The 72,089-nt window shown below is 38.3% G+C and overlaps 2 protein-coding genes across 3 annotated transcripts in view; both read right to left on the reverse strand.

The window, feature by feature from the left end:
* Positions 1 to 6,844: 6,844 nt before the first annotated feature.
* Positions 6,845 to 59,339, reverse strand: LOC780339 (RAS and EF-hand domain containing). Its single transcript, NM_001079409.1, is given in 17 exon segments — positions 6,845 to 7,385; positions 9,187 to 9,263; positions 10,618 to 10,737; positions 12,278 to 12,392; positions 14,058 to 14,139; positions 16,167 to 16,314; positions 17,101 to 17,247; positions 18,596 to 18,830; positions 22,456 to 22,535; positions 24,950 to 25,034; positions 26,815 to 26,883; positions 26,979 to 27,094; positions 29,365 to 29,442; positions 31,597 to 31,692; positions 43,815 to 43,905; positions 46,901 to 47,047; positions 58,487 to 59,339. Coding segments are annotated over 17 exon segments (2,169 nt in total). The 5' UTR covers positions 58,861 to 59,339; the 3' UTR covers positions 6,845 to 7,276.
* Positions 59,340 to 65,552: 6,213 nt separating this feature from the next.
* The window catches only part of LOC100492437, a 146,279-nt gene continuing 139,742 nt past the window's right edge, over positions 65,553 to 72,089 (reverse strand). The window contains exons 11-15 of one of the 2 annotated variants that reach the window (XM_002934976.5): positions 71,585 to 71,712; positions 70,619 to 70,735; positions 67,456 to 67,566; positions 66,501 to 66,619; positions 65,553 to 66,093 (exon numbers count right to left, since the gene is read on the reverse strand). In XM_002934976.5, the coding sequence (XP_002935022.3) occupies positions 66,089 to 66,093; positions 66,501 to 66,619; positions 67,456 to 67,566; positions 70,619 to 70,735; positions 71,585 to 71,712 (480 nt within the window). In that variant the 3' untranslated portion in view covers positions 65,553 to 66,088. Of the gene's footprint in view, positions 66,094 to 66,474; positions 66,620 to 67,455; positions 67,567 to 70,618; positions 70,736 to 71,584; positions 71,713 to 72,089 lie in introns of those variants that run through there. The other variant, XM_031890921.1, reaches the window with a different exon arrangement.

Consider the following 72,089-nt stretch of genomic DNA (forward strand, 5'->3'; position numbering starts at 1 on the left):
TCATCATCATCATCATTTATTTATATAATGCCAGCAAATTACTTAGTGCTTTACATAGATTTATAACAAACATGTGTCTTACCATACTTTAACAAACAAGGGTTTACAGGGTAAGAATAGGAAAGGAGGGCCCTGCTCGCAAGAGCTTACAATCTAAAAGACATTATAATACATTAGTTTCGATGAGTTATGTGACATAAGTGACATCACTAATTTGGGATATATGTGTAACTAGAAGGGATATATTTGACTGTAATTCATTCATAGTATATTTATATATTGAATATATATATATATACATATATACTGTATGTATATGAAATGAACATACACGTTTTCTTAATACATAATGAGGAAAACTCTAAAGCTGGTTTAATAGAGTTACCATTTAAAATGCATTACCCTTACAGTTGAGTGTCCTTAGCTGCCAAACTGTGTGTTTGATTATTTCTGGTTCTGCTGAGTTATTAATGACTGTGGATATACTCATAAATAACAATCTGAAGCCACCTGTGCTGTGCAGTTCTCATCAGCCACAGTAAATGTGCAAACACAATCTTGTTATAACTCAGATGGGAAAGTAAGGCACAGCACTGAAAGCAAATAGCCCTTAACCGACCATGATAAAGTGATGTTATCAGAGTATGCAATTTAAAAAATAACATGAAAAATGAGGGCCAATTCAAACTTGCTTGTTAAAGACTCCATATTCTCATTGCAGCCTGAATAAAATATTTATTCTTCGGTAGAAAAAAAAAGCAGCAGCTGATCAATATTTTTAGAGGTTACTGGTTAACTGCAAGAGTGCCAGATGTGTGTGTTGGTATTTACATTGAAATGGCATATTTATTATTATTAACATTTATTTATAAAGTGCCAACATATTCCGCAGCGCTGTACAATAAGTGGGTTTTATACATTGGACATACAGAGTAACATATAAAGCAATCAATAACCGATACAAGAGGTGAAGAGGGCCCTGCCCAAAAGAGCTTACAATCTACAAGGAGAAAGGATTGAGACACAAGGTGTGGGAATGGGCATGACCAGAGTTGTGAGAGGTGTGGCACAGGGTATTGCTAAACTAGATTAGGGTAAGCTTCTCTAAATAAATGTGTTTTTAGAGATCTCTTGAAGGCAGAGAGATTGGGAGAAAGTCGGACAGTTTGTGGGAGCGAATTCCAGAGAAGGGGGGCAGCCCTTGCAAAGTCTTGAATGCGAGCGTGTGAGGAGGGAATGAGAGAGGAGTTGAGGAGCAAGTCAATAGAGGAGCGTAACAAGCGGGTTGGATGGTACCTAGAGATGAGTTCAGAGATGTATGGTGGGGCAGAGTTATGGACTGCTTTGTATGTGAGAGTCATTAGTTTGAATTTTATCCTGGATGGTAGGGGAAGCCAGTGCAGGGATTGGCAGAGTGGCATGGCAGAGGAGGAGCGGTTGGAGAGGTGTATGAGCCTGGCAGCAGTATTCATTATGGACTGGAGAGGGGACAGTCTTTGGAGGGGAAGGCCAATTAACAGGGAGTTACAGTAGTCCAGGCGAGATATTATAAGAGAGTAAATAAGAATTTTGGCAACAAAATAAATGATCGTATTTTGGAAATATTTCTTAGGTGAAAGTGACATGATTTGATAAGTGACTGGATATGAGGAGTGAAGGACAGGGCAGAATCAAGGATAACCCCAAGGCACCGGGCCTGGGAAGATGGGATGATGGCATACATTCAAGAGTCATTGGAAACACGGGGGACTGTTAGGTTTGGGGTCCAAAGGTCCACTTATTATGCCCCATGGTGGTTGATAGCACAGGTATAGGATCCGCTATTCAGAAACTCAACATCCAGAAAGTTTAGAATTATGGGAAGGTCATCTCCAATATACTCCATTTTAATCTAATAATTCACATTTTTAAAAATTATTTACTTTTTCTCTGTAATAATAAAACAGCACCTTGTACTTGATCCCAAACCAAGATAATTTATCTTTACTGCAGGCAAAACAATCCTGTTGGGTTTAAATGATTTTTTAGTAGACTAGAAACACACAGGTTTTGAGCATTCTGGTCCCATACGTCTATTTGCCTTGAATTGTGTAGAGCAGTGATCCCCAACCAGTGGCTCGCAACCAACATGTTGCTCCCCAACCCCTTTGGATGTTGCTCTCAGTGCCCCCAAAGCAGGTAGTTATTTTTGAATTCCAGACTTGGTGGAAAGTTTAGGTTGAATAAAAATAAGATTTACTACCAAATAAAGCCCCCTGTAAGCTGATAGTGTGCATAGAGACTGCCTGATAGCCAATGTTAGCCCTAATTTGGCTCCTCCATGAACTTTTATGATGCTTGTGTTGCTCTCCCTGTCTTTTTACATTTGACTGTGGCTCACGAGTAAGAAAGGTTGGGGACCCCTGGTAGAGTAATAGCAAAGCGCAGGGGCATAACTACAGAGGAATCAGCCCCTGCTATTTCAATATATATGAGTAAAACTGATCAACCTCTGGACTGTTTGGGAGCTTTAAATTAATATTCTGTGGGGCCCAGTAACATCTAGTTATGCCCCTGGCACTGTTTCCAGCTATAAGACTCTACCCCAGATCTCTTGATAACCTACTGTAGCAACACCACTTTTGCATACATTGCTAATTGGTCAAGTGAGGTATTGGTCCAAATGGCTTATCTCCAGGTGATTATTGAAATGTTAAGGTGGCCATACATGGGCCCGTAAAATCTGCTGATTCAGTCCCTCCAGACTGAGTCAACAGCTTATTGGCCCTTGTATGTGGCTTGCCGATGGGCCTGGCCTACCAATATCTGGCTGAAAATCCCATTAGATGAGGACTTCATTATTGGTTTAATGGTCTGTCAGCAGTGGCGTAAAGCATGGGGGCAGACAGGGGGGTGTGGACCACAGGGTCTGCACCCTGTATTATAGCATAAAAATTCCATGCTACCTGCTGGCTCTCAGGCTCTAGAATAGTAGAGCAGGCAGAGAATGGGGATTTATATGCAAGTAGCCGGGGGACACGTGCAGGTGGGGGGAAGGGCATGGTAGGGTTCGGTACTCTGTGCCCCTGTGAAAGATTTTTTCACAGGGGGGCTCAGTACAGAGTAGTTACACCACTTTCTGTCAGGCCTTAGTACCTCCCAATGCATGTGCTTTGGCCCTGCATGTGGGTGGCCAAATTGGCCACCTTTAGTCACTATTGCACTGCAGCTTTTTTATGGTACCCTTGCATCCTGGTAGTAGAATTCCCTTGCAGAAGCATGAGAAGGAATTACAAAGCATCATTACCATAAACAAGTAAAACAGTAATAAAATCACCTGTTTTATTAAATGGGAAGCTCGTCAAGAAACAAACTTTTAGTATGCTGCAGACATTGATGTTTTAAGACAATACACAGCTGCCTCTCCATACTTGTCTCTGCGTTCTCCCTTTTTTAACATCATTTTTAAAATTCTCTCAGGTTGAAGGCACCAGCAATGACCAGCAAAAGAATATAGATTCATTCTTAAGAGAGATTATGATAGCCCTTTGCTCTTTTCATCCAGTCTTTTATTCCAAGTGTCAGACTGCAGAACCTGGGGAGCACCAGAACATGTGACCCCTACGGCCCACCACCCTGTCTGCTGCCCCCTACACCCCCACCACCGGCAGCAACCACCCAGATGCTGTAAACCACCAGCTGCTGTTGCAAACCTGTGCTGGTCTGGCAGTTTAACTTACCGTAGGGGGTTTATTTTCATGTAATAGGGACGTCTTAAAATATATTTATATATATTTCAAAGGTGTGGGCAGTCATATTTGTCCATCTCTCTTCCAGCCAAATGGTTCCATGATTGCCAAGCAGACGCAGAGCTCCTGTGCAGAGGGGGGCCTGGTGGTTAAAATATTATAGGGAAAAAGTTGCCCTTTAAAAGGGAACATCAACTTAAAAATGTATTTGTACAACCTTTTGATTGTACAACCTCAATTCAAAAGAAAAATGGGCTGATCCTCAGTTTTACAGGAGCCTTATTAAGGGATCTCTTGAGCGAAGGTCATTTTTATCCTGTATGTAAATTAGCAATAAAGGGAGTCACTTTGCCGGCAGAAGATACATCACACAAATGTCTTTGCGCAATGTAAAAAAGATGCAAAACCTGGAAGCAGAGGCTCTACAAAGGAACAATTTATACATATTTAGATGGGAGGAGGGAGTCTGCTGACAGAGATACTATATGAGTATAATTAATGCCCACAGCTTTCCTGCATAACAAATTAGCAATGAACATGAAAGCACAAGCTTACAGTCAGACATTAACCCTTTCCTTACATTCATCCCTGCCTTTAACATGCCAGATTCTGTTGTGTATTATTTTAGTTACTGCATCTGAGCAGCTGCTGTTGCCATGGGTCATTTGACACTCCCTCCTGGCAATGGGAAGCAATGCTAAAATATAAAGAATTTCTGCAGCTTAAAAAAAATCAATAAATCCAGACCTACCAAGATATGGTCCTCCAGATTCATGGGTGTACTGACCACTAATGTCATTATAAATTTGCTAAGGGGTACTGATTCCCACACCTTGTGTCTCAACCCTTTCTCCTAATAGATTGTAAGCTCTTTTGGGAAGGACCCTCTTAACCTCTTGTATCTGTTATCGGTTGCTTTATATGTTACTCTGTATGTCCAATGTATGAAACCCACTTATTGTACAGCGCTGCGGAAAATGTTGGCGCTTTATAAATAAATGTTGATAATAATAATTTAATAATAACTGTTTGGAATTTCAACATGCTAAGCCTCTCTACCATCACCCAGATGTAGCAACTTGTCTAACGCATATAGTTCTCCGGTGATGTCAACATTTGCCTTTGTTTCATTGCACATCTCCTGATGTTCATACACAAAGCTGATATTCCTTACTTGGTAATCATTAGGCAAACTACTATGAGATGCACATTGCACTAGATAGCTACTGTAACAGTGAGGAAATTAATTTCTTGATAAGTTTGGTAAATGCCCAATTTTTCACCGTTTCTAGAAGAAAAAGGCACTTGCCCCAATGCAGAGAAATGCCTCAATAGCCAATACAATGCAACAATTGCGCTTACAGTTAGTTTTGATGAAATTTAGTTATAATAAACAAACTTGTATGTAAAAATATATAGGAAATTTAGCAGAGGAGAATTATTGCTTGGGCAGTGGTTCCATTATAAATGTTCAGCATGATTTGTCTTTTGTTTACTTTCCATCAAACCATAGTTAACGAGGATGAAAACTTAAAAATAAATACTTTGCCTAGTAAAAGTAAATGTAGTTCTAAGCATCTTTCCAAAATACACAAATTGCTGGCCTGTTTTGGTCTGGAATATGACCTGTGATACATTCTTCTTCTTAGAGAAATGCAAAGTTGCTTAAAATCACACAGGCTCATTTATGTCCAGTGCAGTTGCAGTCCCACAATTTCTTTGCATTAAAATACACTCTTTGCTCCTCACCATAGTTGTGCTCAGCGCTGTTCAGCCCTTTCTGCCTTCCGCTGCAAATCAGGCGCTGCTGCACCTATTGACACGGGGGAACCCTGGAGATACAGATATGGGATCCCTATCTGGAAACCCGATATCCGGAAGGCTCTGAATTACGGAAAGCCTGTCTCCCATAGACTCCATTTTAATGAAATAATTCAGATTTTTAAAATTGATTTCCTTTTTCTCTGTAAAAATAAAACAGTGCTTTGTATTTGATCACGACTAAGATATAATTAATCCTTACTGGATGCAAAATAATCCAATTGGGTTTAATTAATGTTTTATTGATCTTTTAGTAGACTTAAGGTATGAAGATCGAAATTACGTAAAGGCCCCTTATCTGGAATATCCTTGGTCCCGAGCATTTTGGATAATGGGTCCTATACCTGTACCACCACATCTGATCAGGCAGTAGCTCCAGTGTTCCCTCAGCACCTTGTGTCATTTGCCGTAGTTGAGTTGTGCCAAATGAATAGGTTGCACACATCACTCACATGTCAGACACAGGAAATGCTTTGTAACAAAGCACATGAGCAGTTGAGTCCATCTTGTTGAATCAGATGCAACAGACAAAGCACAATTGCATCAAGAGATTATACCCTTTGCGATTGCAATGCCACTGGAATTATAGTCTTTTTTTTTCCTATGTGGGAAAAAATGAGCCCTGTGATTTTTTTTTATGTAAAATTTTCTTTTTTGGCTTTATATCCCATTTGACTGTAATTATATAGAAGGTCTTTATTACAGGGCTTTTTCCTGTTTTAGAAGGATAATGCTCCCATGTACAAAATGAAGGTCCATACACAATTGGTTTGCAGAGATGGGAATGGAAAAAAACTGCACAGATTCCTGACCTCAACCCAACTGAACATCTGTGTCATAATTAGGAATGCCAACTGCAAGCCAGGCCTGATACCCAACATCAGTGCCCAACCTTACCAATGCTCTTGTGGTTTCATAGAAGCACTTCCCACCAACAATGTTTTGAGCATCTAGCAAAGACGCTGTAGGAGGATCAGCTTCATATAATAACCCTGGCTTAGGAAAGTGATGTTGCAGAGGCAAATATCCACATACCTTTGGCTATGTAATGTATCGTGGACTTTGTAGGAAGTGGAATTTTATATGATTCAACTAAAATTTAGATTTAATGACCCATTATAGGCTATTGGATACTACAATGACCCAATAATGACCCAATATAGGCTATACTACATATACTTGACTAAATGCTTATTGTATTAAAGTCCTTTTTTACATACATGTGTGTGTGTATGTTCAACAGTTTAGTAAAAATTTAAAAAACTGTTTTAGTTAAAAATGAAAACAAAGCAAACTTCAACAAAAAAAATTACTTTAATAAATTATGCGTAAGAGCAATCTGGTAATTTCAGAAAAATTGAAAGACTCACATAGTACTTGGGAACCCAAATAGTCATTTGCACAAAACCAAGAAGCTTATAAAGTGGTATATATAAATAAATGTAAAAAAAAAAAGGAAGTGATCACAAGCACTTTGAACATGAAACTGGCAAATGATAAATACTCTGCATATTTATTGTATATAGTTGTATATTGCATTGTCTGTGTGTCCAGAAGCTGTACTGTATGCAGAAAACACTATGCACGGGCCCAAGGGTAGTGTACGCAGCTGGAGGAAGATAAGGGAAAGCGGCAGAAATGGCAGGTATTGCTTATGTACAATCTAAATGCTGTCGTAGGTGAAAGTGTATGGCACTAGAAAGCTAATTTGTTGGAAACAGGAAAGTCTAGACATTACAGCAGTTCTTCATTTGGGCTGGCTTTTTGCTAATCGCGGCAGAGAGATTGGTTACGGAACCCCTGTCATCTTCATTGTCACAGCGCTTCCTCACCTCTCTAGAGAAAGCAATAAAAAGAGATAAGTGAGTTTGCAGTAATATACCACCTAAGCCAGGGATAAGCAACCTGCCGCTCTCTGGCAACTGCTGAATTACAACTCTGCTTTATCATCAAGGACCCGGTGGCTGGCTGAGAATGACAGGAGCTGTTGTTCGACAATTGCCACAAGTTACCTACTGCTGAACTACAAATCTCTGAGTCCCTAACACTTGCACTGAGAAGCCTTCCTCTAATCCTTACTGCAGCTGTTAAAGGAGTTGTCAACGCAAATTTTCATTTTGTGTGTAATGCAAAGGGCACCTTACCCCCACCTGAACCGCATAAGTTCCGCTCCCCCACTCTCTTTCTACAGCCTGCACCGCCGCATTTTTTTTTTCTTCGTTTGGTGTTTCACTGGGCGGCCATTTTGCCGTCGGTGAAACAAGCTTTATTAAAATAACAAAATAGACACATGTGCGCTTGCTCATTAAAAACATATTTGAACTGCACATGTGCACCACGCCAGGCAGACAGGCAGAATTCTGAGGGAGGGGGGAGAGGGAGTTACAGAGCTGTGCAGAGGGAGACACATCAAGGGATCGCTGCAGCTTCACTGTTGGCTTTTGAGGGACCGGAAGAATGCTGTGAGGCTTTTCAATGATAAAATTTTTGGCTGGGGGGGTTGACATGTCCTGTAATAGTAGCTAAAAAACAGATATGTTGCCCGCAATAGAATTCTGCTACTGCGGGCAACTAAACACGCCTTTCCACCGGCAACAACAGGAGCCACCAGTGTAAAGGCCTACATATCGCTTCAGCTTTCCAAAGTCGCGCAAAGTTTCCTCCTGAAGGCATGTTCCTGTGAATCTACCAAATCTAAACAAAAATTTAAAATGGCATATATCTATGCAATTTTCCTTTGTGAACTGCAACTCCATGTGGACTATTAAATCTGGGGTTTGCTCCTGTTTTATTTTGCCTAATGTCTGGTAAAGTTAGTGATAGACTTTACATAACATAAATAACTAATGTTTAATGTTGTGTATCCAGCAGAATATTTTTCTCTATATACAGTATTTGTATTCTGTTGTTTAAGGCCAATAGTACACAAGCTGAATTCAAGGCACTTTGTTGTCCAAGCAATTAGCAGCTCAACAGGCAAATGGAATTGCTCATAATTCTTTTTAATGCAAAGGCCTGGACCCATAAGTATAATTGTATGTCAGGGGATTGTCCCTTAGAAATGCCAGTGATCCAAAGCCCAAATAGTGATCTGGAAATAGGCTGGGTGACATTATTCCCTGATTCTTATTCAGTGATTTTGTTCTATACCCACATCCACTAGTTACAATCATTCATACAAAGTTTATTTAATTTTTTTTTAAGACTCCAGAATTTAAAGGGGAACTTTAGAGTTTTACAGTGACAAGGCATCTAAACATTAACACTGTACCAGCAACACATAATTTGCTCTGCATAGATTTACATGGTTTCTAAAGATGATTTAATTTTTAACCTGGTATGGATTCACGGCAAATTCTTTGTTTTCGTAAGTGGTAATTATGTTTGCGCTAGAATTTTGTTGTGTGAGTTTTGCTGGAGAAAATTTGTGTTTTTTCCGTAATGGTAAAAAACTCCTATTAACTAATGTAGATGGGCAGTTTCACTCATTACAAATGGTTTCTAATTAATTTTGTAAGCGTATAAAGTTGTGAGTGCAAAGTATTCTTCAACTATTTATTCTTCCATGTAGCTCATTGCAGGACAACTGTCAATTTTTTTAAATTGTTCCTTCTGAACCTACATCCAGGGCACTTACCGAGCAAGATGAAGAACTGCCTCAACAATGTTTGATCCTTCTTTGGCACTGGTTTCACAGAACAAAGCACCGTATGTCTAAAGAGAAAAATAAATGCTGCAGTTCAATAAAAAACTGATATATGCCTGCATGAGCGCAATTTTCACAAAGAAAATGTTATACATATATCTTATAAATTGCTTCAGTTTGTCCGATAAGCTTCCAACTGTGCCTAGGCTGGACTGGAGAGTTATTCACAGTTATACAATGTATGTGATAATAATGGCATTTTTATAAATTACAGCAGTTTATTGTATTCTTGAATAAGCAGAATAAGCTGATCAAGATTAAATTGGCTGGCTAAGAATGCTGGGAGTTATTGGTCAAGGTCTTTAAAAATAAAAATGTGCATGTAATTAAGGGGCATATTTATTATGCTATGTAAAAAACAGCAAGAAAATTTGCCACACATCGCCAGGCTTTGCTGTGTAAAAACGGCGTAAAACGGCGTAATTTTTTACGTGTTTTTTCTTCCACCAGAACTTATGGAAAATAACGGTGTAATATCCGGCGTTCAGATGGCGACCTTTTTTATTTATTTTACACAGCTTTTTACTCCGTTTTTTCGGCGAATTAGTTTTACACAGCATAATAAATACGCCCCTTAGCAAAAGAAGATCTTTAAACTGGCAACAGACAGGCCCGGATTTGTGGCGAGGCCACAAAGGCCCGGGCCTAGGGCAGCACAAATTTAGGGGCAGCATGCCGCCCCGCCGCAACGAAATCTCAACATTTTGTCCAGATTTGAAACAGAACAGCTGTCCATTGATTTACCGGGGGGGGGGAGAGAGATGTTGGTTTCCGCATGCGCGTGGGGGGCAGGGAGAGATGTTGATTCGCGCATGCGCGCAGGGGAAGGGGGCAGAGAGAGATGTTGGTTCGCGCATGCGCGCAGGGGGGGAGGGGCAGAGAGAGATGTTGGTTCGTGCATGCGCGCAGGGGGGAGGGGTAGAGAGATATGTTGGTTCGCGCATGCGCAGGGGAGCGCGAATGGGGGGCAGCCTATGGGCGCCCAGATTTGCCAACAGAACAGCTGTCCATTGATTTCTACATGACCTTGACAGCATTTAGATGATGAAGTTTTGTATTAATGTGAATAGTTTTGTTGAGAATGGATCACAGCTTCCATACAACATATAAAATATAAAAATATGTGAGTTTGTTTTATTTTAATAACAATCCTGTGTAGGCTACTCCAAACTCTTCAAGAGAGCCTCAACTCCTCTATACAGCTGCAGCCTTTATAGGAATGGATCCACCGGGGGACTGTTTCTCTAATGAGATCTTTGTTGTCTGTGGGAACAGTTCTCGACTAGGAGACTAGGAGACAGTTGCAGTGATGTTGAATTGCAACTTAACACACGTGAGCAGCCTTTCTAGATGAACACTTACCCTGGATAGCTTTTCTCCATAATTTGTTGACACACATATATGACCTTGTTCTGCCATTAGCTGTCTGAGATCTGCTTTATTTCCAACCATCATGATGGGAATGGCTTCACTAGTAGCATCCTGTTAAATAAAATCTTCAGGTTACTTAATAATGCAATCACAGAGGAGCTCTGTTTTTTAATGTCAGGGAACTTTCCTGTGGCTGAAGAAACTGTCACAGTAGGTCAGACCATGTAACATGCCAATAATGTGGTAAATGTGGCATTCCTAACTCTATGCTCAGAAAGCTCCATCTCTGTATATTTGCCCTAATGTTCATTCACATTTTTTATGTGCACTTGAGGGCTTATCTGCAAAGATAGGTGCTAAATTGCACATGGCAACCAATCAACAATGTTTTGATTAGTCTACTACCCACTGGGTAGATTAGTCTACTACCCCAGCCATTGGATGCTTCCAATGGCTTCAAAGCAGGTTCTTATAGCATTAAGTCAAGCTTTAGTTGCATAAAAACTATGTGAACTGCCAAACAGTGTCTCCTGTAGGCTACCAGTAAACATAGAGGCTTCTGAATAGCCAATCATAGCCCTTATTTGGCACCCGCAGAAACATTTTAGATGCTTTTTTTTACATTAGAATGTGGCTCATTGGTGAAAAAGTTTGGCTCTGAAGTTAAAGCTCTGATCTCTTGCTATGAGCCACCACAGCTGTACCTGCACAATTTAGCCCCTTTGATACCATATTTTTTGCTGCACAGATTGGGAACAGTGCCTATACAAACTTATGTTGCTTTTCTTCAGATGTATTTCACATGGATGATTTGTTCCTAATCCATGTAATAAACCATGCATAATACTCCTGTGCAATAATATTCAGGATATTCTAAAGTATACAGTATAAGGAAATTCCAGTGGGAAATTCTGGGATATACATGCTGTAGTGGCAGACCGCCCAGTAACCACCTTCATACATCTACTCAAGTTCACTATGGTAAACAAGGACACATCATTCATCATGTTTTTCGCCACCTTAGACCTTTCTTGGGTCATCAATAACGGGAGTCACCAAATAGGGTGTGGATTAAGTTCTAATACTAAAACAAATAGTGGACTAGCATTAAGCATCACAGTGCCAGTGCATACACAACAATGTGTAATTGTTGATTACAGTCTAGAGGGCTCATTAACAACCACAAGTGCAGTGGGCAACTTGCAAATTTCCCCCACAGTGAGTTGAACATAAAACCCCTATCATTAAAGGTACTTGTGTCAAAATGCACTCTTTACAGTTCTGTATGGGCACTCCCTCCCCCCGCCTTAGGAATGTGCAATCTGAGCCAGAAGGGCTAGAGCTATACAGCCGAAAGCTATGAAGACCAAGCTAAAATGGCAGCTGCAATCTTAAGCAAACAGAGAAAGCTTCTAGGGCTTTTTACTCAGGTATGGTAATTCTTTCTGCAAAATAAATATAGTGTTCTAGGTGGCACGAATGTGGTGAATTTATTGGCAGTAATATTCCAAAATAACTTTCTGTCTCCTTAAAAAATCTCTGTAGAAAATAATATAATAACTGGGACCAATCCTACCCAGCATTCAGAACACAAAATGTAATTTCTTTCTGATGACACATTAAGCAAAGAAAGTATTAAATGCATAGTAACCTCAATCATGTCGATCCATTCCCTCACATTCAGGAAGCTCTTCTCACAGGTTACATCATACAGAAGCAGAACACCATCAGCTCTTCTAAAATAGGATTTTGCGATGCTCCGAAATCTAAAATCAAAATGAAATAATGGATGAGTGAAAAAATTGTATGGATGTAAAAATTTATAAATATTTAAGAAATTAACCTTGGCACCAAAAATGAACCTGAACATAAATGAAGGATCATTTGTGGAATAAATTATCTTGTTATATCAAACTGCCTGGTAATTGTATGCATTGTGTATTGACAACCATGAAGCAGTGGAACTGTGAATCAGGGGCATGCTCCTTTCCCCCTTTTCCAGGTCAACAGGCACATATACCTTAATGCAGTGATCCCCAACCAGTGGCTCAGGGGCAACATGTTGCTCCCCAACCCCTTGGATGTTGCTCTCAGTGCCCCCAAACCAGGGAGTTATTTTTGAATTCCTGACTTGGGGGCAAGTTTTGGTTGAATAAAAACAAGATTTACTACCAAATAAAGCCCCTGTAAGCTGATAGTGTGCATAGAGGCTGCCTAATAGCCAATTACAGCCCTTATTTGGCTCCTCCATGAACTTTAATGGTGCTTGTGTTGCTCCCCAAGTCTTTTTACATTTGATTTGATTGTGGCTCACGAGTAAGAAAGGTTGGGGACCCCTGCCTTAATGTGTAAACTTAGTGGCACAACTCTCCATAAATACCTTGCTAGCTGCAATCCCAAAACTGCCCATTTAGTTGGAGGTATATGACAATATTTCTCTCACCAGCACTAACATACAATTACTACACCCTCCTAGAGTGGAAACAAATTGTGCTTTTCCCTCTCTAGGAGTATCCAGCAGCTCCTTACAGCTATGTTCTGGCTAGTGTGCCCTTACACTACCACAGCACTAGGAATGTTTTCTTCTGTAGGAAGAGTGTCTTTATTTGGCTAGATCTATTTATTTTAGGAGCAAATACAAGACACCACTGACACATAAAACCCCTTTCTTTTCATTACCAAGCAAATATATATAGTAAAATACTAGGGTATGTCTTAAAGACATCAATAAACACATTAGGGAGCTGTCTAAATCTATTTTTTTTTTTTTTTGAAACCATAACATTCCAAAACAGAAGTACTGAACTTTGGCATGGGGCACCACACACAATACACTATCATTTCTGCTATTAGTACAAATAAAAGCTAAACTAAAGAAGCAAAATAAACAGATAAAGATGTACACACTTTTTCATGTAATTGCCCCAAATCTAACTTACTAGAGGATTTGTTAATAGTGTGGAAGTTTCTGTACAACAGAAAAAGGCCTGTATTTAATCACCTGAGTTTGGTCCCTTTTTAAAACCTTGTCAATCCTTGACAAGTGGCACAACTGCATATAGTATATAAAGCTTCCCTACATGCAACAGTACTTCATTAGGAAACCACTAATCACAGCATGCAAAATCAATAAACCAAAGGCTTAAAATATAATGTACTGTTGCCCTGCACTGTTAAAACTGATCTTTTTGCGTCAAAAACACTATACTATTGTGTATATAAACAAGTTGCTGTGTAGCAACAGAGGCAACAGAAATAGGGCTAAATTGCACAGGGTAAATAACAGATAACAGATAAACTCTGTAAAACACCATTATATTCTACAGAGCAACGGTACATAATATTTTAATTACTCTAAAACACAATTTTTTTTTGTGTTGTTTAGTTTTTTAGTGTTGCTAAGTAAGAATAATATAAGTAAAACACAATACCTTTCTTGACCTGCTGTGTCCCAAAGTTGCAAGATTGTTGGCTCTCCATCAACAACCAATGTCTTCATTTGAAAATCAACGCCTTTTAAAAAACATATATATTTGTTAACACGTTTCTAGTAAACCTGTTTCAGAGAGTACTTAATGTTTATGATGTACGACAGTGATCCCCAACCAGTGGCTTGGGGGCAACATGTTGCTCACCGATCCCCTGGATGTTGCTCCCAGTGCCCCCAAACCAGGTAGTTATTTTTGGATTCCTGACTTGGTGTCAAGTTTTGGTTGAATAAAAACAAGATTTACTACAAATAAAGCCCCCTGTAAGCTGATAGTGTGCATAGAGGCTGCCTAATAGCCAATCCCTTATTTGGCACCTCTGTGAACTTTTATGGTGCTTGTGTTGCTCTCCAAGTCTTTTTACATTTGACTGTGGCTCGCGAGTAAGAAAGGTTGGGGATCCCTGATGTACGAGGTAGTGTAATGTTAGCAATTGGTTTGAAAAGATAAGGGACACAACTAAAACTTGGTGCCTGTACTGTCTGGTTAGTTCTTAACACATTTAATATGTTTGCAGAGATATTTCTCTAAAGCAAAGTTTTTTAGATTTTTGAAAAAAAAAATTGTGAGGGGGCAGAGACAACAAATTAATAGGGAAAATAGTTTATTTTAGACGTGACATGTTGAGAAATTAAATTATTATACCTGATGGATTTTCTGTAAGGCAATGTCAGAGTAACATCTGTTTTACAAAATATGAGGAATTAAATAAATCGTTTAACAAAAAGACAGTGACACAGAGATTCTGGAATGATAATTAAATAACTGATATGGCCTTTGTGGTAGAAAAGAGGAACATAATATGCCTTAGGCATCCAAAAGGTAAACTTTCATATAGATCTGATCTCAGTGGATGCCAAAACAGGCCAAAGAATGCACATTATAAATAACTGGAAAACTTGTACAACCTTTTGTACATTTATATTGTTATAACATTAACATTTATATGAACATATTTGCATATTTTGATTAAACTTTACCAATGGGAATAACAATGTAATTACAATCTCTAATTCCCTAGTGCACAACAGGAAGTAATTAGGGAAAGTTAATAGAAATTTACCCTGTGTATCGTTTCCACTAAACATCTAGTAAAGTATGAGAAACTCATGTGCTCTTATTGCCAAAGAATAGGAGATGCTTAGCTATATCAGTTCTGTAAACCCTATTCATCAAGCTGGACAGGCTCACTTAGACTAAAGTTTAAGACCTACGGCACACAATATATTTTTTTGCCGGCAGAGAGAACACTGATTTGGCCACCTTCCACTCAAGATCTGTGGGCAAAGGACTGAAATCTGTCAGTGAGCAGCTAGCAGATTTCAGCCAGAAAGTGCACACTTGAGGGTTTTCTGTACAGTATGTGGTACCACCTTAGGTGTATTAATCTTGAAATGTTGCTGTAATGCCCTAAAGTGTATAATAAAGGCATTGTAATATTTGAAGGAGTGTGGTGCTGTCCGAAATCAATTTTACATTTGCTACATGTGCCATAGGCCTTAGAATCTACAAAAGGTGGTCATTTGATATACAATTTAAGCATTTTTTTGAGCATCAGGGGTAAGTAACTAGTAACAGTGAGTGCTTTTAACTTATTTCTTTTTTATCTGCCACAGAAATAAGTGGACAGTTCATATCATATCTTTTCCCACGTTCCCTCATCAACTCCAGTCATAAAGACAGTGATTCACATGACCATATCACATGAAATAAACCTTCCCAACTTGGTGGATAGGGCTTTTGAAGTTAAGCCTCTAAAGTTATATTGAGTGTTTTATACTTATTTAATATATATTGGAGGTTTAGATCTAGAGCAATACATTAGAACTATTACTTTAAATGAGATGAACAGATACCATAAACTTACTGTACTTTACCCATATACTTGGATACTGTATTGATAAACAACAGATAATAGCTAGAAATACATATGTTAGTGAAATCAATAGGTATGAGAAAAACAATAGATTATGGCTAGAGATAAAGAAGGATGGATAGAAAGTTATAAGAGAGGTGACAGCTCAGGTAGATAGACATGTAGCTAACACATACCTAAAGTGGCACTTGTGTTTCCTCTGAACTCATTTTTACAAAGTCTCATCAAAAAGCTAGACTTTCCAACAGCTGCATCTCCAGCCAAAACAATCTTATATGCCTTCTCTGCATGTGTATACTTATGCACTTTGTCAACAGTTTCTGCCTGAAATAAAGAAAAATATGTATGATTAAATGTGTAATTACACTATCAATGTATTAATGTATCAGGAATAAATCTGCCAATACAGTAAAGACCTGAGTGAACTGTATAACATTGCTTATTCATTGCCAATGGCACAGTGCCATCTGCTTTACAATGTACACCTGCCTGACATGTTTCTAGGAGAAATTCAGCAAATATCTGTTTGTGCTTCTTTAGGTTATATGATTTGGAAACCAAACAGTTTACTTGTATTCAAGAAGATGTAGTCACACATGTGGGCAAATGGGTTTACTCACACGCATTCAATTTGCTCTTTAACAGATGTTACAGGCAGTATTCCTAGAATCCTAAGTTTCTACACAAATCAACATCTTTAAAATGTTAGCTCTTCAGGCAATAACACTGGTTTTTCCCAGGGGCTGATTTAGGGGCCGATTCATTAAAACATGAGTTTGAATCCCGAATGTTAAAAATTCGGATTGGATATGAAAGTCACGAAATTTTCGTACTGAACAATTGTAAACAGCGGCAGAACCTTTCCGAATTTTTCGTGCAAGCGTACGAAAAAGTCGTGCACGCGCGAAAAAATCAGCGAAAATACGCTTGGAGCATTCGAATGAATGAGCATTCGTATTAATAAATCTCCCCCTTAGTGTTCGAAACATTCGATTAAAAAAGCTTTTTTGTTCTTTTTTAAGTCCCTGTGTGTGCGGCACTCTGTTCTTATATATATTTATTTTTCTTAAAATAATATGCTGCAAAAAATGTAGGAGAGCCTCAACTTACACTGGTAACATTTGCAGACAATGCAGAGATACATTTTCTGGATGATGATGCCCCTGAGCTGCTTCTGCTAACAGGATTTGATGGTTTCCAGTCAAGATTACCACCGTTATCCGGTGCATAGGATTCTTCATCTCGGATTTCTGGAACCTATAAGAGAGTGAGATAAGATTAGTGCAGAGGTTAGTGCTGGGCTTACCCTTCCACAGGGGCCCAAAGTAGTGGGACCAGGGTTGGACTCTAAAAACCCGGGCCCTGCTGATCCAGACCTGATCCCCACCTGCAAGAATGATCGCTGTTATGTTGCTGTGGTCCCCTGCAGCCCTCCCTCCCCTGATTGCAAAAATACAGTATAAGGTATGCATACAGGGAGAGGGGGCTGGCGGTGGGCGAGTTTGTGGGGGTGGCAGGGCCCCTGAGGGGGTGTGGGGTCCCCTGGGGTAGCAACCCCGTTGGGCATCACACTTCCCAATCTAATGCTGAGTGGGACTGTTTTGATTACCTACTGTAACTGCAGAGGGTAGTTGGAACCCAAGAGGTCTGAAAATCTCTAGTCCAGGGGCATGGAAGAGGAATGCACATTTTATATTGAACATAAGAGGAATTACTTTATTTCAGCAAGAACTAGTGCTCTTTCAATATAGTGAACTATAATTTTAGTTCAGCACAGATAATATGATTATAATATGGTTATAATATTAGGCCATGCATCTTTGATAAAATGTGAGTGTGTCTATCAGCTCATCAGGTGAGTTACATCTTCCACTATGGAGTGTTCCAAACTATAAACCTATAATCCTTCGGTATACCCACCCATGTATATGGTTTATTACCTAGCCACAATATGACTATACACTAAAAAATTAGACCTCACCCCAGAGTATATTTCAGCTGGTTTGTAACAGTATATTTTTATTGGCTAGGACAACATTGCCCAACCCGGGTCTATCTTATGTAGCTGATTTTCCATTATTTGCAAGCTTTAATGCAGATGGATGCAAGTAGATTTACTTCCCCTTTACATGTTCAGTGTAACCAACACATGAAAATTCAATTACAGTAGAACCTGTATTTTAATTTTGTCAGGGGACCAAAAAAATATATAAAATCCAGGAAAACGTATAAACAGGAAAATGAACTATGCATGGTGGAGCCACAAGAAATAGTGTAAAATTCGTGAATATTTAAAATAAGTAAATATGTAAAAGTCATGTTTCACTGTATATATCTTGCATTTTTTCATAAACAGACCAAGATAAGACGTTTATTATTTAGTAATGTAATTTAAACAAATATATTATGACTTCTGAACAAGTAAAACATTTATATTTGATGTAATAATCAATGTCCTTTTGTTCCATCAACAACCCTAAGGTGCTAACAATCGGGCAGTGTGCTAAAGTCCCTACAGCTACAATTTATTCAGTAAAATACTCTTATGACAAGAAGCAATTAATTTGTATTGTTAATACAGTAGGAAATTTGTTGTGAAGCTTACATCTGTATCAGAAGCGTCACCGCCATAGTTTTCATGTGGAAACCGTGACCTATGGAAAATCCTTGGTGGCCGGTATTCAGCTTCCGAATCATATTCATTGGAGTCTCTCAGGGTGGATAAACCACTGTCTATGCAGCTCTCCGGCAAGCTGTCAACTTCACAGTTCATTCTCTGCATGGGATCACACACTGCTAAAGAATCATAGTCTTCATCTAAGTATGAAGAGCGAGGAGACCTGTCAAAAAAACATTTTCTGCTTTAATGATAAATTAAACACATAAGCAAATACTTGTCACTAATGTGTGGAGATGCTTTACTATTTATATGCAGGGGAGAGAAGGGAGCCAGGTAAGCTGTTCCTGTGAATAATTACTACGCTGTTACTGGAAAAAGATCTAATCAGAGGATTGATTTCCCTATACACATCATTATTAATCATTTTAACGTCAAAATATTCTCAAGAGAGTAGTGCTTTTACAACTAAAGATAAATGGTTACAAAACATCATGACATGCTGATAAAGAGAGATATAAAGGATATATGATTGCACCAATGGTAACAGCTCCCAGCTACTATAGCAAAACAGGTATGGATGAATCTTCTAATCCAAAGATGCGCAGAATGCTTTCCATGCCATACTGCTTCCCTGGCATTCAAACTAGATCAGATGTTTACATGTCTGAAAAACTGCATGCACATACACACACATAAACCAAAATCCCAGATGATCTATATTGGCAGTTATTAGATGTCTGTAACAGTAGAATGCTAAATATTTCAACTTGTATCAAGCCAACTCATTTTAAGCCATCTGTCACCTCAATTATATAAATATTTGTGTAAAGGTAAAGGTTTCCCAACCTTTATATAATGTTTCCCTCTGGGAAGTTTTGTAGAGCTAAGAGCTGGTCATGATTTACAGTCAGAAGGAGGGATATTTTGCTATCCAGGTTAAAGTATTTCCCTGGCAGTTCAGTGCCTGGCCAGGGGGTGCCAGGGTTCCCTAGTCTGTAAAAATGGAGACTACCACATATTTATCTCTTTGGTCCCCACTTGCTGTAGGAGGAGGTGGTGATGAAGAGCTTATTTCCCTGTGGTGTCACCATCAAGTATAGGGACTCAAGTGATTAGGCTCAGGAACAGGAGATTCCTGGGGTAATACACCATTGTGAGCATCTGCTAGTGTCATGGGTACTAGCTATGGGTTGTTTGAACACTACAGCTGAAAATGTAAGAGTATCATCCGAGGGATAAAAGTATTTAAGCATTTATCAAATGACCTATGTTTTTAACATCTAATCAGTGCCAGCAAAGAGACTGTAAGCAATCAGAGCATATGCAAATCTGGGTATGATCAAGTAACATACAAGGTACCAATATGCACACACACACATATACAGTGGCTTGCAAAAGTATTCGGCCCCCTTGAACTTTTCCATATTTTGTCACATTACAGCCACAAACATGAATCAATTTGATTGGAATTCCACGTGAAAGACCAATACAAAGTGGTGTACACGTGAGAAGTGGAACGAAAATCATCCATGATTCCAAACATTTTTTACAAATAAATAACTGCAAAGTGGGGTGTGCGTAATTATTCAGCCCCCTGAGTCAATACTTTGTAGAAGCACCTTTTGCTGCAATTCCAGCTGCCAGTCTTTTAGGGTATGTCTCTACCAGCTTTGCACATCTAGAGACTGAAATCCTTGCCCATTCTTCTTTGCAAAACAGCTCCAGCTCAGTCAGATTAGATGGACAGCGTTTGTGAACAGCAGTTTTCAGATCTTGCCACAGATTCTCGATTGGATTTAGATCTGGACTGTGACTGGGCCATTCTAACACATGGATATGTTTTGTTTTAAACCATTCCATTGTTGCCCTGGCTTTATGTTTAGGGTCGTTGTCCTGCTGGAAGGTGAACCTCCGCCCCATTCTCAAGTCTTTTGCAGACTCCAAGAGGTTTTCTTCCAAGATTGCCCTGTATTTGGCTCCATCCATCTTCCCATCAACTCTGACCAGCTTCCCTGTCCCTGCTGAAGAGAAGCACCCCCAGAGCATGATGCTGCCACCACCATATGTGACAGTGGGGATGGTGTGTTCAGAGTGATGTGCAGTGTTAGTTTTCCGCCACACATAGCGTTTTGCATTTTGGCCAAAAAGTTCCATTTTGGTCTCATCTGACCAGAGCACCTTCTTCCACATGTTTGCTGTGTCCCCCACATGGCTTGTGGTAAACTTATGGTTTTCTGTTAACAATGGCTTTCTTCTTGCCACTCTTCCATAAAGGCCAACTTTGTGCAGTGCACGACTAATAGTTGTCCTATGGACAGATTCCCCCACCTGAGCTGTAGATCTCTGCAGCTCGTCCAGAGTCACCATGGGCCTCTTGGCTGCATTTCTGACCAGCGCTCTCCTTGTTCGGCCTGTGAGTTTAGGGGGACGGCCTTGTCTTGGTAGGTTTACAGTTGTGCCATACTCCTTCCATTTCTGAATGATCGCTTGAACAGTGCTCCGTGGGATGTTTAAGGCTTTGGAAATCTTTTTGTAGCCTAAGCCTGCTTTAAATTTCTCAATAACTTTATCCCTGACCTGTCTGGTGTGTTCTTTGGACTTCATGGTGTTGTTGCTCCCAGTATTCTCTTAGACAACCTCTGAGGCACACCCCACTTTGCAGTTATTTATTTGTAAAAAATGTTTGGAATCATGTATGATTTTCGTTCCACTTCTCACGTGTACACCACTTTGTATTGGTCTTTCACGTGGAATTCCAATAAAATTGATTCATGTTTGTGGCTGTAATGTGACAAAATGTGGAAAAGTTCAAAGGGGCCAAATACTTTTGCAAGCCACTGTATATAGCCAAATTAGTTGCTGAAATTATCATTATTCATCACAGTGAAAGGGCTTTGCTTCTCTCCTAGGCTTATCATATTGGCACAGAAAGGGCTATAAAGTAGATAGAGAAGGATGTTTGCTCCCATATTTATTTCACTACATTAAAACCATAAGTAACCCCTTACAGAAATGGCCTAACACAATTGATGCTTACCCAGCACTTAATCTTAGCCTATAAGGGGTTCAGTGGTATTTGAGACTTTTTCTTTGTCCCTCAGTGATCACTAGGGGGTGCTCTCTTTATACCACACACTATAGTGTTTACGTTTTGTAGTATTTTGGCTTTTGGGTTTGAATTCCTTTTTTGAAGTGTTGGTACTGACACATACTACATCTGTTTCTGGGCTGTAGCTAAGCAACAAACAAGCAGTATCCTCAATGTAGCACATATACCAAACAAATAGTGTTCACATTGTGCCATGTCAAGTAGGTGCAGGTAGCTGGTTCTCTAATGCCAGGGTTCGTTTAGTAATTATTAGCATCGATAGATGTTGCAGCACTCCACAATTTAAACAGTTATCAAAAGCTGTTTATAACCTCACAATGTGCACAGAAGGTCACTGTTTATGGTTTTACCTAGCCCTTTACAAGTCAAAATGATACAATAGCTACAGCAAAAACTCGAGTTTGGAGGATGGCTGGGGTTAAGTAGGGAACAGATACAATTTGTCCCCACAGCTACCGCTCAAATGCAGATAATGGAAGAGCAAAAATCACTCAAGTGCAGTTCTCAGCAGTAGAGAGCATCATGCAGCTTATTTTGTCTAGTGTTCTGTTTCACAAATATTGACTCAACACATCTCATCTCAGTATCATTTGAATTCAAGGGAACATTTTAAATGCTTTATAAGTAGACACATCTTCCTACAAAATATTAGTCTGTTGAAACAGAATTGAATTCTAGTGTCCTTAATGTCAAATATAGTTATGGAAAATACAAGGTGAAAAAACACAGACTGTACCTGTCATATGGAGAAGTGCACCTGGTGAGTTTTGGGCTGTTTCGGGAAATTGTGCTTCCAGGAGATGTATTAATTGTACGCTGAAAGAAAACAGCATGTATGTAAAGCAGGTATAGCATGTAGAAGTCTTCTATATGGTTTTACAAATACAATGAGTATTTTCTAAATTTCATTGGTGCAAAACTAGAATACCCAGAACAATTTTAAAGGAGAAGGAAAGATACAATCACCAGGGAGGTGCTAAAATGCACCTCCAGTGATTGTAATCGCTTACCTTATACCCTAGGCTGGTGCTCCTGTTAGAAGAAAACCAGCCCAGGATAAACATAAGAAATACCTTGCAGGTAGCAAACCTGTGTTTTAATGTGCTGCCAAAAATACATAAACAGAGACAGTGCAACATATAAATAGTACATTATATATCACTGATTTAACTTGCTACCATGAATCAGCCAATCAGATCAACCACATAAAAATGAATATGAAAGGGAAGAGACATGAGCGGAAATACCTTATACCTTGTCCTCCCGTCCAGCATCTTAAACAATCAACACTGTCCAGTCACCACAGACATTGCCAGAGTTCACTAGTATATACAGTGGATATAAAAAGTCTACACAACCCTGATAAAATGTCAGGTTCCTGTGCTGTACAAAAATGAGGCAAAGATAAATCATTTGAGAACTTTTTCCACCTTTAATGTGACCTATAAACTGTACCACTCAATTGAAAAACAAACTGAAATCTTTTAGGTGGAGGGAAGAAAACCAAAAAAAACTAAAATAATGTGGTTGCATAAGTGTGCACACCCTTAAACTAATACTTTGTTGAAGCACCTTTTGATTTTATTACAGCACTCAGTCTTTTTGGGTATGAGTCTATCAGCATGGCACATTTTGACTTTGCAAGATTTGCCTACTCTTCTTTGCAGAAACACTCCAAATCTGTCAGATTGCGAGGGCATCTCCTATGCACAGCCCTCTTCAGATCACCCCACAGATTTTCAATCGGATTCAGGTCTGGGCTCTGGCTGGGCCATTCCAAAACTTTAATCTTCTTCCGGTGAAGCCATTCCTTTGTTGATTTGGATGTATGCTTTGGGTCGTTGTCATGCTGAAAGATGAAGTTCCTCCTCATGTTCAGCTTTCTAGCAGAAGCCTGAAGGTTTTGTGCCAATATTGACTGGTATTTGGAACTGTTCATGATTCCCTCTATCTTAACTAAGGCCCCAGTTCCAGCTGAAGAAAAACAGCCCCAAAGCATGATGCTGCCACCGCCATGCGTCACTGTGGGTATGGGGTTCTTTTGGTGATGTGCAGTACTGTTTTTGCGCCAAACATATTTTTTGGAATTATGGCCAAAAAGTTCAACCTTGGTTTCATCAGACAATAACACCTTTTCCCACATGCTTTTGGGAGACTTCAGATGTGTTTTTGAAAAATGTAGCCTGGCTTGGATGTTTGTCTTCGTAAGAAAAGGCTTTGTCTTGCCACTCTACCCCATAGCCCAGACATATGAAGAATATGGGAGATTGTTGTCACATGTACCACACAGCCAGTACTTGTCATATATTCCTGCAGCTCCTTTAATGTTGCTGTAGGCCTCTTGGTAGCTCCCCGACCAGTTTTCTTCTTGTTTTTTCATCAATTTTGGAGGGACAACCAGTTCTTGGTAATGTCACTGTTGTGCCATATTGTCTCCACTTGATGATGACTTCACTGTGTTCCATGGTAGATCTAATGCCTTGGAAATTCTTTTGTACCCTTCTCCTGACTGATATCTTGTAACAATGAGATCCCTCTGATGCTTTGGAAGCTCTCTGTGGACTATGGCTTTTGCTGTGGGATGTGACTAATAAAATGTCAGGAAAGACCAACTAGAGCAGCTGAACTTTATTTGGGGTTAATCAGAGGCACTTTAAATGATGGCAGGTGTATTCTAACTCCTATTTAACATGATTTTGAATGCGATTGATTAATTCTGAACACAGCTACATCCCCAGTTAGAAGAGGGTGTGCACACTTATGCAACCACATTAGTTTAGTTTTTTTGGTTTTCTTCTCTCCACCTAAAAGATTTCAGTTTGTTTTTCAATTGAGTGGTACAGTTTATAGGTCACATTAAAGGTGGTAAAAGTTCTGAAATGATTTATCTTTGTCTCATTTTTGTACAGCACAGGAACCTGACATTTTTATATCCATTATATTTTTTGTATCTCAAAAGTCTCGATTTAGAACAAGTATTTTATCTGTATAACATGTTAATTGACACTAGTCTGAAAGTGAATATCCCCTTTAAAAAATAATTATTCAAAAATGGTAGCTGTGTATTTGTTAAATGACAACTGGTTTAGACTCTTTCTTGATAAGATATCCCTGATAATCACACAGCAGCCCTGCTCCTTCTGACTTTGCAGCAGCGCAGTTTTTGCACAGTGAGCACATCATTATTTCTACATGAAAAGCAGTAGCGCAGAGCTACATGTCAGACATACCAATGATCTATTGTACTTCATCAAGCTGTTCTCCAAGGCACTTCGCAGCCCATCATTACTGTCATGCAGTTTTCGATTAGCTGTTCTATAATCGAAAAGAGGACAAACTGAAAAAAACAGCATTGTACATTTTTAGCTGACTTACAATTTTGTTTCCACATGCTGAGTAGATATGGTTCTCCATACGTGAATAAAGGAATAATGGGGTAGATTGTTCTGCATGATTGGTTAACCGCAGCATGTCATTTATATGTTGGTCATACTTTGGTGCATAAGATGCAAGATACAGCATGCTCCAGCATAAAGGAGCCCTGCACTCAACATCAAGCATTAAGAACAGGGGTTTCATTGCATGTTGCGCCTAAGGTGAAAAACTTTGTGCCAGCTGAATCACACATCATTGAACTGCATGCCCAGATCTGACAGCCAAGTTGCGTTTATGCACAATTTACTAACCAACTTAAGTTTCTGTGCTTCCAGTATGTAATACAATTCTCTGTGGCTGATTGCATTTGGGAAAATTATGCTTGAATCCTGGTACCTGGCTGTAAAAAAAATGCTTGTTGGCAATGTTATTAATATGGAAAAACCAAACAAAAAATTGAAAGGCCACATGGAAACCCTAGAAAAGGTGGCAACCCTAAGTTACACTGTGAGTAAAAAAACTATGAAACCATATCAAACTGCAATGTATAAAGGCATTGCTTAGTAAAAAAATGTGGGAAAACTGCTAGAGCGCTACTTGCACCTTTGTACCAACAAATTGGTTTATAAGCCATTTTAAATGTGCAACGTGTAGGAGGGAAAAGACATTTTTTTTTCATTTCCAATTCACAGAAAAAAAGTTGCAACTTTTTTGAAATTTACTATGCTTCAATACTGCTACAATCCGAATTCGACAATTTGCTAGCTAAAACTTATCAAGATCATGTAGAAGTTAATGGCAGATGTACCTTCCCTTCCCTGGAGGATCCTTCTTTGCTTCAAAACTTTAGAGTAGTGATAAACGAATCTGTCCTATTTCGCCAAAAAATGTGCGGGTATCGCAAAACTTTTTTTACATGACCACGCCTTTTTTACCAGCGGAATATTCGTTAAACAATTCGCCAAAACTGAAATGTGGTATTTCGCTGCAAATCCATGCCTGGCGAAACCTCACTCATCACTATTTTAGAGGTTTTCAGATTTTTTGTGCTGTTTTTTGTGTTTTGTCACTTTTAGGTGACTTTTTCCCGCATGTACTCTTTCAGTTAAGACTTTTTATTACACATCAGACATTTGCAAAAATTAGTTTCTTATTTAAAAAGAAAAAAATAAGTAAAGTTAGAGTTTTAGTAAATCTGCCCGTAACACACTATTATCCAAAATGTGTTACTTGAGAAATCATGGAGGCTAAAAAAATGTCAGCAGTGGAAGGTAATAGCAGCACAGTAGGATATATTGGGGCAGATTCAAGTAAGTGAGAACAAGTTATCTCATGGTTTATCACATGAGATAGAGTTTTCATGTGATAAGTTTTTTTTAATTGAATTATTATTATTATTATTATTAACATTTATTTATAAAGCGCCAACATATTCCGCAGCGCTGTGCAATAAGTGGGTTTCATACATTGGACATACAGAGTAACATATAAAGCAATCAATAACCGATACAAGAGGTGAAGAGAGCCCTGCCCAAAAGAGCTTACAATCTACAAGAATTGCATCCCAAATTGAATTTCTTCTTTCACAGTGTAAACTTTTTTCTCACTGAATCTGACCAGTTATGTGTTATTTGACTAATTATTGGTTGAGAACACACAGAGCTCATTTTATATTTCATAACTATAATAATGCATAAAAAAGAAAATAAGAAAAACTTACTGTAATATTTCTATTTGCCTTGCCAAGTTTTCTCGTTCATCGGTGAACCCCCTGATTATATCCATATCTCTGGAAGGTAAAAACCCAGGAGCATCTATTTTATTGACAAATACCATATTATACCTTATTATTTTTTTCTTATAAGTAATAAAGTTGCAAGATACCTTTCGGAGCTCAGGCTTTGATCTGCATAATCACTTTTTAGAGCATCTAACTCGCTCTGGAGAAAGGAAATACTTGTCTGAGCTTCCAGCAGATCCTTCCTAAGCTTTTGATTCTCCTGCAGGGAGAAAGGAACGTTTCATCTTAAAAAGTGTTAACTTCTAATAAAGTTAGAAATAAATGTGCTGTCATTATGCACACCCCAAGGTTGTTTCATTTTTCATAGAGCAAGTAATGTTATTTGAAATGTGTTAAATGTATTATTTAGTAGTTAAAAGGGAGGTTCAACTTTAAGCTAACTTTTAGTATGTTTTTGAATTACCTATTCTAAGCAACTTTTCAATTGGTTGCTGTTATTTATTTGTTTTTTGATTATTTGCCTACTTCTTTGCAGTTTTTAAATGGTGGTCAATGACCCCTGCAGCCAAAAAAACTATTGCTCTGTTAGGCTACAGTTTTATTGTTATTGTTACTTTTCTATTCAGGCCCTCTCCTATCCATATACCAGTCTCTCATCCAAACCACTCCCTGGTTGCTAAGGTAACATGGACCTTAGCATCCAAATAACTGCTAACTCCAAACTGGAGAGCTCCTGAACTGAAAATTAAATAATTAAAAAACTACAAATAATAAAAAACAAAGACCAATTGTAAGTGGTCTCAGAATATTACTCTCTACATCATACTAAAAGTTAAATCAAAGGTGAACAGCCCCTTTAAGTATAGTATTTAACATATAGTAATATTGTAAATGGCTATATTATACAGCTAAATGAATAGAATATACCCTTACACCAGCTCTTATTGGTTTCATAGTTGTAATGCTGAACTAACATAAGAGATAGATAAATAGATAGATAGATAGATAGATAGATAGATAGATGATTGATAGATAGATAGATAGATAGATAGATAGATAGATGATAGATAGATAGATAGATAGATAGATAGATAGATAGATGATTGATAGATAGATAGATAGATAGATAGATAGATAGATAGATAGATGATAGATAGATAGATAGATGATAGATAGATAGATAGATAGATAGATAGATGATTGATAGATAGATAGATAGATAGATAGATAGATAGATAGATAGATGATATAGATAGATAGATAGATAGATAGATAGATGATAGATAGATAGATAGATAGATAGATAGATAGATGATTGATAGATAGATAGATAGATAGATAGATAGATAGATAGATGATTGATAGATAGATAGATAGATAGATAGATGATAGATGATAGATGATAGATAGATAGATAGATAGATGATAGATAGATAGATAGATGATAGATAGATAGATTTTTTTAACACATCTGACAGTTCTTTATATATGGGGGTACAATAAAGAATATAGTAATATTGTAAATGGCTATATTATACAGCTAAATGAATAGAATATACCCTTACACCAGCTCTTATTGGTTTCGTAGTTGTAATGCTGAACTAACATAAGAGATAGATAAATAGATAGATAGATAGATAGATAGATAGATAGATGATTGATAGATAGATAGATAGATAGATAGATAGATAGATGATAGATAGATAGATAGATAGATAGATAGATAGATGATAGATAGATAGATAGATAGATAGATGATAGATAGATAGATAGATAGATGATAGATAGATAGATAGATAGATAGATAGATGATAGATAGATAGATAGATAGATAGATAGATAGATGATTGATAGATAGATAGATAGATAGATAGATAGATAGATGATAGATAGATAGATAGATAGATGATAGATAGATAGATAGATAGATGATAGATAGATTTTTTTAACACATCTGACAGTTCTTTATATATGGGGGTACAATAAAGAACCAGCAGTTCCATGAAATCGCTATGAGAAAAAAAGTAATATTTCACCTCTGCATTCAATGTTTCAATCCCCAGTCAAGGTAAACTACTGTCTGGTACAGGGGAATAATTAAAAGCTAAATCTTAGTAATAGTAAAGTATTATTTCTGGTGAGACCTTTATCCCAGACCAGAAAATTCAAGTAAAAGTTTGTCATAAAAACAATAATAAATAACATACAAATTTACAGCAGCAAGTGCCTCCCATATATAAACAAATGTATCGAAAGTACAGGATCACAGTACAGGTATTTGGAAGGTTTAAAAAGCTAGGATGCAGGGGCCCACATCCTAGCTTCCTATTTCCTATAAATTTGTTTTGATCATTTACTATTAAGCCCCTACCACAGGCCTTGCTTAGTCCCTGCCACGGTTGCCAAGTCTGCTTCCAATCCATATTTAAAATGGAGGTTGAAGGTTGGACTCTAAAACTCCCTCAACACCCACCCAATTGGTCACTTACTGAAATCATGTGAAAAGAGGCTGAGGCATTGTTCATTTACCATTGTCAAGTCATGCAGTCTCCTTCGTAATACAGCCACATCTTCCTTCAAATTTATGTTCTTTGATTGTTCTTCCAGCTATTTAAAAAAATAAAATAAAATATGCTTGTTAATTAAATAGTTACCATTGTTATTCTGCAGTAAATCTCCCTTCAAATATATATTTCCTGGTTCTTCCAGCTATAGAAATAAAGAGCAAGTGCACCAGTGGCAGCAAAGATGAAATTCCTCTTGCAGGCAAGCAAGATATTCAAGAAGGTGTCCTTCTCACTATGTAGGTGATTGTTTCTTTCATTAGCCTGTTGTTTCACATCATGAACCTGAAGCAATATAATATAGTGTAGTATTTTATATAAATCAACAGGCTTTAGTGTTTTCCTATTCCAAATAGGATTTAAACCACCATTTTAGTGAAAGAATTCCAAGCACCAGTAGGATAGGCTACATCTTTACCCTTCATCTTTACTCAAATCTACAACCACCCAGAGTACTATTCAATCTCGTCAAAAGAAGCACAGAAGCAGCAGGCAACCTTTAGAATAACGTTTTTACCTCAATTCAAGTTTTTTTTTTTTGCACTAAAACTCACAAAAAAACCTGATGTTTAAAAAACATTTTGAAAGTTGGTAGTTGAAAATGATAAATAGAATGCTATTTAGTTGTGTCCAAGCTTTTTTCAAAATTTTAATCAATCAACTTTTTGAGATTTGAGTTTTTAATAAATAAGCATACATACATTCAAAGGAGTCACTAATGCGATCATTTGGCCCTTGAGCTAAACATAGTAAATTAGGTTGAAAAAAGATGTACGTCCATCAAGTTCAACCATAATGCCTATATATGACCTGCCTAACTTCTAGTTGATCCAGAGGAAGGCAAAAAACCCCATCTGAAGCCTCTCTAATTTGCCGCAGAAGGGAAAAAATTCCTTCCTGACTCCAAGATGGCAATCGGACCAGTCCCTGGATCAACTTGTACTGAGAGCTATCTCCCATAACCCTGTATTCCCTCACTTGTACTGAGAGCTATCTCCCATAACCCTGTATTCCCTCACTTGTACTGAGAGCTATCTCCCATAACCCTGTATTCCCTCACTTGTACTGAGAGCTATCTCCCATAACCCTGTATTCCCTCACTTGTACTGAGAGCTATCCCCCATAACCCTGTATTCCCTCACTTGTACTGAGAGCTATCTCCCATAACTCTGTATTCCCTCACTTGTACTGAGAGCTATCTCCCCTACCCCTGTATTCCCTCACTTGTACTGAGAGCTATCTCCCATACCCCTGTATTCCCTCACTTGTACTGAGAGCTATCTCCCATACCCCTGTATTCCCTCACTTGTACTGAGAGCTATCTCCCATAACCCTGTATTCCCTCACTTGTACTGAGAGCTATCTCCCATAACCCTGTATTCCCTCACTTATACTGAGAGCTATCCCCCATAACCCTGTATTCCCTCACTTGTACTGAGAGCTATCTCCCATAACCCTGTATTCCCTCACTTGTACTGAGAGCTATCTCCCATAACCCTGTATTCCCTCACTTGTACTGAGAGCTATCTCCCATAACCCTGTATTCCCTCACTTGTACTGAGAGCTATCTCCCATACCCCTGTATTCCCTCACTTGTACTGAGAGCTATCTCCCATAACCCTGTATTCCCTCACTTGTACTGAGAGCTATCCCCCATAACCCTGTATTCCCTCACTTGTACTGAGAGCTATCCCCCATAACCCTGTATTCCCTCACTTGTACTGAGAGCTATCTCCCATAACCCTGTATTCCCTCACTTGTACTGAGAGCTATCTCCCATAACCCTGTATTCCCTTTCTTGCTAAAAAGCCATCCAACCCCTTCTTGAAGCTATTTAAATGATCACATTACAATGTAGAGGATACAAAAAGTCAAAGTAAGGAGCATATCAACAAGCTGATGCAGTCTCCGATCCAAATAAAAAATCAAACCTGCAGGATTTTCGACCAGATATAGATCAAGTAGGCCTAAAGTGGTTCAACCAAGTATGCACTCAAGGGGGATGGGACTGAAAACTTATGTAACAAACCAAGAAAGTTATGCTTTTTTTGTTTTGTTTTGTTTGTTTGAATACATCATAAATGATCTTACAGATAAGAATTATGTAAGAATTATGTTAATAATTATTATTGCTCTACCTCCCTATCCCTTTTAGGGATAGGAATGGGAAATTAACAATTAAACTATTTGATTTTACCTTTTTTAGCTTTTTTATTGTGACTTGGAGTTCAGCAACTTCAGACTCATGCTGGCGCTTCAGATCATTGAGAGCTTCCTCGGATTTCCTTTTTTCCTGGAACATTAAATATTTTATTAAGCCAAAGCAATAGAGTTAATGCCAAAAAGTAGAAAAGCTTTGCAGAATTTCGCAGAGGATAACATTATAGCATTGCAGTAATCCATAAAGATCAATGTTCATCAAATTCAGTCACTTTTAAGACAATTCCTCACTAAGCACAGATTAGGCTAAACAACTGATCTAGCAATTCCCCTTGACCTTATAGAAACCTTGCTGGCTGGCTTAATTGATCAACATACTGCCATGGCTTTCAAAGCCACAATAAACCTTTTACTCTGTTTCATGTACCATGTAATACAACAGTTATATTATAGTTTGAACATTTGTCTTTTATTGGTGTCTTTGAAAGAGAAGTCACTTTAAAACACACCAGAATTTATTGTTCATCCTCCTAACTTATTGGATTTAAAATCTTTACAGAAAATTGGTGCATTTTTAACCTAGAGCTCAGTCTGGGTCTGGTTATGAATAATTGCCTTGGGGTGTTTGTCTATGAATCCAGTGAACATTTTGATGATTACAGGATGAGCAGAAGTCCATTTTGTACAATTAAAAAATCCATAGTAGCTTAAGCCAAGTCATTTCATTAGAGTAAGTATGGAAGCAGGACATCATGCCATGGTGCTACTTGGAATAACTGAAGGGTATGCACACACAAAATTCAATTTAGTTAACTGTACAGAATCAATGAGGTGATGACCTTAAGACCAATATCATATAGGACAGTTTTCAGGTAATTAATTTGCTGCATTTTTCAGCGTGCCAGAAAATGCCTAAAATCCATTACTCCACCACAGGCTCCTACAGTTTTAACTTTAGCAATAGCCTAAAGGAGCTTTGCATCACGGAGTGATTTTGGGCAGTTTTCTCAGTTGTCATAATCACTGCAAAATAGGGATGCACCAAAGCCACTATTTTGGGATTTGGCAGAAACCTTGGAAATCAAGCCATAGAAGGGTCAAAAAGAACCACACACAAAGCACACGGCGAAAAATCTTCAACTTCCGTGTTCATGTGACAAAAAGTCACATGATTTTAAGGATTCGGATTCGGTTCAGCCAGGACCATAGATTTGGCCGAATCCTCATCCTGCTGAAAAAGGCAGAATCTTGGCTGCATCCCTACTGCAAAATATATAAGATTATATACTGAGAAAAGATCCAATGGGCCACACACCAAATTTTCTTAATTTCCTGCTCCCTTCATAGTAATTTCATATAAAGGACAGTAATAGCAAAAACCTGCGGCATGGGTTTCCTAGGTTATGCTTTAAAGATCTACATGCATGACAAATAGATTCTCAACATTCTGTTGTCAGGACAACCACTGCAAATCTGATGGGGATCTCTAAGCAACACACAACATCTCAGCAAAAGGCAAGAATCTTTATATATAAGCTAACGGCCCTTAAAACACACAATTATCTATGCATCTAGCAGTTCAAGATACCATGTGCTCTATATTAAGCTCAAGGACTAAGGAGCAGCTGCTAGCAGATAGAAGAAGAAATACTTGTCCCTCCGCTGATATGAAAAGAAAGATCTCCACAAATACAATAACCGAAATATTATGCAAGTAAAGAGGCTGAATGAAGGTTGTTCAACAAATACAAATCTATTCTGGAAGGCTCATAGCCCTTATGATTTTGCTAATATTCAATTCAATTCATATTACTGTGTCATGGGATAAAATTAAAAAAGATGTTTCAGCTTTTCAGCAAAAACAATTTTGTTAAGAAATCATGCCAGGAATTTCAAACATTCCGAACAGATAATTCAGCATACCAGAAACCTCCAATATAAGTAATATTCTGCAGAACCATGTCTATATAAACAAAATAAAATAACAGGGTTTTGGGTTGTAAGGGTGCAACACAAAACAATTGTACTACTTACCAGCTGAATGGCAATTCCTTTTTTGTTTGTTTGCTTTCCTAAAAGATGTGTTTATGGCAATTATATTGGCATTAAAAATACAGGGAGAGGAGACAAGTTTTATAAAGGCATAAAAAAGGCTCCTGGCTAGACCATATATCATTACACCTTGCTAGTACCACTAGATGGTGCTCAAAGAACACACCAAACAATACAAGCATCAAATGCATTTACTTCTATTCAATTCAATGGCAATAGAACCCTCATTTTACATTTTTTAGGGACCTATAGGAAAGCCTGGGGTAAAAGTGTTAAGGCAACCTTAGCTTCAAGTACTTAAATAGTATAGCATTAATGTGATTAATACAGCTTTTGCAATATCCTACTGAAATTTAGGAACGCAACCTAATAAGTGATGTGATGTCTATAGGAGTTGTAAACTAACTGGACTGTTTACAGAAGAGCCCAGGGCAAGATATGCTTGTGGCTAGTATCTGAAACAGTGTCCTTAAATGACCCAAAAATCACAGTCACAGAGGACAAACAGGTATTTTTTGGAAAACTGGGACAAAATTTGGGTAAAATTGGAAGAAAACATTGAAAAATCTGGGTAAAACCGAGGTTTGGCTACACATGGAATATACAGCTTGTCACCGGCTAAAATACAAATCTCCATTAGGAGAAACATATGCAGTGCAGTGACTTTCCTAAGTAGCCCAAAGTTTATTTAAGAGCCAATTTCAGGCTACTTCACTAAGCCAAAGCAACATGTATGTTTTCCCACTACCAATTTACATTATTGCCACCGGGAAAGCATTTGCAGGAGATTAGATGCCTGTGGTAGGGGAGATTTATCGCAGGTGACTAATCTCCACATGTGGCATTGCCCCTAAGGTCTTAGTACAACACGATCCAGATGTTAAGAATAGCTGGTTGCAATTACAGCTAATAGCTGATTTACTTACAGTAAAATAAATACTGTCAACATAGGTGTGCCCACAGAGCAGCAATATTTAAACAACCCCATGAGTATAGTATATATGAAAGATTCACACGGTAGCCTTATTTCCATGAACAATCCATGGTTTTGTCTCTGTGTCCCTTGAAAATATGTTGTTATTGAAAATATACAGGTATGGGATCCCTTATCCGGAAACCCATTATCCAGAAAGCTCTGAATTACGGAAAGCCTGTCTCCCATAGACTCCATTTTAATCAAATAATTCGAAATTTTAAAACTGATTTCCTTTTTCTCTGTAGTAATAAAACAGTACCTTGTAAATGATCCCAACTAAGATATAAATAATCCTTACTGGATTCAAAACAATCCTATTGGGTTTAATTAATGGTTTGCTTATTTTTTAGTAGACTTAACCCTTTAAGTGCCAAGGGACGTAGATTCTACGTCCCAGGTACCAAGGGACCAAAGTGCCATGGGACGTAGAATCTACGTCCAATGGCACTGTCGGGTTTACAAGCGCTGCGCTCGCTTTTAAAGCAGCGCAGCGCTTGTAAACCCCTCAGATCCCCCTAGGCAACGAGCAACGAAGAACATACTCACCGATCCGGGTCCCCCAGCCGCACCGATCGCGTCGCCAGCCAATGACAGCAGTGGACACGCGTTGATGACGTGTCCACTGCTGTCCCTTTAAATAGCGCCGCCTACTGTCGGCTCCCTCACTCCTGCTGCGCACTTCGGACGAGATGGAGCTCCCCTGCTGCCTTCCTGCTGGATTGATCGCCCCTGATCGCCCCTGATCGTCTGCCTGCCTTGGGTAAGCTGAACTACAACTCTCTACCACTGTTTATTTTGCTTATTTCTATCTCAACTGTCTAAAAAATTTTTTTTTTTTTTTTTTGCATTTTTTCTTCTATCTTTGTCATTATTACACTTTTGTACACATACACACTTATTTACAACTTTCCCAAGCACACACAGACACTTACACACACACTTACACTTACACTTTTTTTTTTTTTTTTTTTTTTTTTTTTTCTTTCTTTCTTTTCTTTTCTTTCTGTCTTTGCTTTCTTTGGCAGTCTTTTTTTTTACTAAAACTTTATTTCTGATCTTGCTCTATAATTATCTGATTTATTTGGTTGCATTTTAGTGTTTTTTTGGCATTTTCATAATTGATTTCTGTTTTTGAATTATTCTATTGCACTGTAACTTTTTTTATTGCTATTTGGTGCTGAATTTGCAGTGACGTTGGTGGATCCAGGGCTCTGACCACCGATTTCATTGCAATTATTGTTCTTCTGTTGGTTTAGGTGGTTTTATTGGATTTTACGGTGTTTTATCTTTGCATTGTTCTTTATTGTGTGTTTAGTGCCCCCAAAAAGGTTGCTTTTGCAGTGACATTGGTGGATCCAGGGCTCTTACCGATTTCATTGCAACTATTGTTCTTTGATTGCTTTTAGTGGTTTTATTCCATTTGATTTCAGTTGTTCTAGAAAGGTCCAGAGGTGCTAAGATTGTTCTGGTAGTTTCTATTGCCAAGGGTTAGGCTGATGCCACACGAGGCGTAGGGCTGATTTTTTCAGCAAGTGGAAAAACGCTTGCCGAAAATTCAGCCCTACGCCTGCTACTTGTTCCTGCACCCGAATGAATGGGATACGCTCGGGTGCAGGCACGTGTAGCCGATATACGCATGAAAACGCGAGACTTTGCATTCTCACGCGTTTTCATGCGTATATCGGCTACATGTGCCTGCACCCGAGCGTATCCCATTCATTCGGGTGCAGGCAAAAAAAAAGGGGTGCATAGAGTGCAGCCCCAATATTATGCATTTTCAGGTTTGGCGGCCATGTACTTATGTGCAACCAGACATAGGTATCGTTTTATTCAGGGGAACTTGCAGATTGATGGTTAGTAAGTTTTTGGTAGTTGCCATGGAGATTTTGGGGAGAAATCTAGGTTTTTTATCTGGTTTTTCCTTGATTTCTGACCAAAATCTAGGTTTGTATCTGGTTTTTCCTTGATTTCTGACCAAAGCGCTGACTTCTGCAAGGGACTGCGGCCACAATTTTCCATGTAGAAAGAGAAGAGTGGCGTCTCTGAATAGCTGAAGGTGTGCACTTTTCGTAAATATATAGATTGTGGGGGTTATCTCACAGGTAGGGGGGGTTAACACTGAAAAACTGCAGGTAGTGCACATAGAGCGCAGCCCCCAAAATTTCAACTGAAATTGCCCTTATGCATTGCCCCTGTTTTGGGGCATTTGGTGGCCACGTCTTTATGTGCACCCATACATATGGGGTATCGTTTTATTCAGGGGAACTTGCAAATTGAGGTTTAGTAAGTTTTTGGTAGTTGCCATGGAGATTTTGGGGAGAAATCTAGGGTTGTATCTGGTTTTTCCTTGATTTCTGACCAAAGCGCTGACTTCTGCAAGGGACTGCGGCCACAATTTTCCATGTAGAAAGAGAAGAGTGGTGTCTCTGAATAGCTGAAGGTGTGCACTTTTCGTAAATATATAGATTGTGGGGGTATCTCACAGGTAGGGGGGGTTATCACTGAAAAACTGCAGGTAGTGCACATAGAGCGCAGCCCCCAAAATTTCAACTGAAATTCCCCTTATGCATTGCCCCTGTTTTGGGGCATTTGGTGGCCACGTCTTTATGTGCACCCATACATATGGGGTATCGTTTTATTCAGGGGAACTTGCAGATTGATGGTTAGTAAGTTTTTGGTAGTTGCCATGGAGATTTTGGGGAGAAATCTAGGTTTGTATCTGGTTTTTCCTTGATTTCTGACCAAAGCGCTAACTTCTGCAAGGGACTGCGGCCACAATTTTCCATGTAGAAAGAGGAGAGTGGCGTCTCTGAATAGCTGAAGGTGTGCACTTTTCAGAAATATATAGTTTGCGGGGGTTATTTCACAGGTATGGGGGTGTTTAGACTAAATAACTGCAGATAGAGCACAGCCCCCCCTTATGCATTGCCCCTGTTTGGGGGCATTTGGTGGCCACGTCTTTATGTGCACCCATACATATGGGGTATCGTTTTATTCAGGGGAACTTGCAAATTGAGGTTTAGTAAGTTTTTGGTAGTTGCCATGGAGATTTTGGGGAGAAATCTAGGTTTTTATCTGGTTTTTCCTTGATTTCTGACCAAAATCTAGGGTTGTATCTGGTTTTTCCTTGATTTCTGACCAAAGCGCTGACTTCTGCAAGGGACTGCGGCCACAATTTTCCATGTAGAAAGAGAAGAGTGGTGTCTCTGAATAGCTGAAGGTGTGCACTTTTCGTAAATATATAGATTGTGGGGGTATCTCACAGGTAGGGGGGGTTATCACTGAAAAACTGCAGGTAGTGCACATAGAGCGCAGCCCCCAAAATTTCAACTGAAATTCCCCTTATGCATTGCCCCTGTTTTGGGGCATTTGGTGGCCACGTCTTTATGTGCACCCATACATATGGGGTATCGTTTTATTCAGGGGAACTTGCAGATTGATGGTTAGTAAGTTTTTGGTAGTTGCCATGGAGATTTTGGGGAGAAATCTAGGTTTGTATCTGGTTTTTCCTTGATTTCTGACCAAAGCGCTAACTTCTGCAAGGGACTGCGGCCACAATTTTCCATGTAGAAAGAGGAGAGTGGCGTCTCTGAATAGCTGAAGGTGTGCACTTTTCAGAAATATATAGTTTGCGGGGGTTATTTCACAGGTATGGGGGTGTTTAGACTAAATAACTGCAGATAGAGCACAGCCCCCCCTTATGCATTGCCCCTGTTTGGGGGCATTTGGTGGCCACGTCTTTATGTGCACCCATACATATGGGGTATCGTTTTATTCAGGGGAACTTGCAAATTGAGGTTTAGTAAGTTTTTGGTAGTTGCCATGGAGATTTGGGGGAGAAATCTAGGTTTTTATCTGGTTTTTCCTTGATTTCTGACCAAAATCTAGGGTTGTATCTGGTTTTTCCTTGATTTCTGACCAAAGCGCTGACTTCTGCAAGGGACTGCGGCCACAATTTTCCATGTAGAAAGAGAAGAGTGGTGTCTCTGAATAGCTGAAGGTGTGCACTTTTCGTAAATATATAGATTGTGGGGGTATCTCACAGGTAGGGGGGGTTATCACTGAAAAACTGCAGGTAGTGCACATAGAGCGCAGCCCCCAAAATTTCAACTGAAATTCCCCTTATGCATTGCCCCTGTTTTGGGGCATTTGGTGGCCACGTCTTTATGTGCACCCATACATATGGGGTATCGTTTTATTCAGAGGAACTTCCAGATTGATGGTTAGTAAGTTTTTGGTAGTTGCCATGGAGATTTTGGGGAGAAATCTAGGTTTGTATCTAGTTTTTCCTTGATTTCTGACCAAAGCGCTAACTTCTGCAAGGGACTGCGGCCACAATTTTCCATGTAGAAAGAGAAGAGTGGCGTCTCTGAATAGCTGAAGGTGTGCACTTTTCGTAAATATATAGATTGTGGGGGTTATCTCACAGGTAGGGGGGGTTAACACTGAAAAACTGCAGGTAGTGCACATAGAGCGCAGCCCCCAAAATTTCAACTGAAATTGCCCTTATGCATTGCCCCTGTTTTGGGGCATTTGGTGGCCACGTCTTTATGTGCACCCATACATATGGGGTATCGTTTTATTCAGGGGAACTTGCAGATTGATGGTTAGTAAGTTTTTGGTAGTTGCCATGGAGATTTTGGGGAGAAATCTAGGTTTGTATCTAGTTTTTCCTTGATTTCTGACCAAAGCGCTGACTTCTGCAAGGGACTGCGGCCACAATTTTCCATGTAGAAAGAGAAGAGTGGTGTCTCTGAATAGCTGAAGGTTTGCACTTTTCGTAAATATATAGATTGTGGGGGTTATCTCACAGGTAGGGGGGCTTAACACTGAAAAACTGCAGGTAGTGCACATAGAGCGCAGCCCCCAAAATTTCAACTGAAATTGCCCTTATGCATTGCCCCTGTTTTGGGGCATTTGGTGGCCACGTCTTTATGTGCACCCATACATATGGGGTATCGTTTTATTCAGGGGAACTTGCAGATTGATGGTTAGTAAGTTTTTGGTAGTTGCCATGGAGATTTTGGGGAGAAATCTAGGTTTTTTATCTGGTTTTTCCTTGATTTCTGACCAAAGCGCTGACTTCTGCAAGGGACTGCGGCCACAATTTTCCATGTAGAAAGAGAAGAGTGGTGTCTCTGAATAGCTGAAGGTGTGCACTTTTCAGAAATATATAGTTTGTGGGGGTTATTTCACAGGTAGGGGGGGTTAACACTGAAAAACTGCAGGAAGTGCACATAGAGCGCAGCCCCCACATTTTTAGCTGTAATTGCCCTTGTGCATTGCCCCTGCTTTGGAGTGTTTGGTGCCCATGTCTTTATGTGCACCCATACATATGGGGCATCATTTTATTCAGGAGAAGTTTGTCTTTCAAATATGCCTTTGTTAGAAAATTTTTATGAGATTTTTTTTGTCAAATCCACATTTGATCATGCGTCCAAGTTTACGTTTTAGAAAAAAAAAAAAATGTCATAAAAAGTTCCAAATTTCACAATGCACTGACAAAAGGTATTTGGCTTTTGAGTGAAAACTACATTGCACCTAGAAACCTGAAGGTCTGTAGTTTCTAAAGATACCGAACATGAGGGGATATTTTAGATTTACATATAAGTTATGCTGCATTAACTGTTACAAGCGCTTTTCTGCTTTGTTCTGGTGTGATATTGTACTAAGTATTGCCTTAGTTTGGGGGTTACTTCTGGACAGGAACTGTGGGGTACCACCACATATTTGGTATCGTTGGAATTGGGAGTATCAGGGCTTTTACAAACAATAAAAAAAAGTGAGTAAAATTAACTTTTCTATGGAAAAAAACCTCAAAATATACAAAAATTTTTCATAATTTTATTTTTTTTTTACATATTTCACCCAAAATACACATCATATCTCCAGAAAAGTTATAAAATTTGGTATGTATGTCGAAGCCCAATTAGTGACGAAAAAAACGATATATAATTTCCCTAGTTTCGTGGAGGTTTTCCTACCAAAAAACATTGTTAAAGTGAATGAGTACAAAATGCTTAAAAAACGTCTGGCACTGGGGGGAACCGAAATGACGAATTCGGCTGGCACTTAAAGGGTTAAGGCATGGAGATCCAAATTATGGAAAGACCCCTTATCCAGAATACCCTTGGTCCCGAGCATTCCGGATAACGGGTCCTATGCCTGTATATTTTTATCACAACTGCATTTAATTAATGCAAACATTAAGCATATCATATATGGATTTGCTCCATACTGCCGAGCCTCTGTCCTAGGAGCTCTCCAGAATTCCAGATGTCAATTAATGCTACTATTTAAGTCTTTAATATTTCAACCAACTGAGATCACCATGTATGCTAGCAAATATGTTACTTGGAAATGTTCAGTGTGTCTCTTTGTGGTTTGGATAATTAGCATTAAAACAAATCCTCCTCCAAACATTTCTGCATAGATGAGTATTGTTTCCTTGCTGTGGGGAGCTTGTTGGTTACAAGCACAACAATAACCTGATACACTCAAGTTATATGCCAAAAGCATTTGCCAAAAGTTCAGTCAGCAGTGAGTATTTCATGTTAGTCTAATAGGTTATGCAATGCAAAGCCTTCTCCATTAGATACATATAACTGTAAGAGACATAGAAACTAGAAAATTTATTTTATTAGAGTTTCTTGCCATTGTTTGGTGTTAGTAGTTTTCTTAAATGTTTACATTTCCCCGACATGGAAAGTCTGAGTAACATAACACCCCATGTTACTCTCTCCCAGCCACATCTGTTAGATCAAGGTGAAGTAGATAAAGCTTTCTCCTCACAGCTGTACATCAGATATGGACAACCAACCTATTGTTATCCATGCTAGGCTAATGTATTTATAATACTGAAGTTAGGGCTCTGGCACACGGGGAGATTAGTCGCCCGCGACAAATCTCCCTGTTCGCGGGCGACCAATCTCCCCGGATTGCCATCCCACCGGTGAAAATGTAAATCGCCGGTGGGATGGCATACGCGGCGGCGCGATTTCAGTGAAATCGCGGAAGTTGCCTTGAGAGGAAACTTTAATTTCTAAAGTCAGATATCAGTGATTAGTTTTAAAATTGAAAGTGGCCATGACTAAAAAAGTTTTGATGTTGCCCCCCTCGAAAACATAAAATGATGGTTCTACTGTATTATTGTTCTTTATATATATATATACCACCAACATATTCCACAGCACTTTCACAGAGATAAAACATCTCTCACATCAGTCCCTACCCCAGTGGAGCTTACAGCCTATGGTTCCTATTACATTCAAACTATGGTTTATATTTTGGGAGTATGAATGGAACCCATAATGCCTGTAAGAAACCTACACAAGCACAAAAAGAATATATAATATCCTTGCAGACAATGCCCAGGCTGAAAACGAGGGCAAGGCAGCAATGTTAAAACCTGAGCCATCATTCACATAATAATATAATTCAAATAATACAGTACATACTAATAACGTAAGCACACATCTAAGAGTCATCTTTCTTCGTGCCATTTCTTTTGTTACTTTATTTTCTTAGTACAATTGCCCTATGCACATATTCTTATCACTGCAAAAGTTTCCATGATAACATAAATTGCCCCTATTCACATGATCATTTATTAACTTACAAACAATCTAAAATGCAAGCCACATATCTCGGAGACATATATTCTATAGCCTTCCAGCAGAACAGAAAAATTCAGCTACAAATTTCTCATCAAACAGAATAGTAGCCGCCAAGAACAAACATAGTACTGAATTGATAGAAGCAATTTACCCGAGTACAGTCTGTCACTAAGCAAACAACATTCAGGTACTCTGCATTTGCCTTGTAGGTGTATTAGCTCTCTGGAATAACCCACCCTATAAATAGTGCGTGTCCCTCTGAATGTAAAGGTTACTGTAATACATAGCTTTGCAGTGCATAGCAATATGGAAGCAAAGTCAAGATGTAAATCATTTGCAATTTTGCACATTCATTTGCACATTTAGTAGTTTAAGGATCTCATAAAATATGTATATATATATATATTGTTTACCCTTAAAACTGTGCAAAATTGCTGCTGTTTGGTGGAGCTGATTTATGAATGGAGGGTACAGGACTTTCTCAGCAAGAGGGCTTTTCTGATTTGCTAAGCCAGGGGTCGGGAACCTATTTGGCTATTTGGGAACCTATTTGGCTGAGAGAGCCGTAATAGGTTTCTGAAGTTTTTCTTCTCTGTAATTAATTATTCAAAAAAATTCTCAAATACTTCCTACCTCTCTTTTCCATTTATATTTAGTAGAAAGTTTCTTCACTTTGAGAATTAATCAAGGACTGTTGCTGCTGTTGTGTGTTTTTAACCTTCACAGCTTGGACCAGCTGAATGACAGCTGAATAGAGGCAAGCACTCCAATCTCCCCCACTAGTAAAATGTTTTATTGCATGATACAAATGAGCAAAAAATTAATGGCATGCCCAACGCTTTGGGATGGGGGGGTTGGCTTCTAGCCACCTTTATTTGCACTTAAGTTAGGCAGATGTGCAAGAGGAAAATATCCCAGGCGAAACTGTTGTATTGATGAAACTTATTCTGGCAGTGTCCTTACGCTCAACAGCTGTGGAAAACAGTTGGACCTCTTTTTAAGTGTATAGGCAACCTGCAAAACTGTAATCATAAAATGGTGTTTTATGGTCTTTTTATCTGCCCTAATTTTAAACAGTTTAATGCATGTTGGATGATTGTTAACTGTTTTAAAAATGCCTTGTGGAAAACTCGAAATATTTTATTGTTCAATCATGATTTTATTGATGTAAATGAATGTATCAAAATTGTTTTTAGTGAAATGCATGTTAACTTTTTACGTGACAAAAAATGTTATGGAAATGATGAAGCTGTAATGTTATGGAAGCCATCATTTTGGAACAGTGTACTGTCTTAATTTTGATACTTATTGATAGCCTGATTGCTATCCTCTTTTTATCCTCTCTTGATCTGTTTTTATGGTATTCTTTTATCTTGTATCAATAAATTATTGTTGAAATCTTTAAGTTAGGCAGATGTCTGCCCCAAAACATTGCATACATTTTTTGTGCATTGATATGCGATAAAGCATTTTAATAGAAGGGTATAGTCCCCAAACAGATATATATGCAGTTGTTACAATTAGTATAACATATTCAGGTGGTAAAGTATTATCTAAACCACATTTCTCAAAATAAAAATATGTTTAGAATGGCAGTTATTCAATACAAACCTCTTTCTTTACCCGCTTCTCTACAGCCTGGATGCGCTGATCCATCTCTTCTTCTAACTCACTCAGTTGAATTGCTGCTTTATCTTGTGCCCTGCAATCAAAGGCATGAAACGTAAGCTTTTTGCTGATTCTCTTTTTTCATAAAAAATCAAAGCACAGAAACCATAAAAACACAATTCACACCAATTCAAAGGGGTAGAAGGCAAAAGACCCATTATTTACTGTTACACAAGAAATTGGATTTCTAAGAAAGGAAATGAAATTAAACTGAAACTCAACAAGTTCCTCTTTTATGAAGCCTAACTGTGTAATAAAATACTTTGGTAGAAGTTTACTAAAATTCTATTGAATGAATCAGTTTTTACTTTGTATTTTAGAAAATCAGTAATCAAACCATATATACACAACCTCTGAAACTGTGATTGTGAATATGATGGATTCTAATGGATATGTACATGGGAAGAGAAGCAAACCCTTGGATATAATGACCTGTGCTTGCTAGCCATTTCCAGCTAACCAGAGTAAGAGGTGTGAATTACATTTATACAAAAGGTATCTTTAACTTTTGCATTCATATTAAACAGTACTAGCCCAGAGAGACTGAATGCATTTAGCTAATGTACTTGACTTGTTGCAAGGTTTTCACAGGATCTTGTAATCCAGGCTAACCACGTTTTCTGTCAAACAGGAGGCCATTTTATCTGTTGGGTAGGGAATGTAATGATTTAACCTCCCCTACAATGTGTAATGTCCCTTGTAGTGTATCCTCTACCCTGTGGGTAGGAGGTGTTCCTATTGGCACTGAGGTTTTATGGGTATTTCCTAGTCTATAAAAAGGGAGGAATTCCTTATGTTTTTCATAAGGCACCCTGTGAATGAGTGCTTAAGATACTAAGTCTATCTGCTGGTAGCGAGACACAAGAGGGCTGATTCACTAAAGTGCGTTAAAACGTGCGCTATTTATAGCATACGTTAAAAATTTTATCGCGTCTAATTTTTCGCACGATTCACTAAAAGTGTATTTGCATTAATTTAGACGCAATGCTGTTTGCGTTATTTAAGTCGCGAAGACTATTTTCGTGCGGTATTCGACGCAACGCTCGGTAATTAGCCATACACAGCATTACGTTCATAAAACTACTTTTTTTTCAAATGACCATTTCCCTGCAAACTGGAGGCTACATCACTCTAGGGCCAACACATACTTGAATAAATCACACTGCAGAGTCCATATTGTGTTGCCAAAAGCTCATGAACTGTACTTTTCTATAATTACCGCCTGCCTCAAGAAGGTGTTAATTTTTGCATAGACTAATGCAATATTTAGCACGTCTAAGTGTTTGTGAATCATGCGTTAGTATTATTTCTGCACGCTAATTAACGCAATGCGGTAAAATTAACGCATGCAGTTGCACATAAATGAACACACGCGATTAATCAAGCGGGTTTTTTTTTTGCGGCAATTTTAACGAAAAAAAAACGATGTGAATTAGTGGAGTACAGTAGTGAATTTGCTTGTTCTTATATTTTAAAAAAGTCTGTCAAAAGTCCCCTTTTATCATTAACTGGAATTGTTATATTCAGAAACGATTGAATGTCAGTTCTAACTCTAACTTTTTGGTGGTGTATCTTAGCAGCACCCAGCAGGTAGCATTTACCAGCCACTTGTAAAGGGAAACATCTTATTGGCTGCTGTGGGTTACTGCGCCTGGGCAAATCTTGAGCCTTTTATTACATATGCTGAATAATGTTCTAGTTTTGAAGATTACGGTTTCTTCCAAGAAACCTAGGAACATAGTGGCATATGATGGAGAACAAGCTGTGCCCATACCTGTTCCCTGACTTTAAAGATAACACTTATCAGCAAAAAAAAAATAATTTTGGAACATAATGAATAGTTTAACTATAACTTATTTTAGTCAAGCGTACTTTACTTATCAGCAGCTAGATTTGTGGTACATGTTTTTAAATGTATATAGCAATTTCACGTATTAACAAAAAAACAAAACTATCTAGTAACTTCAAATGTCTCTTTTGCTAGTACCTGTATGGTACAACTGGTACAAAAGTTGTCACTTTTTTAGCTATTACTTGACCACGTGTTGATTCCTTCAACAATCTCTTATACAAAAATAAAATATATGGGGCAGATTTACCCAGTCATTGCTTCTAGCATATTCACTGTAGTAATTTTTGTTTCTTCTAAATACATCATTGGCCCATATTAATTAATTAATTAATTAAGTTTCTCATATCACTCCAAGCCTTTTGTTCTCCCAGTGTTAAATTATTCCTAGATACTGTACTAGAGTGTCAATCAAAAAATCTACTGCACAAATCACAAATCTGTAAAAGAAGTATTGGCCTGGAGAACACACCTAGCTATATAGGAACTTATATTTTATAAGTGATGCTTTTAATATACAGGTATAGGACCTATTATCCAGAATGCTCGGGACCAAGGGTATTCCGGATAAGGGGTCTTTCTGTAATTTGGATCTCCATACCTTAAGTCTACTAAAAAATCAACAAAATATTAATTAAACCCAACAGGATTGTTTTGCATTCAATAAGGATTAATTATATCTTAATTGGGATCAATTATAAGGTACTGTTTTCTTACTACAGAGAAAAAGGAAATCAGTTTTAAAATTCTGAATTATTTGATTAAAATGGAGTCTATGGGAGACAGGCTTTCCGTAATTCGGAGCTTTCTGGATAACGGGTTTCCGGATAAGGGGTCCGATACCTGTACTAATGAAACCCCAGACGCTTGAGTGCTACAGATAAGGTGCCTTTGTCTTTGCTTCCTAATTTTGTTTAATGAATAGTTACTTCTGTAGCACTTAGCTATTCAATTGGTCCTAATTAAGTAGTGGGGAGAAGGTATGGCTCAAGATTTTGTATTTTTATTAAATGTAGCAATAAGCATCTGTGCAAATAATGGCAGAAAACCCTTTGCACATTTGCCCCTGTTTTAGTCTACTAATGTATGCTGTAAACAGGCAATAAGGGACAAGACCTGAGTTTTACGAATCTGGGAGTTGCAAATGCAGCACATACAATTCTGGTTTCCTTTATATTACCTTTTTACTGCAATGGCCAAGTTTTCCATTTCTGTGCTCTGAAGTCGTATCTCCCGAACAAAATTTCTAATAACATGTTCATATTGCTGGATTAACAGAGGTTCCACTATGTTAATGTTCTGGTAAAGGATACTGGCTTGTTCACGTCTGCAGGAAAAAGAAGTCAAATTATAATACAAACCTAAAAGAGCTGACTTAAGAGTCATACCAATAACGCACACAAAACTAAACAAAATTAATTGCTTAATGAACATCCCTTCTAAAATAGCTTCTGCCTTCTGTTACCTTTAAAACTATTAGAGTATGTCTGTCCATTTAAACTGTGCATGTTCTTGCAGGAAGAAGTTATTTTTAAACGAATAAAACCAACAAGGACGCCAACAGTTTATGTAACTTCTCTCAAATATTTAACAAAAGTTAAATATTCTGTACCAAGCAAAATACAGAGAATCAAAGCTTAGTGCAAATAGGGACTGAATTTCAGCTTTTTAAAGCTGCCCTTGACAACAATGCATCTCCTCCCCTGAGGTGTTCCAAAATGATACATTCAATAAAGCTGGCAGAGAATAGCAGTCGATAATCACAGTTTCAAATCAGAGGTCATTCAGCTCTACTCTCTATGGAAGGTACATAAAACAGCTGCATTGTTTGCTCTGTGTTCCTCGAATGACAGGGTTGGGATTGCGACAAGGGTCTGCAATACCATTTGTTCTGCTTGTTTGGAGATGAAAATCAAGTTTTTACTTCTAGTTAAAATCTATACTTTTAGAAGTGTAGTGCATCTATCCCACAGTTTGTGTAAATTATAGTCTTTGAGTCTGTCAAGCTACCCTACTATTAAATGGCAGTCTCTGCTTCATGGGAGAACATGTGATGTCAGTGTATGTTCCAGTCTATGTTGGTCCTCATCAGTCCATTTGCTTTTACTAAGTAACTGGTAACATAATTAAGAGGACTTGTAATCAACAGTCTGAATTACAAGCAAAGTCTTCTTTGCTAATGCTTTCAGAAAGGCAGCTTCATCAACCAGCACTGGAGCTTCAATTGAAATTTGTTATAGGGACAGTACTGCCATAATACCTTAATAGATGATGCCTTCACTGCCACTGCCTTCTTTTCTTAGCAGCTTGTTTTTCATGGATTGCTAATAGAGATGTAGCGAACCTCACAAAAAAAGTTCGCGAACCCGTTCGCGAACTTCTGCCAAAAAGTGCGAACCTTTGCGAACTTTGCGAACCCCATAGACTTCAATGGGAAGGCGAACTTTAAAACCTAGAAAAGCCATTTCTGGCCAGAAAACTGATTTTAAAGTTGTTTAAAGGGTGCCACGACCTGGACAGTGGCATGCAGGAGGGGGATCAAGGGCAAAAATGTCTCTGAAAAATACGTTGTTGACACAGCGTTGCATTTTGTGCTGTAAAGGGCAGAAATCACACTACATTTCTAAACTTGTGTAATAAACTGCTTTAAAATGTCCGGCGTCTACATGCCAATCAAGTCGTGTAAAGGTTACAGCCGTTTCACACCCAAAGACAAAACGTTGCAGTAGTGGATACGGAATATATTATTGCTGGTGGAAAAACATCGCTCAGCGACAGCAAACAGCACTGGACACATTAAAGAACAGTAACTTAAATTTCTGGTTGGTGCTGGGGGTGAACTACTAGGAGCAGCACACCAGTCCCCAACACAGCTAGACTAATAGCACTGGGCTCTATAAATTACAGTAGCAAACACACACAGACGGAGCTGCAGTACACAATGAAAAGAAGAGTAACAGTAATCAGAAAATAAAAGCAGTCCTTACAAGGACTATTGGGTTACAGCAGATGAGATCAGCAGGACAGCTGTCCACAGCAGCTACATACAGAGCAGTAGAAAGTAGATTACTAGTCAGCAAAGCTACCTAAACTGTCCCTCAAACCCCTGCACAGCTCTCTCCCTATGCTAACTCATCAAGCACACACAGGCAGAATGTAAAATGGCTGCTGGGCTTCGGTTTATATATGGAAGGGAGTGGTCCGGGGGTGGTCCAGGAGGGAGAGCTGCCTGATTGGCTGCCATGTATCTGCTGGCTCTGGGGTGAGAGGTCAAAATTTGGCTCCAGCTAAGGCGAACCCAAAATTGCGAACTTTGCTAAAAGTTCGCGAACTTGCGAACTTGCGAACACCCGATTTTCGTGCGAATTAGTTCTCCGGCGAACAGTTCGCTACATCTCTAATTGCTAATCCTAGCCTGGTATTCAGCAAGCCACTACCATAAAAACTGGTCATTGTACCCACTCTTCCATTGAGAACTACCATAATGTTGATGCCAGACAAGGCAGTTTATGAGCCCATTTTCTGAGCAAAACATCTGTACTAAAAGTGACTCCATTATGTTAAATAGCACAGGCTTTTTCAAACATGTCTCAAAAAAGTGCATTCCAAAATATACTGGTGTAAAAAGCATCTCCCCTTTCCACTGATAAAAAAGTTAGCTTTCAATGTCCCCAATGAGTTCTAGTCAGGCCTCCAATGTGTAAAGGAGAGAGCACTACTACTGTTTTACATTGAAACCTCCATAACCCCATACATCTTGGAAAGCAGGAGCAGCCCATCTCCCAACAGGGAGCATTAGTTGAAAAGTGCTCTGCAAAACCCAAATGCACCATTATAGGCAAAATTAATAATAATATAGTAAAGAAGAAAAATACAAGGCGTGAAAGCAATAAGGCAACAAAATTAATGCTACAAAGGATGGAGGCTCTAGACCAGTTATACCGCTTACACTTTTATTACCATAACTGATTTGCTATTCATAAGTAATAACAGCTTGCGCACAGAACCTCCTAAAGGCACAATTTAAACATACTAGAAAAGTAAAATGATGTAATGTTTACTTTTATTACTTTGCAGTCTTTGAAGATTTTGTTAGCCTTATACCCAACCATAACTGTTTAAAATAAGTGTAAGTGCAAAGCAGCACTAAGGTTTGATACATACATACAGTTTAAGGTCTTTCAAGTAAACGCCCACTCCCTGTCCATATGACTCCCATAATATCACCTGCACTTGCAGTTGTGGGGGAAACTGCAGAATTTTCAGAAAAATGCAAGCTGATCTGGCCAGTTTTTTTGCAATTACTGTAGTTCCTGTCAGTAAATGAGGCCCAGTGAATATTGTTCCACAGTATATGTACAAAGCCTCACAATACCTTTACACAAAAATACAGCTACATCTCATGAGGAATTGAACAGTGTATCATTTATGTCACCCTTGTTAATGAGAACTATGAGCAGCATGTAAAACACTCACAGTGTACTGTAAATTACAGGACTCAAAAGTGAAGCGCCCTTTTGAACATCACAACATAAAATGAATAGATCTGACGGACACAATACAAAGAAATATGATCACTTTAAACAGTTGTGAAAACAATCCTTACTTTTTAGTCCAATGGAAAGCTGCAGTTTAATAAGCTTATTCTGAAGTTATGCAATTATATGTTACAGGATATATCACTCGCAGCATGTTTCTCAGAAAAGTTGAATAGAGTGGATGACATATCAATAACAACATTTTTCAGATCTCCTTGCCATGCTGTTTCATAATAAATCCACATTGCTGAGTAATAGAGTCCAAAACCAAACCGGTTTCAGTACATATAGAAACAGCATTCTTATGCAAAATATATTTTCAAACAGGTATATTCAACCACCAGCCACCTTACTTTGCAGCAAAAGTTACCGTATATACTCGAGTATAAGCCGAGTTTTTGAGCACAAAAAATGTGCTCAAAAAGTAACCCTCGGCTTATACTTGAGTATACCTCTCCCAACCTCCCTCCCTCCACTTGTGTCTGACTCTCGATCTGCCGATGGGGGGTTACGAGCGGACAGGGGTGGGTTACGAGCGTGTTACAGATCCAGCGCAACTAAAAGCAATTGGGGCTGTGTGCGCACTCGCTCACCTGCGTCCACGGGGTGAGCGTGCGTTATATCTCTAGCGCTACTTCAACTGGGCCCCCAGTTTCTGCTGTCTCTATTGGTGCTGTGCACGCACACGCTCATCTGCGTCCAAGGGGTGAGTGCGCGTTACATCTCCAGCGCTACTTAAACCAATTGGTGCTGTGCGCTCACTCGCTGTGTTCTGACTGACTCACACTGAAGGCGGAAGTGGCGCTGCCTCCCCGCTGTACTTTGCCTTCTAGTCGCGGAGTTAGACTGTGCTTCCTAAAAGTTTCTTCTATTGCTGTGATGAACAAGTCACCTTGTGCTGTAGCTGAAATCAAATTACACAGGTACAGATAGGGCTTGATAGTCCCAGTGCTAAGCACGTTTGTGTTAAATGATGGAGGATGTTGGGTGCATAATGGGAAATATGCTTTTAAACCTCTGCTGTGGCAGTTAATAATAATATTGCTTTTCTCAAGGGCACATGTGTCACAACTATGGGTTGCCTGTTTTATTTGAGTCCAATGCCAGGAATCACAGTTAGCTGGAAGGTTACACAGACAAACTGATGCCAGTGACAGTGGAGGATATGAATAATGATACTGAAAACTGCACAGAGAAGTTTATACGGTAGCACCATAGAAGTATTTTGCCACTCCATTGAGTTTTATTGAAGGGAGTTCTTGTTTATTGTGCAATATATCAAGGAATGAACAAAACAAGATGTTTTTCTATTTCTAACTTATAAGCTGCATAGCTTAGTTAAATATAACCTAACCTATAACTGTTAACCTAACCTATAACTGTTAATCTACTTGAAGTCCAGCATCAAGAATTATTTTGCCCTTGTAACTACTATTGTAGTACTGTGGTGGGACTTGTACACTGGTGTCCAAGTACTTATAATAATTGATGATAATTAGTATGGCAGCTTCCTTAGTGTTCCCAAACTTGCTTTGGTCTGCTGCTGTAGCATTTTTCTTTCCCTAAAGTTATATATTTATTTATCTGTTATTTATTTGATTACTGAAACTTAGCAGTAGCGGTTGCATTTCCCACCCTAGGCTTATACTCGAGTCAATAAATTTTTCCAGTTTTCTTAGGTAAAATTAGGTACCTCGGCTTATATTCGGATCGGCTTATACTCGAGTATATACGGTATGAGTTATATCAAGGTGATATATGAGTATCAAGGAATGCCAATCTTCCGGAAAATGAATTGAACTACCTTGGGTAATGAACCCTTCAGAAAAGAGTCCTTTATTTATTTTCTATTTTAGGATGATGGCACATGGGAAATGTGTTTTCTGTGGTAAATCTTATTCACCTGGGAAGTCAATTTTCCTGTTTGCCCTGTTTAGCTGAAGAAATAACACAAACCATAAATTGTTTGTGATTAAAGCTTACCATACATGCACCGATAATACCACACAAAACCTCATTTTCTACGATATTGAGTGTGAGTATGGCAGATCATTGAGATGGCCAATATCGCAAAAGCTTCAGATATTGGTCATCTCTTTGATTAGGTGGGATAAAAGATTTTGATCGGGCACCGTTGAAGGCGCCCAAGCAAAATCTGTGTTTAGGGCTGAATCGCCAGGTAGAGGTAAAATGCCTGCTTCTACCTCCATATCTGACAATTCAGCCTTTAACATCAATAGAGGGAAGACCAATGGTCACAGTAAAGATTGTAATTGGTACATGTATGGCCACCTTAAAGCAACAGGGAAAAAGTATGTTTAGCATAAGCCCTATTCATTGCACTCATGTTGAAAAGGAGGTACACCAACCCCGATGCTCATAAGCAGGGATCAGTTGTTATTCAAGGCTCTGGATGAAACCCTGTCTTATACAAAACAGATCTGTTTCTGTCAATAAATATATTATTATTAGCATTATTTATCATTTGCAGATGCCAGGCAAAAATATTTATATATTTTATATATGTGTGTATGTATAGTACTTCCCTTTCTAAGGTAACTGGATCTGGAAGTCCTGAGTTCAGATTCATGAGAACATTTATATGTCAATTCCTTCTGGTCAGCAACAAGTTATTTCATTTTCATGTGTCTCAAGTACCAAAGTTAGAATATAAAGGATTTAATGTGCATGAACAACCAGTGTCTAACATTTTGAGAGTACTACAAAGGAAGAAATATAATACAAGTCTTGAATATATTATTCTACATGCTTGGGACCTCGGCTGCTTTAGATAAGTGGTCTTTCTGCATTATTTACAATTAAATACCGGTATATATGCTAGCTTTGTAGTCAGTACAAGGTGCTGTCTATTATTACAGAAATTGTGTGTTTAAGTATAACAGGGAAGTAGCATCTCTGTATTACAAAGACTTTCTGGATCAGGTTTCCAGATAGATGACATACCTGTCACAAAAATGAATTTATACTGTAAAGTGAATAATGGGCAGCAGAGATAACACACAGAATAAAGTTGAGTAGAATTCTAAAAATCATTGGCATTATAAAAGAATGGAGATATCCAGTTAGACAGTGCACAGAGTTTAAACAGAAAAAGCAAGCTTAACAAGGAAATATGATGTTTTGTTACGGCTATTCCAATTTCATTGATTAAATCTTGTTTGACATTATTTTTGCTCTTACAGTGGAACAATAATCATCTCCAGCAGTCATGCAATCGTGTTATCAGATATCATACCGTTTGCTCATTATCGGATTACCAGAATTCTTTTACTATGAGATTACGTAAGGACACGATTGAAACATTCTCATTGGCAGTAAGGGGCATTATCACTGCTTACTGAGACATTAAGACAAAAAACAGATTCATTTAGGACACATGGAACTACTTGTAGCCACATACTTGTTGCAGCTAAAAACACAAATAATTATCATTATTTTCTATTTTGTAGCCATGACAAGCAGCTATGTATGTCATTACAAGGACACTAAAGCAGGCGCCAAATATTTGGCCATACACCTTCCATTATTCAGTTAGCTAAGGCCAACAGCCTGAACTGCTTGCCTAATGTCAGGAACAGCCCTGGCTGTAAGGGATAGGTGCAGGTTATACCTTAGCAAGTGTATTTTGAGAATCAGTATGTACTCAGTAGTTTATGGTATAAGAGAATAGTTATGGAGAGATGTAAGAGGGTAAGCTGAGAAAAAGTGAGGGAGAAAAGATGGCAGAATGATACTGATAATTAAAGATCAGGGACTTAGAAGGGATGTAAAAAAAAGTAAGAAATAATAAAGGGAATGAATTTAGTTCTATTTAAAATATATGTTTCTTTGTCATTAGTGTAGAAAAGGATACAGGGAAAAGCAGCGCAGTGGGGACGGGGCCAGGGGTCACCAGGTGCTATTTTTGCCTGGGGTGCCAAAATACCTAGTTCTGGCCTGAAATACAGTGCTAGGACATATATACATTAAAAAGAAAATCTGACGCCACTGACTGTTAAGTGGCCATACACGGGCAGATTTCAGCTGCCGATTGTGGTCCTTCAGACCGATTCCGCAGCTTATCTGCCTGTGTATGGGCACCCCTGATGGGCCTATCCAGCCGATATCTTTCCTTAAATTGGACAGAACTCAATCGGTCAAGTTTGATTTTCCATTAGACTGGGGACTGCATCGGCTCATTTGTGCGGTCCCCAGTCTGACGGCACCTATGCCCACTGTTGTAATTTGATTGTTTGGCCCTAGAATTAGCTTGAAATTGCCCAGCTTTAAGCGAGTTTTAGGCAGTCAGGTTTCTGAGCCTTTCCATAGTAAAGAAAAATGGGAAGCAACCCAACCTCCAGTGCACCACAGGCATTGTAGACTAATGATAGACTTAAGCAATCTGGAAAAAAAAGTAACAACCCCAACAAACTGGTGCGGGGTGATGGCACTACTGGAATATTTTAATCTAGCAAGTAGGAAACAGATTGGGAATGAATGGAAGGGAAGGTGAGTGTATATAGATTATAAGAACCAAAACATATACAAATAATCATAAAACATGCAACCAAAACTACTATAACCAAAATCACGTTAAAAAACTTTCCCAGTCAGATAATTAATTACTGTATTTTGTCTTGCTGCCAATCTATCTTACCAGCCAGGGCTGGTAACTACAGAGGAAGCAGGCCCTAGGGTTGCAGGGGGGGGCAGAAGAGTAGAAGGTCCAGTAAGGACCTAATTAATTATTAATTTCAATAGGTCATGGTGTCAATGTTTTCGGTCCATAAATTGAAATTGCTGTGGGGCCCAGTAACATTTACTTATGCCACTGATACCAGCAAACATGGGGTGGTCCTTTTCCTGCAGGGCTGACAGGAGAGATCAGAGTCTACACTGTCACAGGATGGACTTTTGCTAGCTGGAAATGGAATATAAAATGCTAGTGTTTAGCAGGAATGCAAAAAATCACAATTTTGGAAAATCATTGCTAGCATTTCACAATTCTTTCCATCACGATTATCCACTCATTCCCTTCCACATCATCCAATGGGATGGAAGCCCACCCCCTCTTCTACAACAGTCGTAGCACAATGGAAATGAGCTTCTCTAACAAGGTAAGAGTAATGTATTGCAAAGCTGAAACCACCTTAACCTCAATGCAATTTCAGTAAGGACAGTAGGCAGAACCCTATGATCACCAAACAGAAAGAAACAAAATCCCATGTGTTGTTTTTTAATGAATTATTGTAAATATAGAAAAGTTTAATGTCAATGTAGAAAGTCTGTAGTTCCAAACATTACCTTGCAAGTTGCATCAGCCAAACAGTGTATTTGACACAGAAAGTCTGAAATTCAGCACTAATTACCAGAGATAAGCTTTCTTACTTAGTGTTTGTATAGAAAACAGTGGAAAAACTTAGCTTTATCAGACCTGCAGTTGCCACTGATAAATTGCTGCCAGTGTCCTAAACACTTTCCATGCTTTTAAAGAGGTAGGTTACTTTTTGGCTTGTCACACTAGGCATTTTTCTCCACCAGTGTAAATAGGCCAGGGGAAAAAATATCAATCAACTTTGGCATGGCAGTCATAGTTTGGATTTATCACATACTTGTGAAAGTAAGAATTTTTGTGCCAAAATCTGTTCCATCTGTGCACTGACAAGCAGATGCTCTGTCTATCAGTGCACACGAAAGTCAGGGCGATTTTTATATATATACCTGTATAAGGGATGGGTTATGTAATAAAATTTAAACTGTTTGCTACAGGGCTAATAACCTATAGCAACCAATCAGCAGGTAGCATTTGCTGGTTAACCTGTTTAAAATCAAACTTCATATTGGTTGCTATGGGTTACTGCAGCTAGGCAAACTGTGTGCCTTTTATTACATAGGGGCATATAGTTTGTTCAAAGTGCTGTATTAGAGCTACAGCAACACAAAATTAAGGCTTCACCTGCCTATAGCACAATTTAGACAATTAGCTTGTTCCATTCACCAACAGAGAATAACTGGCATTAACCCAATTGCAGTGCTTCCTGAGCAGTCAGGTTAATATATCTGGGCTAATGTAGTTTACAAAATACAAGACTTTGGACAAAACTGCATGCCAAACGCAGTACCTTTGGGTTGTTACATCCATGCTAAGATATAGATATATACTGTATGTGTGTAAAGTAAATATAGGAGTAAATAAAGTGTAATTTTCCCATCCTCTACAAGCTTGCAAAATGAAGCTGAAGATATTACTAAGCAACTACCAAGTGACTTTCTCACAGAAATATTACTGAGACATTTCAACCCTATGTAACTTTGTAACAATTCTGTAGGATGGATCGCTATCAAGTGGGGTCAGACTGGGCCAGAGGGGCACCAGGAAAAAACCCGGTGGGGCCAGGCCCTTGTGGGCCCTGACCTATTCCCGATCCCAGTGGCAATCTCCTTCTGATCTCTCTCACCTGATGTTCCGGAGATAAATAAAAAGGTGTGCACAATCAGGGGAGGGGATTGGGCATGCAGAGGGGGCACCTGGGGACCCCTAGTGCTAACAGCAATTTAGATATAGGGGTTTATGATAAATGGCACATGGCACATTGGACATACGAGGTTTCGGTGTGTGTATGGTGGCGTGATGCAAAAGCTTTGGATATTGTTCATCTCGTCGATTTAGCAGGACAAAAGATTTTGGTGCCCAAGCAAAATCTGAGTTTAGGCCTCAATCGTTAGATAGGGGTAGAATCCCTATTGTTTGTATCTCCATATCTGACAACTTAGCCCTGAACATCAGTGGAGGGAACGAATGATCTTTCCTGTGACCAGTGGTCGCAGGAAAGATAGTAATTGTAAGGTGTATGGCCACCTTAAGTTGCAGAATGGACCCTGGAGGGAAACTTCCACTGAAAAGAGACTGAAGTGTGAATTCAAGAATTCCAAATTTGTACTGTGCTTAAAGCAAAAATACTTTATTTTAATGGTAGCAAGAAAGCTTTGCACTTATATTTATGGTGACCCTGGCTTTCTTTAGACATTCTTTTGAACAAAATGATTTCCAGAGGCTAAATAGCCAGACAAGTGTAAAAATGTAGAAAATACAGTTATCGGAAATGCTGCAATTATTGCTAAAGCCATAGCCTGCAAAACTGGTTTCTGTTGGTCAAATTATTGGTGATGCAGGAACAACAATCAGCAATGTTCTATCTGTAATTCTTGAGTACACAGGGAAAACAGGGAAACAGAAGCTACTTCATTTTTGGACCTTAGGAGGTTGGTCATTAGATAAAGAACATACAACTCCATCCCTTCACCCTTTGTTATGATCTACCTTGCAAGCACCAAACATGGAGTAACTTCAGGTTCCCTTTTTTGGCTCAAGTTTTTAGTTATTTACAAAAACCACAGATTTTTCATAATAAAAACAATAGGCAAAAAGTATGTTCAACACAAGCCCTATTCTTTCCACTCATGTTGAACAAGGGGGGTATAGTTCCACTTTAAGGAAATAGATGGGTTTCATATTTGTGTTCATATTTATATTCTCTCAGCAAAAAAGATAATGTACGTTTAAAGAAGTTAACTTGACAGATATTATGACCTATAGAACAGATAGATGAGAGATGGACAGATATAGATAGATAGATAGATAGATAGATAGATAGATAGATAGATAAATGTAATAATAGAATTTTAGTAGGAATGCCTTTGCCATAAGCTTTATGAGATTATTTTGGGCCCCAATACGATGTTATCCTATCCTGGTTTGCTACATTTCTACACTTTGTGTCTTTATTCTGGAAACCTTCTGTAATTATGTAAAGACTCATAACAGAACACCAGAGCAACATTGATATTAATCCCCCTACCAAAGTTCCCATACTTTGTGATGAGGTACTGGAACTTATGGAGTCCAACAATAATGATGTATTTGTTTAATAGAAAATCTCTCCAGCACCTAAGCAGAGTCTAAATGGTTTTATCTTTTATCATAATTAACTGTAAAGCATAATTGTTTCATAAACCAATATACTGTGGGACTGATCATAAAAGAAAAGGTAGAGGCTTCATGTTGAACAGGGGTATAATACATTATACCCAACAAGCAACCATCAGAAAAAGTTATTTTGTGTTAGCAGCCCCTACAGTTTGAAATGCTCTACCTAATGCCTAAACTTATTTTGTTAAGAAATGACCATGACCACCATAATAATATAAATCTGATACATAAGACGAACCTTGGGATATAATTGACTTCGTCTGCTAGTCTGCGCTGGAAGTCTTCCCAAGCTGGGCTGGAGGTTTCCTCAGGTTTCTCCTCTTTATCTGGGGTGCTTGGGCTCTTTGGAGGTTCCCCCTGTTCAACGTCCTTTTTTCCTTCGGGCATATGTAATCCTCTGGCTCCTCGGAAGCCCATGGCAAAATCCTCAAAGGTGATGCAGCTGTCCTTGTCACTGTCCAGCCGTGCGAATATGTCCTCCGCCTCCGAGGGGCTCACCTTGAGCTCTGCACACAGCGCAGAGAACTGGCCCTTCTCCAGGCGCCCGCTGCTTTTGGAGTCAAAAGTATGAAAGAGGGCGCGGAGCCTGGACAGCTCGTCCTTATCTTCCATCCAGGTGGCAGGGGGCAAAAGGGCAATAAAGGGCGCAACTAACAACGCAGTATTCCAACGGGACGAGAATAAGAGCTCAGTTCTTCAAAGAACAAAATTTACGATGGGAATGACAAACCAGAATAGCCGGACTGGGAGATTGCGTTATAGCGCCGAGAGACTAATCCAGCCGCCCGGGACAGCGCTCTAGGTCCAACAAGTGGAGGAATCTGTTGACGTGGCCAGAGAAATGAAACCCAATATAAACTTGTTTATTCCAGTAAGAGTGCTCAGTCCATGGATTCTGTTACAATTCTTGTAATTCCGTATTATTCCTCTGTCCAGATGGTAACCGTATAGTGACTAGTATTTTCCCTTTTCCACCCTGTGCCAATGTGGATAGTTGCCCTCTTGCGTCCTTCCACCCTTGCTGGGTGAGCTTAGGTGTGCAGGGGGCAGGAGTATGTAGGATCCCACTGCAGAGTTGTGTATTGCCAGCCCCAATAAGCCATGGTGCTGCTCTCCTCTAAAATCCCTTCTGCATGTGGCACCTGTGCCCGGCTGGCCAGAGACTGAGAAGCTCAACAGTGCAAGCTGAGCGCTCCCAGCCAGCCCATCCCTCCTCCCTGTCTCAGGGCTGAGGAACTGAATGGTATCCGAGTACTTGGAATAATTAGCTGGCTCTAAACAGCATTGTGTGTGCCCTGAATTGTTGGTGTAATCCTTAGCAGAACAAGGCAGGATGAAGCAGGCTCAAGAGCTCTCCTCTCTGCCTTTCTGTGTGAGCGTTTAGGAGCGTTACATGAAGTAAAGATGTAACTTTATCCGGCAATGTTCAACCAGCAGTATTCCAATTGCTTATCATCTCAAATTCCCTCCATCCCATAATAGCCTTTGACAATGATGTGTTGTTTTTAAATATGTCTAGATCTACATTGAGTAATTGCTGGAACAAACAACCACCCGGTGCACACGGTGTTTCCATAAAGTTGGGCAGAACAGAACATTATTGTAACACAGCATTCGATTAGGAACAATGTGGGTCGGGACTGTGTGAGAAGGTGATGTGAAGTCGATATACAAAAATCTCACTAAAATATGAAACTATTTATGTAGAAATGCTGCTTTTTTTGTATGTTTTACATACAACATGTGTTGGACTGGGGTGTCTGGAGCCCTCCAAAGATCCTCTCCCCAGGGGCCCACCAAACACATGCACCTGCTGCTGTGGCAACCACTGCCACCCCCTATACAACAAGGAACAAAAAAAGTGAAACTTTGGGCACCAAAAAATGCACTGGCACAGACATACCAGTAAGATATCTGCAGAAAATGAACTATGAGCACATTAACGCCATATATGCCACAAGATCAGAGCAGAAAGGGACAATAAGCATATAAACGCCACATGCCAGTAATATTGCTGCAGAAATGCATTATAAAAAGATTAACCCCAGGAAAACTACCCCAAGTATGGGACCCATCACCCAGAATGCTCTGGACCTGGGGTTTTCCAGATAAGGGATCTTTCTGTAATTTGGATCTCCTGTCTTAAGTCTACTAAAAAAATCATTTAAACATTAAATAAACCAATAGGATTGTTTTGCTATAAGGATTAATTATATCTTAGTTGGGATCAAGTACAAGGTACAGTTTTATTATTACAGAGAAAAAGGAAATCAATTTTAAAATGTGAATTATTTGATTAAAATTGAGTCTATGGGAGATGGCCTTTCCATAATTCGGAACTTTCTGGATAATGGGTTTGCGTATAAGGGGTCTGATACCTGTAACATAGACAATGAACATAGGTACCCCCATATACTAGTAAGATCACTGCAGAAATTAATGAGCACATTACCCTAGATATGCCAGTAAGATTACCACAGTAATGGACAATGAGCATATTAACCCCACACATGTCAGTAAGATCACTGCAGAAAATGGAAAATAAAAATACTAACCAAAATACATTCCAGTAGGATCACTTCAGAAAATGGACAGTGAACATTTTAACCCCAGACATGCCAGTAAGATAGATAGGAAGCATTGACTCACCCACACATGCACAACTAAAACAAAACAAAACATGGCTGTGCTTTCAAGAGTGAAACACACAGTTATCTTTATTTTTTTTTTTGTCTCCTTCCATTGGAGAAAAAGCAACGGGGAAACCTGGTGTAGCAGTGGCTGGCTGGACCTGGAGAGGTAGCGTTTGGTCAGTGGGCCCAGTAAGTCTGCGTTTAGTTAGCAGGGCTGGGGTTTTCCCATTTCCCAGTGGGCCAACCCTACATACAAAATGTTACAAGTGTACAAACAATTCTATTAAAAAGGTGCCCTAATGGATTGTGCACTGATTTAGTAGATTTTTAAGAAAACAGGAGGCCGACCTAGGGTACCAAATTAGTGACTGGAGTCACTGTGAGGGCCTTACAAATTGGCATCCCTGCTGGTGTTTTTGACCTCAAACTAATACTACTTACATATTTATGTGGTTTTATTAAATTCACTAAAAGCACCTTTTTTGAAATATTTGGAAATGTTAAATACGTTTATATATAACTGAAAAAAGACAAATGTCCATTTAGTTCAAGCTTTTATGTCTAAATAACACCTGCCCAACTGCAATTTAATCAAGATGATATGAATATATTTGTTGGTGTATGGTTTAAATGCACAAAAATGTTGTTCTATGTTGTATGTGTTAATCAACAACTGCTTTGATATTTTTCACCATGCAATGTAAAGTGGGCTGATTTCTGTTGCTATGCTCTAAATGATTTTACAGTATACTACCAGGAGATACAGGAATCGCTACAAAACTATAAGTATTTGGGATCGGCACACTTGGGAAACCTGGAGCTTTCCAAATCAGCACAAAATATATTTAACATTTTTGGCTGTTGCTGTCTGACATTGAAAGGGTTATTGCCCCTAGAACTCCTGTCAGTATAAATAAAGTTGCGGAAGCATATTTACAAATGCAAGCATAGTGTCCATTTGCTCGATACCACTACATGCACATAATTTGCCCTGGATGTTAAATTCCCAAGTTAAAATAGCATTATTTTTATTTTACAATTTACCAAATCTGTTGGCTTGTTCAAAAAACATGATCTTTGAGCAGCATATTAACCCTTCACCTGATGGCGATTCTGGTGCGTATAGGTGCTTCAGGAAAAGCTTGCTGCCTGGCAACAGTTTTTTCCCACAGGGACTGTTCTAAAGGTACCAATACATATTTATACTAAGCCATTTGTACTGTGTACTGTGATACACTAATAAAGGTATAGTGGATGTTATTAATGGTGTGTAGGCAGCTATATAATTTTTATTATGCATGATGCTTTCAGAAACAGTTAGAACAGCACAAAGCAATTCACTTGACTATTCGGTTCTTATCTCTAGGTCCTGTATGACACAGCTTCTCCTATTTCTCCTGTTAGCTGTTAGCTACTAGGTAGCACATAGGAGCATTTTCAGAAGTAGTAAAGACAATTTCTAAATGAATTTTGAACTTAAAATTGCTGGAAACCTACTACAGCCTTCAATTAATCTGTTTTTGAAAGGGCAAGGGAAGTCTGGGATGTAGGATCAATTGTCTCTCACAGTATATAAATATTTGGGGCCACTGCCTCTCACTGTAGTTGAGGTGACAGTAACTTTTGCCTCTCACTGTATAATGTATATGGGTATATTGTTCTGGGAAGTTACTGTACCATTATAAACAAATGTATATATGGCCTTTACTGTCCCAGCTAATTCCGAGACTCTGAAGCTAATGGCATATAAGGAAATTTTCCCAGTAGCTGTCAGAGGAATGTGTCAAAACATGGTTCCCCATGACAGCATCCAGTTAATTTTGCCTTTGGACAATCCTGCTCATGAAACTCCAAAGTGACTTTTTTAATTCTTCATTTTAGGGTAGATGTTACATTATAGGGATCATTTACTCCAAACAAGGGAAGAAGTTAAACAGCACTAAGCGAGAATAGAAGGGTGCCTGTATGCCTTCCCCCGCCAGCCCCTTAAAGTGATACTGACACTTAAAATTACTTTTCAAAATATTAATCTACATTGAAAGTTCCCTATAGGTCATGTTGGTCCTTTTTTACTGATAGACCTGCTTTTGTAAGTAATTGTTACTTGAAGTTCTAAAACCTTACTGTTTTGCCAACCTGACTGTCCCTTCATAGCCTGTCAGTTACAGCTTCTAATGCTAACAGACTACTGCTGCACAAATATGGCAGCCCCCTCATAGAGGAACTTGGGAGATCAAACATGTAATGTAAAGCTTCTGCATAATATACACCTATGCACATAAGATGCTAAAGCATTTGTAAAATATGAGTATCAGTGCTGCTGCTTTCAAACACACTCTTACACTAGTTTCAGAGGCATTGATTTTTTTTCTTGTTATTTCTTGCATTTTCTTTCCAACAGAACAAGTAAAGAACTTCTTGTGTCTTTTGCCTAAATGGTTCTTACCATTGCAAAGGTAAATAATGGCAAAACTGAAAAAATATTTCTTGGCATCAGTGAAAAAGACACAAGACTTTTATGACTTTTACTCAACTTTTATGAATGTGAAAAAAATCTGGACCTGCGGGAAAAACTACATTTTTGGTCTAGACCAATCTAGGGAATAACTCTTGACCTTTAGTAATTATGCCCCATGGTGCATTTTGCCATGAAGAATGTTCCTCACTAAGAATATCGTTTTTTGAAGAAAAACGAGCAATAAAAGGTAATTAAAGGGTATGCCATATGTATAAAGGTTTGTAAAATAACATGCCTTTAATTGGCCAGAGGTGCAGCTGCATATAAGTTGACTTATGCATATGAATGTAAAACTCTCTACAATCATAAGCCAACAGTGGAAGAGGACCAGATGAGAAGGGAAAGGAAGAGCAGATTTTTGCCTGCTCCTTTAGCAGCATTGTGCTGCTGTACATGAGAAATCCTCCAACATATTTATGCATTGACACAAGTTTATACTTGCATTAAGAGATTAGCTGTCCTTTATATCTGTAAGCCTCAAAAGGCAAGATAATGTAATAAATGGTACAAAATTTGCCCAGGAGTAGCAAGAAAATCAACTAATCAGACATGTTTTCAAACAGTAAATGCAACTTGCTTATTGTTTGCTATGGGTTAATAAGTACCAAACTTTTATTATATTTGCTCCAGTAAGCATTGCACCTATAAGGCATAATATTGCAGAACCATATAGGCTTCCATTCAAGCCACTTACAGTATCATGAACAAGTAAAGAACTTCTTGTGTCTTTTGCCTAAATGGTTCTTGGCATCACAAAGGTAAATATTTGCAAAATTGCAAAAATATTTCTTTGCACCAGTGAAAAAGACACAAGACTTTTATGAATGTGAAAAACTGGACCTGTGGGAAAAACTTCATTTTTGGTCTAGACCAATCTAAGGAATAACTCTTGAGCTTTAGTACTTCTGCCCCATGGTGTCTTTTGCCATGAAGAATGTTCCTCACTAAGAATACCGGTTTCTTCAGAAAAACAAGCAATAAAAGGTAATTAAACGGTATACCATATGTATAAAGGTGTGTAAAGTCAATAATTTCTTTATAGAGCTCTGTTGTTGGCCTTATGTGTGCTTTGCATTCATTATGGCATATTTGTAAGTAACACAAGACCTGGCCTAAGACAAGTCAATAGTACATACTCAATTGGCAATGAATTTCTGGTATAAAAAGTAATATAAAATGCTGTATAGGGATTACACAGAACACCATTTTTTAAATTCTTTATGGCAGGATTTTATAGACAAAATCATTACACAGCTTTTATAAATAAGCAGGGTTTTACATGGTGTATCATGGTGTTAAAGTGGCAATGTTTGGTATGGGTCAACAACTTTTTGTTTATAAATGTGTTTATAAATTTTCCCAAAAGTGTACAATAAATAAGAGTTTTCTGTTGTTTTCTTGTTCTTGTCCTCAAAATCTATAGCTGAACTACACCCTCAGTGGTTACAACATCTTAGGGATTCTGTTAAATATGATAGGGTTGGTTCAATTCCTTTTTCTCATTCAATTACGTTCAATATAAAGGTTTTTTGGCCATTAAATAAAGCCCAAAGGTAAATTGTGCCTGTTAAACTTGTATTAATGCAAAAGGCTGTTATACAATACCATGCCTTTAATTGGCCAGAGGTGCAGCTGCATATAAGTTGACTGATGCATATGAATGTAAAACCCTCTACAAGCATAAGCCAACAGTGGAAGAGGATTAGATTAGAGGGAAAAGGAGGAGCAGATTTTTGCCTGCTCCTTTAGCAGCATTGTGCTGCTGTACATGAGAAATCCTCCAACATATTTATGCACTGACACATGTTTATACTTGCCTTAAGGGACTAGCTGTCCTTAATATCTGTAAGCCTCAAAAGGCAAGGTAATGTAATAGAAGGTACAAAATTTGCCCAGAAGTAGCACGTATATCAACCAATCAGATATGTGTTTTCAAACAGTAAATGCAACTTGCTTATTGTTTGCTATGGGTTAGTAAAGTGCCAAACTTTCCACTTTTTATTATATTTGCCCCAGTAAGCATCACACCTATTGGGCATTACATACAAACAATTCAGAACAATAATAACAATAATGTCACTGAACACTGAAAAGGTAAAAAAATTGTAGGTATATTAAAATAAACAAAAACAGAGATTGTCATCAATCAAAAACATATACAGGTATAGGATCTATTATCCAGAATGCTTGGGGCCTGGTGTTTTCAGGGATCTTTCGGTAATTTGGCTCTACATAGCTTATATGCTATTTTATTGGTAAGTACATTGCATCAGATGTTTTTTTGTAGTCCATATGATGCTAGTGTTAAAGAAGTTGCACAGCAGCTTAGATGAATTACCCAATTAGAGGGAATAAGATTTAATGGATAATTGGAACCTATTGTTTTAGTGATGTTACCTGCACATAATTATACCGAGACAATTATACTTTTATATTTTGATTGCCAGTTACTTCTTCTATGTATTATTTTTCATATTGCAGTATTTACAGCACATATCAGTATCTATGTTGCCTACACATGTGGAAATAGTTAAAATCCTCTGTGTATATTAGATGCATACATGGTTTTAAAAAAAGCCACGACAATCTGAATGTTAATAAATGTCCTCCCTAATGTTGCACTGCACCTTTCTTATGGAGTTTGGCATTGCAGTTAACCAAGAATCGTAGTTGTATCCATGTTGCTCCTTTAGTCTGGGATATTTAAAAAGAAATACATAGATAAATAAAACAGTTTTAATAGAAGCTCTACGATCATTTATGGTACATTAACAATTTCAGTTTTAAGGCTGCATTGGCTAACAGAATGCACACTCCCACACAAACTGAGTTGACCTATTCTACCAAGATATATTGAAATTGTTCATTAATTAGGTCTTTACTGGCCCCCCTACACTTAAGGGCAACTGCAGGGTCTGCTTCCTCTGTAGTTATGCCCCTGACTGTTGCAGCTATTTACTGGCCAATTATAACTTCAGGTTTATTTATATACTAGTATGAGTTATAATTATACCCCTAATAGTCATAATCATACTAGTCATATTCTACAATAAAAAATTACAGAAGATCCAATGAGCAGTTTTTATTTCTTTTTTATTCACCTAAAATATTTGCAGCTGGGACAGATAAATCATGAAAAATCTTGAAGCTTTTGCTGAATTTTTTGATGTAATCAAGATCAGGAGAAATACGGCAGCCATATAAATGAAGCATCTTCAACCTAAAGAAAGGTACACAAATAATAGATATTGCATATTAGAACAGCAGTGTGGTAGCAGGTTTTGGGTGTCTTTCTATTAATCTGGCTAACTGACAATAAAAACAATGACTTTTCAAATTCAAAAGATTATTTTAATTTCCGGGGCATATTACTGCCCCTCCATAGCCAAGAGAATGCACAAAGGCAGCAAAAATCTTGTTAAATGCATTGTTTCAGACAGAAGTAAAGGTCTGAGGGACAAAGCTGAAAATGAAATCACTTTTATGCAATGGTTTGTGCACTGAACATTCTCCCACTGCGCAGAGCACATTGGTCCCATGATATAACCAGCACCAGTCCCTCTGTAGTGTTGGAGATTTTTCCAAAAATATATTGCTCTCAGAGCACAGTAAGGGGTATATTTATCATGCTGTGTAAAAAATGGAGTAAAACATTATTGGTGATGTTGCTCATAGCAGCCAATCAGATGCTTTGCTTTAATTTTCTAACTGTTGAAATCTAATTGCTGATTGGTTGCCCTGGGCAACATCACCGTTAATGCTTCACTCCACTTTTTACACAGCATGATAAATATACCCCTAAGTGTGTAACAGAAGAGCAATACAAAGGGGGTTGATTATTGAAGATGGACCAGTGCTGGGCATATCATGAGGGTAGATTAGACATTCCAGCTGTACATGATCTATTCTGACTTTCTGACCCCTCCTGCTTTTATATGAAGTCCTACGTTGGTTACATAAATCTAAAAAGTTGCATTATTCTAAAAAGATTTGAGTTTCTCAATTATATGGATAAATCATACATCTGTCTGTTTTTGCCATCTCCCACTGTATTACCGTTTACAGTTTTTGCAGAGCTTTTCAATAGCATCAGCTGTAACGTCCTTGCAGAAGCTGAGCTTTAGGCATTCCAGACTGGCGTAGCAATAGCTGGCTAGCAAGCACACCCTGCAGTAGAAACATGAGAGAAATGTGTTAGCCCATTCAAGAATCTTTAATGCTGAAAGACAACCCACATTTGATTAATTAAATATGTATGTCTACAAGGCAATACTATAATGTTACAACATTTTAAACTTTACAGTTTATAACACACACTTATGCTAGGTTTATATGATGACTGAGTTTTAAATAACTACCGTAAGGAACCTACCCATTATTATGTCAGCTTTGGCATTTCAAGCTTATCTGTACTATAGTACAGTATAGTGTGATGCATAATGATCTACCTAGCGCCCCACAATAGATAAAAACATTTCACTAGTGTAAAAGTAGAAATTTTTGTTTTATTTATTACTATATTTACCAAATATATAATTGTGTTACATATACTGTATATCTCTCCTACAAAGAACCCAATAACAGAAGACTACCCCACAATTTCTTCTCACACAAAACCCCTTCAACCCCATGTGAATATCAACCCATAGTACTTGCACTAGTAGCTATGTCTGTATTAGTGCTCTGTGGGAAAAGCTTGAAGCTTTTTGAATTAACATTATTAATAGGCCATATTATGATCTTAATAGAAATAGCAGTAAATGCTTCTGATGAAAATGAATTTATAATAAAACAATTATGAATAAATGATTAATTAGGATTGTCATTTTAAAGTTAATTATATGTGTAGGCTGGAGACAGAAGTCTGTGAGTTGGTTTTTCTGTATTGGCAAGGTGGTTATTTGTCATTTCATTTTCAGTTTTACCTTTATGCGGTTCCATGACACTTAATGTACAGCAGTTTTGTTCATTGTTATTTGAATGGAACATAAAAAAAAGAAAGCAAAACATTCTCTGTACTATGATATTACCTAATCTGGAGCATAGCCTAGCATGTGAATGTCATCTATATATCCACAAATGGTAAATGTACCATAGTTATGTGAAGTGCTAAGTATTATATCTATCATAACAAAGTGTAAAATGTGCAGTAATATTAAAATTGTATTTCTCTAGTCATGTTGCATAGTTACTTTAGATTTTCATAAGGGTATGTAAACAAGCACAGTTCCTGCCTCTACTTTTGCATAATCACCTAATTTTTGTAAATGTACATTTTTTGAAAACACCATATAATGTATGAAAGCAGAGAACAATGATATGTCAAGCGTCATCTAGTGTCTCGGTCACACAACTATAAATGTAAGATAGGTGTCAGATAAATTCTGGAGTTACTGAATGGCACTTGGTATTTTTTAATTATACAGCTGAACAGCTCATTAGATCACAACTCAGTAGTAAGAATGTGTGCAAAGATAATACAAAAGTTAACAGAGTTTGGAATTTGTAGACAGAATGACTAAAAAGTGACTTAAATCATTTGTGGTGAGATGGATAGCTGACTTGACTAAAATGGTTGGCAAAACAATGTTCACATGTATCGTTTCCAAAGAATTTTTCTTTGACTTTGTTTGGAGATAATTTCTGGCATTTGTCATGGGGAGACAGAGTTGCCACAAACTGGTTATTGCAACATATTGTGGTCAGTGGAGGCAACTGGGCAGGAGATGTGCCTATGCTACCAAATCGTGAACCTACATGTGCATACAGCTATAGTACATTTATTCTACACAAATGCAGCAAGGAACTGGCCTGAAATGGAAAAATGGGACACAGCATGCTGGTTACCTTTACATGTAATAGAGGAAAATCCTGTTTTCGTATAACAGCTGGTGTTCTTGCCTTAAGTTTATTTCTAAGCCTGGGGCAAAGATCACAGGAGGTACATCTATTAATATGAAGTATTTACAATTTAGCTATGAAGGGGGTGGTTGTTGTTGTTAACTCCCCTGTGATTAAATTATTCTGTGTAGAAGGCAAAGATTTAAGTTTCCATGGCAGAGCTGCTTACACAATCTAGAATTTTAATGTAGTGTTATCCATAAATGAAAATTGAAAATGTTCTGAAAAGCTCTTATGCTCTTTTTCTCATCTCTGTATTTTAATTAGTGCACTCTTAGCCCCTGAAATGATGGAGCGGGGAAGAAAAAAACAACTCCTACATTACAAAGGCTGCCAGTAATGCTGTTATCAAGGAATACAGTGTGACGCATGCTTGCTCTGTCAAGATGCTTTCTTCTTTTCAAAAGGTTTAATCAACTAATTAGCAATAAAACATAATTCTAGGAGATAAATCAGAAAACACACCTGCAACACAGGAAAAGGTTGATACAAATGCAAACCTAAATCCCACTGAACCTTTCTTTTCATTGAACAGTTTAGACAGATACAATGACAATAAAACACTACTAGCTAATAGGGTGCATTTATGAAGTGGCACCACAGTCTGGGTCATGTAAATTTTCCTGCAGTTGTTTCTCTAATAAACTCCATTCATTAAGGTTACTTGCATCTAAAGCCACTTTCTGCATTTCCACATAGGTGGGCTTGGTACCTTTGGCTACTACCCATCTTTTTCTTTGAATAGAGCAAAGTGTGTCTATTGATCCCAGGGATCCCTGTATGTAGCTCCAGGGTTCCCTAAGCAACCCATGTCAATAGATTACGTGCACTCAAAGTAAGAAAATGGCTAGCCCCCAAATTTCAAAATTAAATATAAAAAATTCTGGATTCTGCTGGAGGAGTACAATTAACTGATGCATTTTGTAAAAATATGTTTTCCCAAGACATTCACTACAATGTAGCTCCCATTGAATAACAGGCAAATGTAATAATGTGTAAAGCCTAAACAGCATTGTTCGGTAACTGGGTCGAAACAGTAACACCATTGCCTGAAGGCCACTAGTTTTGATTAGCAGTAACCAATTCTGTAACATGGAGCTGCTTTAACCCTTTTGAAGGGTTTCTCCATTTGCAAAACATGCTACAATATGCATACTAATATCATACATATTAAAATGTGTGTGTCTAATATAGTGTGGCAATTGTAGCCAATTATTGATGTGAACATTTTTACATGCTGTATTTTAAATGTATGATTCCAGCAAAACCAAAAATGCATACATATACATATTTATGCAGTAACAGAAAAAAAGCTCACCCTCTCTTTCCTACCCCTGTAGAACTAAGATCAAGATGGTTAATTTGTTTACAGCTTCTAGCCAATGCTTGGATGCCTATATCTGATACCTTCTTGCAGCCACTTACATCAAGATATCTGCAGAAAGAAAAATAATGAAGATTCCATAGATTACTAACTTAATTTTTTAACCCACCACTTATTGTAGTTGTTAGGCTCTCAAAGCTTTATCAGTTAACAATAAAAACTCTATCAATACATGTTTAAAATTAGTTTGATGTTCAGGACACTCAGGAAATTTGAAATATTAGTAAATTTGAAAAACTGATGTAAAATTTTGTCTCTGTTCATAAGTGTTTTTTTTTCCTCTTAATTCACCTTCTGGTACCATTTATTTGTAAAAACAAACAAACAAAAAAAAAGAGCAAGGGCAAAAGGGGGCCAGAGATTACCCTTTTTGTGGCCTGTAGCCCTGTTGTTTTAGATATGCTGAGAATTATCCAACTCTACCATCACATAGTGTGGGGCTTCACCTTGTGCAGTCATAGCCCAGTTATCACTGAGAGACAGCTTGTCGTGGCCCTGGGAAAAGAGTGGTTTGCAGGCTGCAAAAGTTAACCTATATAGTGCCTTTTAAAATATTTTAGAAAAAATACCACAAAAACACTTTCAACTTACCATAAAAAAAATAAAAAAAATTATATATATATATATATAAAACTACTGGGCTAATAATTGGGATTCCCTGGGAAGAAGAAGGCCCCTAGGTTACTTATGGCAACCCTGCTGGCAAGTGAATTAAGCGCATAATAACTTATATGTAAAAAGCCACCCATGTCAGAAAACTCAGAAACAGAAAAATATTTATTAAAAAAGAACTTTCCATAGTTATGGTTCTTTAAAATGAAGAATTCACAGCAAGATTTGCTTTCCTTAGCCACACTTCCCAAGCATTCATCCCACACCTGTTCTGCATCATACACTTACTTGATAGTTGGAAGGTAAGTGCTAATTTCCACCAAGCTTACATCTGTTACTTGAGAGCATGAACTGAGAGTGAGATTTTCAAGCTTTAAACACTGTTTCACAATATGATGAACTGACCGGTCTCTAACCTAGAACAAATATACCGGGTTATGTTTAATAAAAATATTTTAAAAAAAGAGACATGTTAGAGTCAGAGACATTGAATTTCTTATCAGGCTTAAGAACTTTCTGGGGTTAATGAAAGTGATAGAAGGCATCATACAAGAAATGTATAATACACAGGGACTCATGCATATCATGCTCTCAGACTCTACGGTATATTAAAACATTAAAAAGATGAACTGGTGTATAATGTACAATATATGTATAAGGACTATGGCACAGTGAGAGATTTTGAGCAGATTTTGAGAAGACCTCTGTTCAGGGCCGAAACTGAGGGTAGGCAGAAGAGGCACATGCCTAGTGCGCAGTGGAGTTTGGGGCACTAGGCACTTGCCACTTTTGT

The sequence above is a fragment of the Xenopus tropicalis genome, chromosome 1 (genome assembly GCF_000004195.4).
Source record: "Xenopus tropicalis strain Nigerian chromosome 1, UCB_Xtro_10.0, whole genome shotgun sequence".
NCBI lineage: Eukaryota > Metazoa > Chordata > Amphibia > Anura > Pipidae > Xenopus > Xenopus tropicalis.